The sequence below is a fragment of the Salmo salar genome, chromosome ssa25 (assembly GCF_905237065.1).
Source record: "Salmo salar chromosome ssa25, Ssal_v3.1, whole genome shotgun sequence".
Classification (NCBI taxonomy): Eukaryota; Metazoa; Chordata; class Actinopteri; order Salmoniformes; family Salmonidae; genus Salmo; species Salmo salar.
This window is the reverse complement of record NC_059466.1, coordinates 13431953-13504041: the sequence shown is the minus strand read 5'-3', so window position 1 is coordinate 13504041 and position 72089 is coordinate 13431953. Positions and strand designations below refer to the sequence as shown.

Sequence of the window (72089 nt, the reverse complement as noted above, 5' to 3'; positions counted from 1 at the left end):
TTACTCATCTCATATGTATATACAGTACTCTATACCATCTGCTGCATCTTGCCTATGCCGTTCGGCCATCGCTCATTCATATATTTTTATGTACATTTTCTTATTCATTCCTTTACACTTGTGTGTATAAGGTAGTTGTTGTGAAATTGTTAGGTTAGATTACTTGTTAGATATTACTGCATGGTCAAACTAGAAGCACAAGCATTTCGCTACACTCGCATTACCATCTGCTAACCATGTGTATGTGACAAATAAAATGTGTCTAGTCTAGGCTAGTTGAGAACAAGTTCTCATTTACAACTGCGACCTGGCCAAGATAAAGCAAAGCAGTGTGACTCAAACAACACAGAGTTACACATGGGATAAACAAACATACAGTCAATAACACAATAGAAAAATCTATGTACAGTGTGTGCAAATGTAGGGATTAGGGAGATTAGGGAGGCAAGGCAATGAATAGGCCATAGAGGCGAAATAATTACAATTTAGCATCAACAGTGGAGTGATAGATGTGCAGATGATGATGTGAACGTACTGGGGTGCAAAAGAGAATAAAAAATAGAATAACGATATGGGGATGAGGTAGTTGGGTGTGCTATTTACAGATGGGCTGTGGTCAGGTACAGTGATTGGTAAGCTGCTCTGACAGCTGATGCTTAAAGTTAGAGCAGGAGCTGTGTCCAGCTTCAGTGATTTTTGCAATTAGTTTCAGTCATTGGCAGCATAGAACTGGAAGGAAAGGTGGCCAAATGGATGGCACTATGATAGACTACATCCAATTTTCTGAGCAGAGTATTGGAGGCTATTTTGTAAATGACATCGCCGAAGTCAAGGATCGGTAGGATAGTCAGTTTTACGAGGGTATGTTTGGCAGTATGAGTGAAGGATGCTTTGTTGCGAAATAGGAAGCTGATTCTAGATTTAATTTTGGATTGGAGATGCTTAATGTGAGTCTGGAAGGAGACTTTACAGTCTAACCAGACACCTAGGTATTTGTAGTTGTCCACATATTCTAAGTCAGAACCGTCCAGAGTAGTGATGCTTGTCGGGCGGGTGCGGGCAGCAATTGGTTGAAGAGCATGCATTTAGTTTTACTAGTATTTAAAATCAGTTGGAGGCCACGGAAGGAGTGTTGTATGGCATTGAAGCTCGTTTGGAGGTTTGTTAACACAGTGTCCAAAGAAGGGCCAGATGTATACAGAATGGTGTCGTCTGTGTAGAGGTGGATAGAGGTGGAGGCTGCAAGAGCGACATCATTGATATATACAGAAGAGTCGGCCCGAGAATTGAACCCTGTGGCACCCCCATAGTGACTGCCAGAGGTCCGGACAACAGGCCCTTCGATTTGAAACACTGAACTCTTTCTGAGAAGTAGTTGGTGAACCAGGCGAGGCAGTCATTTGAGAATTTGTCGATAAGAATGTGGTGATTGACAGAGTCAAAAGCCTAGGCCAGGTTGATGAAGACGGCTGCACAGTACTGTATTTTATCGATGGCAGTTATGATATCGTTTAGGACCTTGAGCGTGGCTGAGGTGCACCCATGACCAGCTCAGAAACCAGATTGCATAGTGGAGAAGGTACGGTGCGATTCGAAATGGTCGGTGATCTGTTTGTTAACTTGGCTTTCGAGGATTTTAGAAAGGCAGGGCATGGATGGATATAGGTCTATAACAGTTTGGGTCTAGAGTGTCTCCCCCTTTGAAAAGAGGGATGACTGCGGCAGCTTTCCTATCTTTAGGGATCAAATACGATACGAAAGAGAGGTTGAACTGGCTAGTAATAGGGGTTGCAACAATTTCGGCAGATCATTTTAGAAAGAGAGGGTCTAGATTGTCTAGCCCAGCTGATTTGTAGGGATCCAGATTTTGCAGCTCTTTCAGAACATCAGCTGTCTGGATTTGGGTGAAGGAGAAACGGGGGACAATATTTCCTAGCCTCAGTGCAGTTGGCAGCTGGGAGGAGGTGCTCTTATTCTCCATGGACTTTACAGTGTCCCAAAACTTTTTGGAATAAGTGCTAAGGATGCAAATTTCTATTTGAAAAAGCTAGCCTTAGCTTTCCTAACTGACGGTGTATATTGGTTCCTAACTTCCCTGAAAAGTTGCATATCGCGGGGGCTATTCGATGCTAATGCAATACACCACAGGATGTTTTTTATTGTTCAAGGGCAGTCAAGTCTGGGGTGAACCAAGGGCTATATCTATTCTTAGTTCTACATTTTTGGAATGGTGCATGCTTATTTAAGATGGTGAGGAAAACACTTTTAAAGCGCAACCAGGCATCCTCTACTGACGGGATGAGGTCAATATCCTTCCAGGATACACGGGCCAGGTCGATTAGAAAGGCCTGCTTGCTGAAGTGTTTTAGGGAGCGTTTGACAGTGATGAGCAGTGGTCGTTTGTCCGCGGGCTCATTACGGATGAAGGCAATGAGGCAGTGATCGCTGAGATCCTGGTTGAAGACAGCAGAGGTGTATCGGGGTGGCAGGTATCCTAGTGGTTAGACACTGGGCCAGTAACCAAAAGATTGCTAGATCGAATCTCTGAGCTGACAAGGTAAACATCTGTTGTTCTGCCCCTGAACAAGGCAGTTAACCCACTGTTCTGTGGCTGTCATTGTAAATAAGAATTTGTTCTTAACTGACTTGCCTAGTTAAGTCATGGTTACAGATTTAGGGTTGTACCTGGTAGGTTCCTTGATAATTTGTGTGAGATTGATGGCATCTAGCTTAGATTGTAGGATGGCTGGGGTGTTAACTTCTATGGGCTAGCGTCCCACCATAGTCAACAGCCAGTGGAATTGCGTGGCGCGAAATACGAATACCTCAAAAATGCTATAACTTCAATTTCTCAAACATATGACTATTTTACACCATTTTAAAGACAAGACTCTCGTTAATCTAACCACATTGTCCAATTTCAAAAAGGCTTTACAGCAAAAGCAAAACATTAGATTATGTCAGGAGAGTACCCTGCCAAAAATAATCACACAGCCATTTTCAAAGCAAGCATATATGTCACAAAAACCAAAACCACAGCTAAATGCAGCACTAACCTTTGATGATCTTCATCAGATGACACTCCTAGGACATTATGTTATACAATACATGCATGTTTTGTTCAATCAAGTTCATATTTATATCAAAAAACAGCTTTTTACATTAGCATGTGATACCCACCGCAAACTTCCGGTGAATTTACTATCCGAATGGTGACGCGCGAGCGTGGAGGTAAACAGTGGAGGTAAACCTAGGCATTGAGTGACGATGAGAGCGGTTGTGTCTCTGGAGGCACCAGTTAAGCCAGGTGAGGTCTCCACATATGGGGGTGGGACAAAAGAGCTATCTAAGGCATGTTCAGCGGTGCTGGGGGCTCTATTGTGAAATAAAACAATAATAACTAACCAAAACAGCAGTAGACAAGACATATTGACAATTAGAGACAGGCATGTGTAGCCGAGTGATCATAGGGTCCAATGAGCAGCAATAGGTGAGTCAGGGAGCCGTTCGGTAGTCACTACTATGCTCGGTGAGCTGGAGACACGGTGATTCAGAAACCTAGCTGGCAGGGCCTAGCAGATAGAAAAGCCTGTTGAAACCACCTTGGACGATTACTTCGGCAGACCAGTCGTGATGGATCAGCGGGGCTCCGTGTCAGCAATAAAGGGTCCAGGCCAATTGGCGAAAGAGGTATGGTAGCCCAAGAATTAGGTGGTAGACATCTTCAGCTAGCCGGGAGATGGACCTAGCTCGAGGCTAGCTCAAGGCTAACTAGTGCTTGTGTAACCGATGTGAAATGGCTAGCTAGTTAGTGGTGGTGCTTGCTAATATTGTTTCAATCGGTGACGTCACTTGCTCTGATACCTTGAACGATGCTTCGAGGGTGGCTGTTGTCTATGTGTGCAGAGGGTCCCTGGTTCGAGCCCAGGTAGGGGTGAGGAGAGGGACAGAAGCAATACTGTTACATTAGTGCCGTGACCCGGATCACTGGTTGCTGCGGAAAAGGAGGAGGTCAAAAGGGCGGTGAGTGTAACCGATGTGAAATGGCTAGCTAGTTAGCGGTGGTGCGCACTAATAGCATTACAATCGGTGACGTCACTCGCTCTGAGACCTTGAACTAGTTGTCTCCCTTGCTCTGCAAGGGCCGCGGCTTTTGTGGCGCGATGGGTAACGATGCTTCGAGGGTGGCTGTTGTCTATGTGTGCAGAGGGTCCCTGGTTCTGGGCGAGGAGAGGGACGGAAAGCAATACTGTTACACTTGCTTCAGGACAGAGGCGTTAGCCAGCAGTAGTCACTCAGTTGCAGCTAGCTAGCTGCGATGTTCCGGTGTAATGGTCCAGAGCTTGCAGCAGGAATCCGGTGATGTGGAAGAGAAAAAGCAGACCGATATGCTCTGGGTTGATATCGCTCTGTGCAGACTGGCAGGTATTGACCGAGCTGAGGCTTGCTGGTGTCCGAGTTAATGGTGAAGACCTCTAGCAGTGGCTGACTGACTACTAGCTAGTAGCTAGTTAGCTGTCTAGCTTCTGATGGAGGTTCCGGTTTGAAAGTATAAAAATAGCAGATCCATACCACATTGTGTGAGGCGGGTTGCAGGAAAGTTTATTCAGTTCATAGATGGAAAGTGAGATTCAAATATATACAAAATATCTTCGAAAAAACAAGGAAATTTACACGGGGACAAGACGGGACAAGACAAACACACGTCCGACTGCCACGCCATCTTGGATACGATCAACTTGGATTAGCTAACACAATGTGCCATTGGAACACAGGAGTGATGGTTGCTGATAATGGGCCTCTGTACGCCTATGTAGATATTCCATTACAAAAAACCTGCCGTTTCCAGCTACAATAGTCATTTACAACAATAACAATGTCTGCACTTTATTTCTGATCAATTTGATGTTATGTTAATGGAAAAAAAATGTCCTTTACTTTCAAAAACAAGGACATTTCTAAGTGACCCTAAACTTTTGAACTGTAGTGTACGTGATCATCATGTATTGTCAATGATGTAACCATCTGACTTCACATCCCATCCCTCATTTCTAGCTGAGGAATGAGTTCTTCTTTAGCATCTATAGTGCTAAATACTTGGAATTCATTCATAGGAATAACACATTTCTGTTTCTGCTTTCTGAGACCAATATCTGTACTATTATGTAGAATTAATAGAATTCGTATTTCTTTCATTGAACATAATTGTGAGTAGTGTAATATCATTTTTCACTGTTTGCAAGTACAGTATGTTGGTCTTTATTTGTATTCATCAAGTAAATTAGTTTACCATACACAGTGGCTAAGCTGAAAGGCATTCATGTTGATTTGATTACTTAACAGACCTACAACTGGTTCAGTAATTCAAGTCAATGCCAACCAGCTTTGTCCATAAGAATGCTATGAATAAATTAACACGATCAATTCCTTGCATCCGGCAATTTCTCATATACATACAGTATTCCCATACCTGAATATATGAAGTTACTTTAATCATTTGAATGCAGGAGAAGTAGAAAAACCACATGGACTCATCATGGTGGGTTTCTTTCTATTATGGGCAGAGCACTTTAGTGTGATGGGCAAAGTGTTGCTCCATCACAATGGAGCTACTAAAGCTGATGAAAGGCCCAGACATTAATTGAATGACCTTGGCATCACGAGTTTTAATGAGGAGATCCACTTCAACGTAAAAGGCATACAGCGGGAGAAAATGGTATTTTAGTGGGCAGTTCAACATCTCTGTTTGACCATGTCTCTCTGAACACTGACCATTGTTGGCCTAAATAACATTAAACAGTTACCGTTGGTGAACTTCTTCACAGCCCTGCTCCTACGGAGTTTTAAATCAATTACGCCACACTTTGTAGGTCACAAGATATGTAAGTGATGTCCTTCCACTTTGGGAAAAACTTTAATTTTGTGAAACTCACAGACTATAGCGTGTCTGAAGACATGTCTTCATAATGTATTTCAAGATGTCATATGATGTCTTGAAAAGTCTGTTTCAAAGGGTCTCAACTCAAGATGTCTAAACTTGATGTCTCAATACGTTTTGTGACATCGAAGGTGAGGAAGGTGATGGCTGAGTATGTACAGAATATTGCTCAGATTTTGTTTGGTCTGCTGATAATGTACATGTAAGGTAAACAATTAAACATACACTATATATACAAAAGTATGTGGACACCCCATCAAATAAGTGGATTCGGCTATTTCAACCACTCCCGTTGCTGACATGTGTATAAAATCGAGTACACAGACATGCAATCTCCATAGACAAACATTTGCAGTAGAATGGCCTTACTGAAGAGCTCAGTGACTTTCAATGTGGCACTGTCATAGGATGCCACCTTTCCAACAAGTCAGTTTGTCAAAGTTATGTCCTGCTAGAGTTACCCTGCTTAACAGTAAGTGCTGTTATTGTGAAGTGGAAACGTCTAGGTGCAACAACTGCTCAGCCGCAAAATGGTAGGCCACACAAGCTCACATAACGGGACTGCCGAGTACTGAAGAGCGCAGCACGTAAAAATGCAACACTCACTACAGAGTTCCAAACTGCCTTTGGAAGCAACGTCAGCACACAAGCCTAAGGTCACCATGCACAAGAGTTGGCTGGAGTGGTATAAAGCTCGCAGCCATTGGATTCTGGAGCAATGGAAATGCCTTTTCTGGAGTGATGAATCCCGCTTCACTACCTGGCAGTCCGACTGACGAATCTGTGTTTGGCGGATGCCAGGAGAACGCTACCTGCCCCAATGCATAGTGCCAACTGTAATGTTTGGTGGAGGAGGAATAATGGTCTGCGGCTGTTTTTCATGGTTCGGGCTAGGCCCCTTAGTTCCAGTGAAGGGAAATCTTAACCCTACAGCATACAATGACATTTTAGAAGATTGTATGCTTACAACTTTCTGGCAACAGTTTGGGGAAGGCCCTTTCCTGTTTCAGCATGACAATATCTCCGTGAACAAAGCGAGGTCTGTACAGAAATGGTTTGTTAAGATCGGTGTGGAAGAACTTGACTGGTCTGCACAGAGCCCTGACCTCAACCCCATCGAACACCTTTGGGATCAATTGGAATGCCGACTTCGAGCCAGGCCTGATGTCACAGCAAAGATAAGAAAAGCTACATGTACAATTTCTCTGATCAAGGTGGAGGTCTATGGCTAACGTGGCATCCCTGTAAAGATAGACATTTAAAACATATTTTATTTAGTGTCCTACTCTACAGCTCGGAATAGCTTGTTTGTTTAATTATAATTTGTGTATTCCCTTTCCATTTTTTTCTCACTTTTGAAACATCTGACCAACAACGTAGCTTGGCACACCTGTATTTGGGGAGTTTCTCCCATTCTTCTCTGCAGATCCTCTCAAGCTCTGTCAGGTTGGATGAGAGCTTCACTGCTATTTCCAGGTCTCTCCAGAGATTTTTGATCGGGTCCAAGTCCGGGCTCTGGCTGGGCCACTCAAGGACATTCAGAGACTTGTCCCGAAGCCACTCCGGTGTTGTCTTGACTGTGTGCTTAGGGTCAGAGTCCTTTAGGTGCCTTTTGGCAAACTCCAAGCGGGCTGTCATGTGCTTTTTACTGAGGAGTGGCTTCTGTCTGGCCACTTTACCATAAAGGCCTGATTGGTGGAGTGCTGCAGAGATGGTTGTCTTTCTAGAAGGTCCTCCCATTTCCACAGAGTTAACTATGGAGCTCTGTCCGAGTGAGTATCGGCCCTTCTCTTTCCAAGGCCCTTCTCCCTCGATTGCTCAGGTTGGCCGGGTGGCCAGCTCTAGGAAAAGTCTTAGTAGTTCCAATCTTCTTCCATTTAAGAATGATGGAGGCCATTATGTTCTTGGGGACCTTCAATGCTGCAGAAATGTTTTGGTACCCTTCCCCAGATCTGTGCCTCGACACAATCGTGTCTCGGAGCTCTACAGACAATTCCTTCAACATCATGGCTTGGTTTTTGCTATGACATGCACTGTCAACTGTGGGACCATATATAGACAGGTGTGTGCCTTTCCAAATCATGTCCAATCAATTGAATTTACCATAGGTGGACTACACATCTCAAGGATTATCAACGGAAACAGGATAAACCTGAGCTCAATTTTGAGTCTCATAGCAAAGGGTCTGAATATAAAATGGAAATAAGGTGTTTCTGTTTTTGTTTTTTTAATACATTTTAAAAAATTCTAAAAACTTGTTTTCGTCATGGGGTATTGTGTGTAGATTGATGAAGGAAAACAAATATTTAATAAATTTTAGAATAAGGCTGTAACATAGCAAAATGCAGAAATAATTACGGGGTCTGAATACTTTCCGAATGCACTGTATGCAACAGTATCATTACTGTTTAACTCACAAGAGTGACTGTGTCAGTGCTAGGGTTGCACATTTTGAGGTGGAAACTTTCCGTGAGAATTAACGGGAATATATTGGAAATAACAGAAATATATGCAAATTAATATTAATACCAATTATTAATAGCATTTAACTTCTTCGGGATCGGTGTCCCGGATGGTTGAACTAATGTGATTAGCATGAGGTTATAAGCAACAAGAACATTTCCCAGGACATAGACATATCTGATATTAGCAGAAAGCTTAAATTCTTGTTCATCTAACCAATTTACAGTAACTATGACAGTGAAAGAATACCATGCAATTGTTTGAGGAGAGTGCACAATTTTGAACATGAAAATATATTAATAAACAAATTAGGCACATTTGGGCAGTCTTGATACAACATTTTGAACAGACATGCAATGGTTCATTGGATCAGTCTAAAACTTCGCTCATACTCTGCTGCCATCTAGTGGCCAAAATCTAAATTGCACCTGGGCTGGAATAATACAATATGACCTTTCGCTTGCATTTTAAAGACTAAAGAAATACAAAAGAACGGTTGTTTTTTTCTTTGTATTATCTGTTACCAAATCTATTGTGTTATATTCTCTTACATTCCTTTCACATTTCCACAAACTTTAAAGTGTTTCCTTTCAAGTGGTACCAATAATCTGTAAAATGATAGTCTAGAAACTAAAACTTAGGTTCTCTTCCTCTCAGGCTTCCATGTCTTCTCCCTGGACCTCCTCAATGTCCACCTCTTGAACATCAGACTCTAAGGCTTCATCTTCACTGTCACTTTCCAACCTTGTTGAGGATGGCTCGTTGTCAGGCTCAAAAAGCCTCAAATTTGCCCAGAAGGCCACCAATTTTTCAATCCTTGTATGGGTCAGCCTTTTGCGTGCTTTGGTGTGTGTGTCCCCAAACAAGGACCCTCTGAGGCGGCTGATGTTGGTGGGATTTGGAGGATGATGGAGGAAACAGGGGAAAGAGCCTCAGATCCACAAAGTCCCTTCCACCAGGTGGCTGATGAGATGTGTTGGCACGACTGCCATATTGCATCTCCATCCCAAAGCCCTTGCTTGGAAGTGTACTTCGCCAGACTGCCAAGAACCTTGCCCTCATCCAGGCCAAGGTGGCGAGACATGGTAGTGATGACACCATAGGCCTTGTTGATCTCTGCACCAGACAGGATGCTCTTGCCAGCATACTTGGGGTCCAACGTGTACGCTGCGGCGTGTATGGGCTTCAGGCAGAAGTCATCACGCTTTTTGATGTATTTCAGAACTGCAGTTTCCTCTACTTGGAGAAACAGTGAAGTGGGCAGGGCTGTACGGATTTCTTCTCTTACATCTGCAAGCAGAGTCCGAACATCAGACAGGATGGCATTGTCTCCCTCAATCCGTACAATGGCTACTGCTATAGGTTTCAGGAGTTTCATGCTGCTTACCACTCTCCCAAAATATATCATCCAGGAGGATCCTCTTGATGGGGCTGTCCATATTGGCAGCCTGTGATGTGGCCATTTCCTGGAGAGACTCATTCCCCTCCAGGAGACTGTCAAACATGATGACAACACCACCCCAACGGGTGTTGCTGGGCAGCTTCAATGTGGTGCTCGTATTCTTCTCACTTTGCTTGGTGAGGTAGACTGCTGCTACAACTTGATGACCCTTTACATGCCTAACCATTTCCTTGGAATCTCTTGTAGAGTGTATCCATTGTTTTCAGTGCCATGATGACCTTGAGGAGCAGATTGAATACATGAGCAGCACAGCCAATGGGTGTGATTTGAGGGTAGGACTCCTCCACTTTAGACCAAGCAGCCTTCATGTTCGCAGCATTGTCTGTCACCAATGCAAATACGTTCTGTGGTCCAAGGTCATTGATGACTGCCTTCAGCTCATCTGCAATGTAGAGACTGGTGTGTCTGTTGTTCCTTGTGTCTGTGCTCTTGTAGAATACTGGTTGAGGGGTGGAGATGATGTAGTTAATTATTCCTTGCCCACAAACTTTTGACCACCCATCAGAGATGATTGCAATACAGTCTGCTTTCTCTATGATTTGCTTGACCTTCACTTGAACTCTGAACTCTGCATCCAGCAAATGAGTAGATAACGCATGTCTGGTTGGAGGGGTGTATGCTGGGCGAAGAACATTCAGAAATCTCTTCCAAAAATGCATTGCCTGTGAGGTGAACCAGTTGCATACACAGCTCGAGCAAGACATTTATCAGCATTTCTCTGACTACGTTCCTCCATTGTGTAAAAAAAACTTCTGATTCCAGGAGGACCATGAGCTGTTGCTATCGATAAGGTGTCTGGCTCATCATTTTCACCTAGAATAGAACTAGGGACTTTTGTCAGAGGTTGCTTGTTGTGAGCGCTGAGGGAACTTTATGCACTTGGCCAGATGATTCTTCACATATGATTTGGCACAGTATTTGCAAATGTACACAGCTTTTCCTTCTACATTAGCTGCAGTGAAATGTCTCCACACATCAAACAGCTGAAAATATATTTCACAGCGGTTTAGATGATGCAATGCAATGATTCTCCACACTGTACTTGCTTGTTTTGTTTATTTGTTTGTCTAATCTGTAAAGATTAGAAAAAAATGAGTCAAAAAAACCCAAATACAATTCCATGTACAGATAAATAGTTAAGCAGTTAGATTTCCTTTGTAAGACAAATGTTTTAAAATGAAACATGTATGGAAACAGGGGAATTAACACTCCTCAGTTAGCAGGATCTAGCAAGCTAAAACCCACATGGTAGCAAAAACTATCTAGCAGAAATTGTTAACAAGTTGGAAATGATTTAAACACACTTTGCTGTAGGCTACTATTTACTAGTTAACAGAAAATAATTTATGTCATATAAAATATATTCACCCCATCCAGAATTGTAATCAAAACTTACCAGAAAGCATGTAGTAGTGTGAGCTCAATAGCATTAGTGTGCAATATCTTGAGAATCAACTGTACATGTGATGGAAGAGTGCACTGTGCATGCAGAGGGTTGCAATTCCATTGAATTGGGGATAGTTTAACCAAAACATGCCACAAGACCTAGAATTGCCTTATGTGTATCCCACAAAAAAGGTTAACTGCTATAAGCTAACTTTTTTGATGAATTTAAGCAAAATTCACAAAATTCCCGGGCTCAATAACTTCCCATGGAAAATGTCCGGAAAAACTCAGGAAATTTACCGGAAAGTTTCCAACCCTTTGCAATCCTTGTCAGTGCTCTCAAAATCAAACAGATGGAGCTAGTCTGGAACAGAAGGTATGTAAAAGCTTGGATCACTAGTTGGAATTGTCATTCAATTATTTTTCCAAGTGGCCATCTTTGAGTCTTCATAAGTGCTGTTTACTGTGTGTGTGTGTTCGCAACTTATAATGTTGAACCTGACACATACTACTGCTTGTGAAATTCACTTAGTGAATGAATGATTGGATATCTTTTGAGAAGATGGCCAGAATGCTCACTGATACTATTTGATACTATTTTTCAAATCCCAACTACTATCTGGATATTCACATATTTCAGTTTCAATAATACTTAGCCACAGCGGTGTTCATAGACACAGAAAAAAACAGACAACATAAAACTCAAACAATGACAAAGACCAAATAGTATCTAAATAGGCCTGATGATTTTGGCAAGTTATAAGCAATACAATCTGAAAAGTAAAACAGTATGAAAGATGGGAGATGTATGGGAGACGTACGGTTTGTTACAAATATATCATCTGAGAGCATTCTGCTACATCGTATGTTTAAAAATCTGTCAGAAGCTTTCGAGGCCCAGTTCAGTTTTACTCCTCAGAGCTTAGATATTTCATGGAGTCCATCCAACTGAAGTGCTATTGAATCTAGTGTAAACCATAGGGATTTTGTCCAGCCAAGTAATATTCCGCTCAACCTTGCCGCAGTTACCCTGTCAGTAGATCCATGATTACTGTACCCTGGAGTGGGCCGAAAAAAAGAGGAGTATTCTTGAGTTTTAACTTGTGGTATAGCCACAACTGCTATTCCATCTGCATTTCATACAGAAACATGCTGTTCTTTGCAGATCTCTGCAGTGCCTTTTAAACCGACCACCAATGTCAATAAGTGAATGCATTACCAGTACCATTGTATCATTCAGATTCATTATTAGTTGATCATTTGGATAAACACTACTTAGGTAACACATTAAAACAGTGATGTGGGAGAGGAGATTACCTGATTTTGTTCAAGTGTGCATTTGATTGAGGACCTGATGGCTGCATTGCAGTAGAGAGAGAGAGAGAGAGAGCATAGCTACTTGAATTTCAAGCACAAACAGTATAATCTCATCACAGTAAAACTCAGAATATCCCTACAACAAACTTCAGCTGTCATTTACACTAGATAGTTTTTTTTTTTTAGCAGAAGTTAATGTCGGCTTGTACTTATGCAGGTTTGAAACCTGAAAACAGGGGGTTTAGAGAGTGAGCGCTAGCCAACTACGACGGTAATTTCTAAAAATGTAAATTAAGAAGAACAAGTACAGTGATTTCAAGTAGTAAAATGAGTGGATTGTGGCATCCAGTGGAATAGTTTGCAGCAGCAAACAAAATGTGCTGTATTTAACATTGGCGCACAATGCTGAAAAGTGACAATTGCGTATCTCCATGGAGATCAATAATGGGTACAGGATCACTGTGTAAAGTGTCTGCCGGTTTAATGCAGATAGGATGTCATTATTATTTTCTTTCTCATAATGACGGTCATTATGCACGGACACTGATTGAATTCCATTTGTTACCTGCGTTTGAGCCTGGGTGGAATAATTACCATTTAAGTATCTCCATTAAAATTCATACATGAAATGTTCATGCCCAAACCTCCTGTTAAAAATAACTAAAATATTCTTTGCATGTGAAATGAATTCGATTATTACCCCAGGCCTGTTTTAAATACCTGATTAAAGAATAAAGTCTAACTGTATGAAATGTGTTTTCCATGTGTTGCTTTTTTTTGCTATCATTTCTCAGAAGATGCACAAAGAACAATAAGAAGAAATCACTGGTAGACGTCGGCATCTTTCTCAGCCTTCTCACTTAATTAAAATGGATCTTCTGGTAAATGTAATCAATATCTAGCACCCAGTCTAAATTGGACATAGCACTGTTGGATAAACCTAAAGCATATCCCATAAAGATCAGGTGTTCCAACAGTTCTGTGCACATACCATTGGACAATGCCATTTTGACAACGATTGCTATATAATTTGAGAATTGAATGTGGTTGTGTTCCATTTTGATAACAACTATAGCCATCTAATTATGCCATCCATTTTATGCTGGTGATACTGGACAAACGACCAATTCAACATTCCAATGCTGCACGGGGATGACAGGCGAAATAGTTATTTTAAACATCTTAGAGTCATTGGTCTATAAAAATGTGTTTGTTTATCCCTGGGCGCATGCATTCAGCACCAACAAGAACATGTCACTTCTCATTTCCTGTTTTATTGGCGTTCACCCTGCACATATTTACCCAAGTGGAATTAAGTGTGCTTGTGTAGCAGGTAAATAAGGCATGCACTTCCCTAATACAGCCATCCTGCTGTAGCATTCTGCTGTGGCTGAGCATTGAGGCTGCAGAGGAAAACACGGTGGGGATCTGGTGAGACCCAATCAATCACTGACAGATTACTGGTAAAGCCACTTCCAGACCCATTCAAGAGGGACAAATGTAGAATTGCAACTGAACAACTTCTAGTTTTAAGCCAACAGTGGGTCTTCCTGGTTGTTTATCAACGTCATTGCTGGTTAGCAGCACGGCTCGCTGTGCAACTGTAGTTCACAGCAGATAGAGTCGAGTGGCAGCACAGCTTTGAAAGGAGTGTTTATGCCCTTAGCTGTGGCACTGTCAGCCTTGTGGAATTTACTGTAAATCACATTGCTTTTATTGCAAGATTTAGTAGCTTATCCTCTGTGGGCTCCATTCACTTCAAGCTTGTCCCCATTAGGATTTTAGCCCCAGTCCATAAAGGGACTTGGCTACACATCATGAAATAATGTGAGAAAGCAAACCTTTCATTTTTCATTTTTCTGTTATTTTCTACCTGGACTCTTCAGTAGCCATTGAGTTTTATTGTGGAGGTTGCTATAGACTTTTATTCTTTATCAAACCACTTCCTCCTCCCAAACTCTCTTATCAACCCCCCAGAGGGCCACACAATCACTGTTACTTTTATTTCTATTCATGGACCTTGGTGATTTGCACTAGCTTTATTTGTTAAGATGCACCTGAGGTCCGCATGTTGAAATGACATAGCGCAGTGCTTACTTTATGTATAAGAGGTACACGGCGGCAGTCAATTAGAGTAATATTAACAACATTTACCTCCCCCTCACTCCCCCCTCAAAAAGCTCAAAGGCAGCTAAATACTTCGTTTAAGGCAGAATGTTTTGTCTACAGTCTTAGACTTTAAAGTGAAAACTAGTCCATCTGTGTTTCGCTAGATACATGAGATAAGATGTTCTCATCTCTATTAATAGATTGGCGTTAAGTTATAGATATCACGCATGTCAAAATGAAAGACTACAGTCTAAATACAATGAACATAGAACAAGACAATTATCGGATTTCACAAAGCAGGGATCTAGACTAAAACATTTCCTATTTGTTTAAAACATCTCGAATGGCACAATCTCCTTCTTTGAGAGCAGCCGTTGTTTGGTTTTCTCCAAAGCTAGTGTTTCATGGCAGAAATAATAAACCAAGAGCAGCCACTTTGAAGTGATCAGAGGTGACATAAGAGGCTGTAGGCAGAAGGTTAAAAAACAGCCAGTCACATGCCTCTGCAAACCCCTAACCTTGTTCCTGAGGAGATGAACAATTTTACTGTGTGAGACATATCTTGAGCAAACATTCTAGCCACACTGCATTCTCATTGCGTCAAAGAGCTACTTCTTGTTACAGGTGTAGTGGGCCCAGATCGTAACCTCAGATTGATCTAAAATGTACTCTGATTATCATAATGTAGTGGTGTAGTTAAATATAAAGTGCATAATATTGTTGAATTCTGTATTATGCAACCTGGTGTCTATATTATGTATGAACTATTTCATACTTAATATGAACTATTTCAGTACATACTTCATATCTTGTATGAACTATTTCCGTACATACTTCATATCTTGTATGAACTATTTCGATATGAATCATGTTGCAATTAACATTTTAGCTGATCATGTCACAGTGGTTCATTAATGCAATGCGTTTTAGATTAACATACAATTGTATCTGCATTGTAACAGCGTTATTCCTCACCCAATGTGTTGAAAACGCTGTGTAATACCACATTTACTGGGTTTCGTGTATCGTATTTTGTGAGAATGATGCATTTCCTTTCCATTAATTAATTATCTCTGAGGGTAATGAATGTTAATTTGGTCAATCCTAATGAATGATTAACAGTAACAGTCATGCACATGAACAAAGGTGAAACCAGGGAGAAGAAAGAAAAAAAACAATAATTCCTGATCAATGTTCCTTTAAGTCTTCTAACTTGATCACCCACCGTAGGAGGTTTCAGATAGACATGAGCTGCATCCCTGATATGTGGGGGAGTCTAGATGATGTGTGTATCTACGTGCCGTAGCAAGAGTTCAGGGAGGCAGCTGAGCAAAATAATTTAGAATGTCCTACCTGCTGACACAAGGACAAAAGGCGCAGACAGAACATTCTCATATGAGGGAGGAGACAATGGACGTGGCTACACCTGGAAATGCACTGCGGTTGTTTTATCCCTGACCTCTAGAGCACACCGAGGCTGTGTCCCAAATGGCACCCTCGTTCCTATATCGTGCACTACTTTTGACCAGAGCCCTATAGCCCGATGGGCCCGGTCAAAAAACGGGCACAATATAGCCTAGTGATAGGGTGCCGTTGCGGACGCAGCCTGAGATTGTCAGAGGCTGTTCTTAGGGGCAGACAGAGTCGGGTAGCTATAGCTTTAACTGGGCATTGTAACTCTCAGGTAGCGCAATCCCAGCACTGATGAGCAGCAGCGTGTTCTCACTTAATTCCAGGGCTGGAAACATCTCAAGCAGGAGATTAGTACCTGATCTGATTACAACTACTGTTCTGTCTGTACTCGCTCTCCTCCTTTGTGTTCACCTTGTATGATCTAAATAGCTTGAAGCAATGAACGTGAACAGAGACTAATGTTTGTAGTCTCCTTTCTAGAGACTTGTCTTTATCAGTAAACTATCTATTTATCTTGCTCATCCTTTTCTTTCAAATGAACAATGCTACATTACCTTGCAAAAACCTTAAGAGATGGAATAAGGAGGGAATGAAAATTGAAAAGCAACACAGAACAATCAAGGGAGGATATTCTTTCCCACAGGCTGCAAGCTATAGGTATTAGCTTTGCACCGCTGAATCAGTGCAGTTATTACCTTGCATTGTGTGAGCTGGAGCTGTCATTGGTCAGAGCGGCACAGCAGCTGAGGCTGGGCTGCCTATGTGTACGAATTCTCTAAAGAACTCAGGATCTGCTGGAAGTGGCATGGGGAGGTCTGTGGGGAGTGCTCAAGGCTAAATCAATGCATCACTCCAAGGCCCTTGCACATGAATTTGATAGGGCATTGTGGGACTAAGGGTGCCAGGTTCCAGATCGTGTGTCTAACTGGGGCTACTCCGAGCCTGCCATCCCAATGGGCTAGAGAGATAACCTCCTCTCTTCAAGGAGCTGTGGAATGATACAAGAGAGATGGAATTGGGGATCTAATGATCAATGTCATGTAATGTAACTAACATCATACTGAAATAAGTATTTAGCCAATACATTTCTGAAGCAAGACAGGCAGGGAATATCAAGCATCTATTTTCCCCAAAGACACATTTGACGATTTTGACAATGCATTACTGTATCCTATGTGTTGTTGTCCACCAATAAACATTGTACACAGAGACTTTAATTATAATGAAATATGTGTAGTAATTATATAATTACCCTAACAGATCAGTTTCAGATACTGGAATGCTATATTTTGATCACCAGTGCATTACCTATTTATAGCCTAATCATTATAGCCTTGGTTTTATAGCAATTTCTAATCATACAGCTATACATTTCATGTGAAATGTATTGTTCATATTGAAAAGCAAATCAATTATCCAATGTAAACGCAGCCTACCAATACATACTGTCACGTCAATGTTTTTGGAAGCGCTTTGAATTTGCCACCTCTGCTAGAATACATGCGCAGTGCGCCGCGTTATGCCTTCTGTAGAGCAGCTGTCCAGTGTTTGGAATTCCAACATGGCAGAGGCTGTGGTCAGTCTTCATTTGACTTGGAATGGTTTCAAATCGCAAGCAGCCGAGCTTAACCTGAACACCCATTCATCAAGCAAATCCAGTGGATCGATGTTACTCTAATCTTTGAAGCTGCACTGTCACATATACAGGTAAGAGTTAACGTGTCTCTATTTTAGATATGAACAATTAAAAAGAAGCGAAGCTGCACTACGTAAGAGCAAGCGCTTTACGGTATGCCTCTGGAAGCGTTCTCACGCGTCATGCAGAATTGCAGGTTTAGAATCTCTGTGGTAGTCACACATACAGTTATAATGTATTTGAAACATTTTAGATGGGCATTTTCAAATACAGAAGTACTGCGAGGATGTGAAGTTTATGCCACCGCTGAGAATCACTCAGGCGCTTGAGCAATTAATGATTTCAGAATCCATCATTGTGATGAGGGCGATACAAATTGTTTCAAAGTAATTTCCAAGTGAATGCATGTATGATAATCTGAAGATAACAAACTTGCCGCGACAGCTGCTTGTACGAGGTTAATAAATACGTACGTTGACATTGCGCTCTTCGTGGTGACAATTGACTGTATGTAATCTATTATTTAAAGTAAAGGGACAGCATGATGCTTTAATCGCTTCCTCTAATGGGGTTGCACAAAATATAGATATATTTTTATGTCATCATACGAAGCCTCAACAAGGAACAAGGAGAACTGACATAGGCTTTACATTCGTGGTCATGTGCCATCCAAGAGATTTTGCCATCCAAGAGATTTTGTAGTTTTTTTCTTCTTTTCTTTTTAATTATATGCATGTAGGTTAAAATGAATACCTGACGAAAGGGCCCACGTTTCAGGCAGTGATATTCGATAGCTGAGAGGAAAAGTGAGAAGCAACCTTTGGAATTCCTCCTCGTGAAAATTCCGATTCTGCTGTTTTCCTTTTCCCTTGTTTTTAGGCTTGAAGACATGATCACTAGCACCGGTATTTATGGTATGTTGGACTATTTCACTTATTGATTACATGATAACTGGGAGACATGTTCCGGTGCGTTTATGGTGTAATGCATGGCTCGTTTTAATGTAGAAAAGTTAAACACTGGATGAGGTTGCAATTTCAGAAATAGTTTTGTTCTAGAAATATCATGTTTATCATGTGGCTGCACTTGATCATATTTGGGATTTGCTATAATGTTATTTTAGTGTATGTGTTCAAAATGAAATGTTAACTAACCTACACTAGTATGCTACTACTAATAATGATAATAATAACAATAGTATAGGAATCGCATAATACTGGAGCTTGACTGATAATAATGACATTGGGCTATTATCAGTTTGACATTGTGTAAATTAGAAGTTTGTGCGTAATTGATCTGTCCTTTTGCATTCAAAATGTCTGGTTTTTGCATACTGTTCCATCTTATCTATTTTTGGCATGTGTCCTAAAATGTATGTTCCGATGTATTGTCCTATTTAATTCACCATTTATCTTTACATGATGTAAAATGCTTCCCCTATCCGCATAAACAAAATGATAGGGAGGGTTTCAGATGAACATCATTTAAAAGTAGTATTTGGGAGTGGGAGACCAGCTCTTATGTCATAGGCAAAGTGATTGCCGGATGAGGGATTTCTTCCACGTATGTTACAAGATCTAATGTATTTTCTCTACTGTTTTGCCTGTCTCTGATTGAATTAAACCAACACATTAGGCCACTGGCATTAGCTCCAAATTGAATGGTCATGCAACCAGCATAGTCCAGGGGCTCTTTCCTCATTTAAGACATTCATGCTTATGAAAGTGTTTGGGTTATTAACTCTGTTTTTGTGGTGAAATGAATGGGTAAGTGGCCCATCAAATCTTTACATTTTTACATTTGAGCAGACACTCTCATCCAGAGCACTTCACAGAAGCAATTAGGGTTAAGTGCCTTGCTCGACAGATGTTTCACCTAGTCAGCTCAGGGATTTGAACCAGCGACCTTTCGTTCACAGACCCATCACTCTTACCAGCTAGGCTACCTGCTATGTCAACAGTCAACCTATGTACGTGTTATTAATCAGATGTTACTTTGTATATGCCATTTCTGATATGGAGAGTTGATAAATGCTAGTCATTTAATACCAATAAATAACATGCTAGCCTACTTTCATGGCTACGGTCTGCCTCGCAGACAGCAAAAGGTTAGAATTAGAGGAAACGTTTGTGTGTGAACGTTCAGTGCAGGCGTGTATTGTGAAGTAGGCCAACGTGTGAGTTAATCAATAAGGACAATGATCAGCAGCACAACTCCCACATTCTAAAGTGCTGTTTAAGGACCCCTCAAATTAGTCTTGTGTCATGCTGTCTTTTTCACTTTTTAACATTGTGGGAAACTTTGCTCATTCTTTATTTTAATATCATAACATTCACATTCAGCATGTACACATTATTTGTCTTCACCCGAATTGGTGAACCTATTTTTATAGTCTACAGGGGCACATATTATGATCCACTGCAATCCACAGCACACGCCACACGTTTTAGCAGTTGTTTGGGGGATTAAATACATTTACTACAGATTCATACTTCACATTATAATATTGACACATGAGGATACATTCTGTTTCAGAACTTCTTGGTTTAGCTGTATGAAGTTTTGATCCTCAAATTGAACACTTGTTTTCTCAATACAGTAATCCAAAATAGTTTTGTTCACACATCTCATTTGCATTTATATGAGAGGGAATTAAATCATCAACAGAGAGCTGAAGTGTGTTTTCATTCCTCTTCAGGAAAATGTACACCACAACCACTTCCATTATGCTGGAGTGTTTTGCTGTAATGTGTTTTCATAAAAGTGGACATGACCATACAGTACATGTGTTTTTTTTGTTGTATTTGTCACTGCTTTTTCACATGCCTGATGGTTTTAGGCGAAACTAACTATTTGCATTCAGCACCCGCTCTCAAGATGTAGCTGTGTGGTTTAAAAACGGTGAATTAAGCGTTTCTGCTTTTTTTCAACGCATGAACATCTTAGATTTTACATGTCAGTTATGAGTACAGTATTCTTTCATTTGGCTATTAGTAGCTGAGGATAGAAAAGATAAGAATAGATTACTAGGACCTAGCACCGGCGCCATAGGCTGCTGATAGGAGATTTTCTTTAGTCCTGATTGAACCTGTTGGCTTCTCCAGTGTGTGTGGCGAATGCCCTGACAACTCTGTTTATTTCTCATTTGGTTGCACTTCTGATGGTGGTTGACGTGGATCCTCTAGTTGAGTTTTGCGCTGCGCTTGATGACAGATGCTGACCCCTCCCCTTTTCACCACTCTCTTCGCCTTATGCCTGGCATGTTGACGTGTTAGCAGAGTACTTGTGAGCAAACACTGTAGCATGGTAGATCATAGCTTTTGATAGCGCGACTACGCTCTACTACAGACTTATTGTTTTTCATTGCATCCACATTTCTTGCGACACCCTTCATAATTTGGGGTTTTATTATTTAAAGATACAGTATGGAATTGTTTCAATTAGGCAAATTACATTTGCAGTGTATAATTGTGTTAACCTATAGTTAATAACTTTATCATAAATATAGCAAATGTACATGCACACACTCCTGAATAGTTTAAATACATGTATTGCCATCAGTTTTCTGTGTTGCTTAAACAAATGTATGTCATTTTAAGAATTTTCGTTGTTTCTTGTTTTTAACTTTTCTCTACATTTACAACCCTATCGATTTTGGACAGCATGTATACAAATCATATACCTACAGTTAAGCATGCTGCTGATGAAAGAGGAGTGAAACTAGATAACGTCCTTGAAGTCCTAAAAAAGGCTTAAAGCAGATAAAGCTGTAAGTCTACACCAGCTGTATTTGGCACAACATTGATTTGATTTGATAGTACATGCATTTGATCTGAATGGTGCTGAACCAGTGGAATTATATTTTTCATTGTCCATGAAAAGGTATTCTTGACCATTTAGAGTACTGTACAATTGAAATTGTATTCTTCAGCAACCCTTGAGTGAAGAACATAGGATATATATTCTGGATCAACAAGATTGGGATACTATTCAATATGGTGATTGGTAGCTCAGTTGGTAGAGCATGGTGCTTGTAACACCGGGATAGTGGGTTCAAATCCCAGATCCACCCATGCGTGAAATGTACGCACGTGGGGCTGTATTTCGGTTTGGGTAATCATATACCTAGAGTTAAGCATGCCGCTGCTGAAAGAGATGTGAAACTAGATAATACTTTGGATAAAAGCAACTGCTAAATGGCATACAGTGCCTTCAGAAAGTATTCACACCCCTAGACTTTCTCTACATTTTGTTGGGTTACAGCCTGAATTTAAAAATTGATTACATTTAGATTTTTTTTGGTCACTGGCCTAAACAGAATACCGCATAATGTCAAAGTGGAATTATGTTTTTAGATTTTTTTTTATCATTTCATTAATAATGAAGAGCTGAAATGTCTTGAGTCAATAAGCATTCATCCCCTGTGTTATGGTAAGCCTAAATAGGTTCAGGAGTAAAAATATGTTTAATAAGTCACATATTGCAGAGCGAAAAGAAGGAAGCCTGTACAGAATAAAATATTCCAAAACATGCACACAGTTTGCAACAAGGCACTAAAGTAATACTCCAAAATAATTTAGCAAAGCAATTCACTTATTGTCCTGAATACAAAGTGGTATGTTTGGGACAAACACATTACTGAGTACCATTCTCCATATTTTCGAGTAGAGGGGTGGCTGCATCATGTTATGGGTATACTTGAAATTGTTAAGGACTGGGGAGTATGTTAGGATAAAAAATTATCAGAATGGGGCTAAGCACAGGTAAAATCCTAGAGGAAACCCTGCGTCAAGTCTGCTTTCCACCAGACACTGGGAGATGAATTCACCATTCGGCAGTACAATGACCTAAAACAAACCCATAATCTACACTGGAGTTGCTAACCAAGAAGACAGTGAATGTTCCTGAGTGGCCGAGTTACAGTTTTGACTTAAATCTGCTTGAAAATCTATGGCAAGACTTGAAAACAGTTGTCTATCAATGATCAACAACCGTTTGAAAATAAAAATGGGGAAATATTGTTCCATCCAGGTGTGCAAAGCTCTTAGAGACTTACCCACAAAGGTGATTCTAACATGTATTGACTCAGGGATGTGAATACTTATGTAAATGAGATATTTCTGTATTTCATTATCAATAAATTAGCATAACTGTCTAAAAACATGTTTTCACTTTGTCATTATGGGGTATTGTGTGTAGATGGGTGAGAGAAAAAAAATCTATGGAATCAATTTGGAGTTCTGGCTGTAACACAACAAAAATGTTGAATAAGTCAAGGCGTATGAAAACTCTCTGAAGGAACTTTATATTATTATTATATATGATACCACCACATTCTCTTCTTATTGGAGCAACAAGTCCTCACAAAACATAGAAGGCACAGAGCCTTACGATACTGACATTTCGGTCCCCTCTCATTATGATATAAACCTCAAAATTGTCAGACATGTTTGTTTTTTTAGCCAATATTTTAGATACTTTTCACTCTAGCATTTTCATAACCAACACCATGCATGATGATATATCATACATATACTGTATGTATACACTTTTATAAGTTAATGCAGTTGAATTGTAGAATATAGCTGTTTTGAACACATTCATTCCACCTTGTCAGATGCTTGGGAACCCTATCCTACAGTAAATAGCAGAGAGCAACCCCTGAAGCAGAGTCTAGAGCCATAACATACGCACAAGCGTCTCTGCTCCAAGTATGGAGATCGTAGACTACAGACAGTCTGGTAGAACCATAATGAAGCAGTGGGATTTCACCGTTGTCTGTAGATAGCGTACCTTCCTCCCTCAGAGAGCTACAGTATAGGGTGCATTATGATAAGTGAGGCCTCGAATTGGCTTCAGTGGAAGATGTGAACAGAGCCATTTCCTGTGACATGGTGTGTGTATGAATAAGGCTGACAGTTTTTATTGTCCTTTAATAGTGACAATTAAAGTGAGCTTGTGACTAACTTAAGTAACTTCTGTGTAAACACCCCCTGGGAGGGCTGTGGGGCTGTTGTAAAATTGATAACACGCTCATCTGTACTGACGGATACATTTGTCAGCAACTGTAACAAATCCCATTTAGTCTCTCCCGTCTCAATTCTAGACAAAGCCTTGTGCAAATGAAACCAGTACAAGGTTGTCGTCTTTAAGCAAATATGTTAAGTGTTGTCTTTCGTGCTTTTCGTCTGGAAAGCGAGGGAGAGCCCAAGGGAGTGAGACTCATACAAATAGAACAAATCCCATCTCTTCTCAGAGCAGCATCCCCCCTCTCTCTCTCTCTCTCTCTCTCTCTCTCTCTCTCTCTCTCTGTCTCTCTGTCTCTTTTGTCTCCCTCATGGCAGCTTGCTATGTTATCTTTGTGTGTGTCTCGGTGCGCTGACAATTTCTCCAGTGATCTAAGTTGGGGTGCATTAGAAAGTGGAAACAGCTGTCTGTCGCTATACTGAGAGACGTGTGTGCTCTACTGCAAAGACGAAGGATCATGAATCCTTGACATCCTCCCCTCCCACCCCTTCTACCATCTCATTTAGACACAGGGACGTCTGCTCACTGTGTTTTTTTTTTTGTTGGTTCTGACTGACAGCACAGCATTGACATTTTCTAAAATGCATGTGTGTCCATTATCAGTTGCTTGTGCTTCCACTTCATATCTCCTTCCTTCTGCCCTGTTCTCTTATTTATGCACACTTTCTGGATCTAAAGACATACGTTTCTATTGAGATCCTTAATAAGGGTAATACACTCACACAGGGATAACACTGGACATCAACTGCCTCCGTTATCGTACACTCGGCTTCATATCCAATACATGTGGGTTAGTTTAGGCTACTTCTTATTGGCTATTGTGTTACTTCCATAAACTCATAGTGGTATTAGTTTGGTCTTAAAAGCCACTAGGTCCATTCCTTTTGAAGCCCTTGTCTTTAAGGGGTTTAACCCCAACTCAGATATATGCTTGACATTTACTGTACATGTTGTGGAAAGAGCAGCGTTTTTCCAAACGGTTGCTTTATTCAACCTTTTCTGAAGATTAGTAGTTGACTGTTGTGTTTAGTGTATTTAGAGCCAGATTACCTCTAACCTTGCCCTCACCTTAACCCTAGCCATCACACTTAAAACCATAACCAGTGGCTATAGAAAATAGCAAAACGAGGAACATTTGCACATGGAATTGTATTATGCGTACATCCTTCAAGAGAATAGTACGAATGATATCTTTTTAGGCATGATACCAGGTAGCAGTCAGTCAATAACACATAAATTGTTTGACTGACCAACATGTTAGTCTGCATAACCTCCTCCGTCCTGATCTTTTATATAGATCTTACTATTAAACAGTATATTGAGCGTATTACTTAGTGACCGGTAATAACTTCAAATGATTTCAAAATTCCTGCAGCAAAATTCCTCACTCAGGCCATGTATGTCATACGGGTCATTTACATCATTTAAATGTATCATAACATCAAAGCCCTTTTCTTGCCATTTGAAACAATGAAATGTAGGTTTTGTTTCATCTCCTTCACGTAAGCCTGTCTCTGTCTCTCTGCACTCATAAAGAGTGGAGGCAGCACAGAGCCTATTGGGGATTGGTTAGAATAGACAATCCCCAGGTGTACAAAACTAGGTTTAGCGACAATGCTTTTCATCTGGACTTGTAGGAGATTCATGTGCATTCATAGATTTGCCACAGTAATGATCATACCTCCAGTGGCAGTGAGAGAGACATTTGCCTAAATCACTGAGGTCCTCATTATACTGTTTACATTTTAATTAGACATGCTAAACTTTTGATTTCTAATGGCCATAATGATTGGAGATTTTCTCCTCTTTAGTTCAAGGGAGGCAGAGGCTCCATGCAGAGCATACAGTTATACTGTGATGTCAGGAGGAGCATTTTCTCTGGTGACAGCTCACCGTGCTTGGAAATAGTTCATTTTTTTTAAAGGCCCAGTGCAGTCAACCAACATTTAATTTTTGTATCATATTGTACAACATCTGATGAGACTAACAACATAAAAGTCAGATTGTTTTAATCAGTTTCATTTCCTGATAGTTGCTGGTTGAAATTACAATCTACACAGGACCTAATCAGCAGGTTTGCATGCTCTCTTAAACATGTTTGGGCTAGGGAAATTATTGTCAAATTGTTATCATATCAAGAAATACTCAAATAAGTTTGATATTTTTCAAATTACAGTAAATTCTTATGTATTAAACGTTTTGCTCTTGCAAGGACTTGTATAGATGACTGGATGTGGCTCCTTAAAGCAGATCTTGCCATGTGAGGTAGCCTATGGGATGGCAGGAAATGTCAGACACTCAAGGATTCTATTCAACAAATTCTACAATTTCATGATTTTCAAAATTAGGGACATTTAATATTTTTTTTTAGAGTTTATCATTCTGTTCTTGAGTATGTAGCTTAACATTGAACAACCTTGGGGGAAAAAAAGTGAAGCGCTTTTTCCTGCTTCAAGGTGTTTCCTTGCGTAATGCTTTTAGGGTTTTCTATAGCATCTGAAGTACCTCACAAGAGGATAAGAGAATATGTTACTATATTGAAATTCCACTTGTCTTCTCACAAAACACATGCCTAATCCTTTGAGCGAGGCCACCATCCTTGGTAGCCTCCAAGCCCATGTATTCAACAAGTGTGGAACAGAACACCTACTCTACTCAAGATTCAGGTCAAAGCTTCCAATTAACATTTTGTCTCTTTTCAGAGCTAGGGTAAATCTAAGATCACGCAATAGTTAACATTCTTTTATTTACTATAATATCCTCCTTGAGTGTTTGAAATTCATTGTATTATTCCAAGTTCATATTATTTTCTAGTCTCTTCATCTTGGTAAACTTTGTGTTGAATTGCAATTGAGAACATGGAAGGAGTCTGTATGTGCTGTAATTCAGCCTCCATAATCATAATTTGTAAAATGCCAGGTTGATTTCTTTTAATTAGAGATTATGCCACAAAAGACATTAGTAGCTGTGACTATACCAGAATAGATTCACATAATGACACAGTAATTGTGTAATTACTGTATTGAAATTAATGTCTCAATAAAGTTATACATTAATATTCAAGAGACTAGGCATGCGTTTCCGTGAATCTGAAAGTCAATGTTTTAGCTGCTTTTCTGTCTTGGAAATTCCTTCTGGAATGATGAATAGAGTCATCACTTTGACTGGTTAATTGTCTCAAATTGATATTTTGATGTTTCACTAAAGAACACATAAAAGAAGTCAAATCTTAATTAGGAAGATGATCATAGGGAGACGCGCTATCGGTGGTGCTCGCTAACTTCACAGTGATTCATTCATCCTCGGCGGAATTGTGTGGCTGACAGGTTGGCTGGGTGCCATGGACTGGCAGAGAGAACCTTGAGTGCCCGGGAGAGGATGGGTCTGAGGCCTGTCTGCAGGAGAGGAGAGCGGGTGAGGAGAGAGGAGAGGAGAAGAGAGGGGCTAGTACACTGCCATGGAGGTTTAAGGCGTCAGGCTGCGGCGGGCAGGCAGGCGGGCAGGCTGAGTGTGTCTGCGGTGTCAGTGACGTGATGATATCAACCAGTGCAGGGGTGAGTGAGTGCTACTGGCCGTGGCTGGGGAGGGGGAGGGGGGGGCTACACTACGTAGTGTGATTATCTCATCCTGCCTTCTGCACTGGAGCGCGCCGCCAGATGGCCAAGAGACAAACTGCAGACAACCCTGGCTCATCCTAGTCTTTTTCAAGGCAAATGTCCTACTTCCTGGTTTTCTATTCGAGTTTAGACCAGGCTGCCTAGTTAAATAAAGTACACAATGAAACAAATGCTTGTGTCTAAAGTTAGTGTTCTGAAACGGAAAATATTAGCACCGAGAACAAAGTGGTGCATTTCATGAAAGCAGAAACGTTTCGCATGAGCAGATGAAAAGCAGCCTATTTGTTGCCTGTTGATTGATATTGCTTATTTGGTAGACCAGCAGCAGCAATATATTACTGAACAGTATAATGATCATCCTCAAAAGACTGGAGATGTATTTTATTGGTTAGGATGTTGCAAACATCATCCCTCTTACTAACCACCTTCTTCACCCCAAGAAAATAGTTTAAGATGACCCTATTTCTAGCCACAAAGGTACAATATGTTTGGTTTCAAATGAGCTTAAAATGAGTTTCCATAAAGTTCATTTCAGCTCCTGCACAATACAAACACTCACTGTTGCACAAGGATGTTTGTTTTTATACAACGGGTGGGTCTAATCCTGAATGCTGATTGGTTAACACGGTTTGTAAATACTGTACATATAGAATGAATAATTCCCCACTGTGAAACCTTTGACCCTATCAATGTCCTGTGCTCAAATTGTGTGGACTAGGTGTGGAGAGACGCAACGCCAATATATGTGATCAGATATCTAAAGTTACATGGAATACCATGAGTCCTTTGTCTCTCTCAGCCACAAGCAGACCATCCCATTGGAAATGGATAGCCATGGAAAGGCTTGTTTTGCGTGTGGCCTATTTGACGTTCCCTCTTAGTGTCCACATGGAATTAGATTAATTTAAACCAGGGAAAAAAAGAGTCCTCATAAAGAGTTCAGCATCATCCTGGAGCTTTATGAGGGCTGACACCTCTTTTGTGTTCATTATCGGGAAATCACCTCAGGGAGTAGTGTTGACTTTGCATGGTCTAAAATAGCTGTTACAGAGCACTGTTCCATGCTCTCTGGTTCACTTAGATTCCTGGGCTCGGGGGAGGGAGGTGGAAATACCCAATCAAGGTTTTGCTGAGAAACCTTAAACATTGTATTAATTCTGTCTGTTTCGAAAAGGGAATCAAGTCAGCTAAAGCCTATATTGGCGGTCTATCCCTCTCTAGTATGTTCTGACCTTTATTCTAGTTAAGCTGGTGCCTGGAGGAAAGTATGGACTCTGAGGAGACTTCGGTACAAACGAATGCCCCCTTCCGGAGAGTGGTTACCCATATTATATTGATCTCATGTTCTCTGATATTGTTCATATTTTGAGGAAGGAGGAACATGATATTGAGTCTGGTTAGTTGACTAACCATCGAATTACTGGCACCCCAAAGTCAGCAGTACATACTGTATCGCTAAATCAAAATGTTCCCTTCCACTCCCGGCCCTCGAGTGTCCTTCCTCTTTAGGCAAGGTACTTACCATTATTCAAGTACTTAGCATTCACTTAACTTCACTACCGTTTCCAAGACTAAGTATGACCTAGGTTTCTTTGTTTTGAAATGTGATATTTAAATGTAACGAAGGGAAAAAGTGTTAATTATTTTGGAATAAAACAGGAATTAGTCACCAAAGCGGGTTCTTACTCAATAACTATTTCTAGCCAAAATATGATCATATTATATTTATGTAACATTTATTAGATTTTTATCACAACACATGGCCCATGTAGATTTAGCTCTATGCCAAACCCTGACTGAATCTGCACCCCCACATATTTAACCGTATCCCCAGAGCCCTCAGCCACCCCTGTTGTTTCCATTATTCACTCCAAAAGTTTCATGTAGTATGGGAGGCTAGGGGGGGGGGTGATTTTCTTTGGTCTGACTAAATGGATCTAGAGCAAAGTCACTGATTTATGCAAAATTTGCTCTGCCTTGGGAGGCAGCGGTTGCATGTAGGAGGAGTGAGTGATTGGACAGGGGATGAGGCATGTATGGTGGCAGGCTGTGTGTGCCTGTCAATCTGTCACCCAGGCCTAATATTCATCCCTAGAGATACCTGGGGGAGACCCCACCAGCACCCAGTCTGCCTCAGCTGCCGGCCACGCGGTGACAACAGCTTCCCACAGAGAGGGGAAGTGTCATTGTATATATGTAAACTAGTGACAGATGACCGGAGACATGCGGTCCGTAGACACTAGGGCTGAAAGTAAACTAGACTGCTTGTTTGCCTCTCTCTCCCCTTATCCCTCTCCGTCCTGGACTAAAGAGACAAAACATCAAGCTCCACAACCATGGTGGAATACATTGACAACAAAGTCAAAGATATGAATAAAAAGGATGCAAATCATTTGGCATGAAAGTGGCATACTACACGTGGGGGCTTGTGTTTCTTTTTGAAAGGCCTTTGCTAATAATTGCAAAGGAGTGAAGGTTTTGTGTGTAGGCCTTCAGGCAGCTTTTCTAGGTCACTGAGGTTATGAAGGTCAGTGTTACACTCCCAGCAGCCTTACTTCAACCCTCACTCTGGAAATAGAACATGCAACGTCACATCGAGCCAGAAAGGATGTGGATTCCAGGCCTCAGTGGCCAGAGGCTGCACATGTGGAATCTGCTCGGGTATTTGACCTGAGTGTTTGAAACTTGGAATGCTCCCTGTGGGTTGTTGTTATTTCATGCATACCCAAATGAACAGCTCGGTGATAGCCTTCTGCAGAGCGTTCGCGTATTGTAGAGACTTACTGTTGACTATTCATCAAGGGGACTCGTAAGGCTACCAGCCAAAAGCAGATTTGCTAAACATTATGCACACTAGCTGCAAGAGAGCCAAAATGGAATGAATAAATCAGAAACGTGTTATGAGGGAAATATTATCTGTAAAACATTGCCCTTTTGTAGGCTAGTCATCAGGATACAACAGACTATTCTCACCATAACAAGTTTTCAGTCTGAACAACAGAAGATGGGCTTTTAAGACTGTTTATAGCCCAGTGAGTGCTGGGTCAGGGATGATGGTAAATACGGAATGGGGTAGTGGACATAAATCTTCTTGATAAAGCAATAAGGCCCGAGAGGCCATGGTATCTCATGAAAATGGGTATTGCTACGGGGCGTTGTTAGACACTGAGTAACATTAACAATATACTGTATCATGGCCCCCAGTGCATTATCGCTTTATTAAAACACGTCCACCCACATTTCCATGAAAGAAAGGTGATCAAATGTTTCATGAAGATCCTGCCGCAAATCACTGTTCAGTTACTAAGCAACAGTACTAACAATACACCACCGTAGGACGGTAATATGTAGGAGCACAGAGTTTAAACAATGGCTCATGAAACCCCATAATTTCCCCATGAATACAACCTCATTGCCCACTACCATTCTCACAAAAATCATTGTAGAAAGAGTAACTAGCAAGCTTCAATTTTGCTATCACAATTTGTATTTGTGGCAAAATCAAATCAAACAGCAGTGAACTGTTCCAATATTGTCAAAACTCTCTCAAATAACTTATTTACAATAAGGTAAACTTCTAGTGCTGTTTTACTGGTCAGCTTAATATTATGGTTTGGAATTAATCACCATTAATTAATGAGGAGACATCTGTTGCAACCAACATAAATGGACCTGCACAGCATTGTCTTTTGCATGAACTTTTTCTGCCTTTGATCATTCTTAAAATATGATTGCACCACATGATGGCTTAGGCTCACTTAGACTTGGAGCCATGTGTCTTTACTGTATGAGCGAAGCATCTGATGTTACTGTCTGTGTCTGCCGGTGGAAAAAATCCATCAGCTCTGATGAGATCCTGCACCTTAGAGCATACCCATGCCAACCTATTTATTTTAAGCCCAAAGACTGATATTGTGCTATTTTTAGTTCCACACAATGCAAAGAGACAATTCACATTTGAGCAATGGGTGGGTGACCTTAGGTTGTGTATATTGATTGGGATTTGTTTCTTAATAGAATTGTGTCTAATTAATTCGATTTTAATTGGGAGAAAGCAGAACATGCAAATGCAGCACATTCTGATTCAATCGTTATTTAAACTGCGTAAAAAATTGTACATCAGCGTCTACTTAATGGAATATCGTTGTTCTTTGTTGCGCTTTGTATTGCGCTTTAAGTAGTAATCAGAACAGGTCATTCTGGTGTGGTGGAACAATATATATCTAATGGGTTAAGGATAAATTAGACATTAGAAAGACATCTGTTTTAGAACTGCTTTGTCTTTTAATTATCATCGATGACCATCATTCCCTTTACCGTATCTGTTTTAAGACCAAATGCAGGGACGTCAGAAATGAACTTTCACCTCAGTCATTTCACAATTTGTAAAGGAATGTTTTGTAATAATTCATTCTACTGGGCTTCTTGGCTCATTTCCTCAAAATCACTGTCCTCTTAGCGGGCCGCCCCCTCCCTGTCATCAGCACCGCCCACACTGGTTTGCACTGGACCTCACTAGACACCATGTCAATGCTCCAGCCACCATCAGCCATCAGCCACCACCAGCAACCCAATCAGCAGTTTACTGCCAATGGCCTCCATTTCTGCCCATTAGGCTGACCAATGACCAATGTTAACCAGTGAAGCTTATTGTAAATGTGTACTACGCTAGTGTGCTGATGCCCCTCTGGTTCCTGTTACAGTAACTCACCCACTGGGCAAAAACAGGTTGAATCAACGTTGTTTCCACGTCATTTCGACCCAGAAATCAATGTGATAACGTTGAATTAACGTGGGAAACTGATTGGATTTGCAAAAAAACATCAACTTAAAGGGCATTTCGTCTTTTTTTCAATCAACTTTTAACCTATATGCAATGATATGGTGATTTCTTTGTTGTTGATTCCACGTTGAATTCACGTTGGTTGACAACTTACCCAAATGTAAATCAAAACTTGACGTTGAAAAAACATCTGTGCCCAGTGGGCAGAGATCCCAGTTCCATGGTTTAAATTATCCCAGATTCTTTCCTGAGATAAAACTATAAATTCTACAATATTCTGGATTCTCTTGAGATTTTGCAGAAAGCTTTTGGCAAAAAACACCCCAATTTGTATTGATTGGCCACTTGATTAATGTAGCGTTCTAGTGATTGAGAAGTCATGGAAGATGAACAGCCCTGAAGTGCATCATTCATTTTTGGCCCGACGTTTAGTTCGAGGGAGGCACACAGTGTGCCCGTTAAAGTCAAATGTGTTTATACTGCTTATCACCGCATGTTTGTTAGTTTGCAAGCTGCTTGTTGTCTCCCCTTTGCTCAACTCAGCTTTTGTCTTCTCAATTGCATTAGTTTAGAGATGTATTTTGTCTCGGTTGCCAATCAATACTGAGATGACAACTGAATCCAGGCAGTGAGAACTCATACACAGATAAATAGATCTGTCTGAATCAGGGGGTCCTAAGGACCATCCAGCACAATGGGACTGCCAAGATTTACTGAGGCTATGATGTTTTCTCCATCAAACTTCTGACTAGCTTTGTTAGAAACTTTATTTGTCTCTCCACTGAATAGCCGTGATATATTTTCTCGGCTGTAGGACTTTAACTATATCCACAACAAAACAACAGAGCAGATTGAAAATTACGTAAATGATAGGAGGTAAAAAAAATAAAAAAAAGTGAACTGAGTGATACATAGTACACGTAGTAATCAGATTCTATGGAAGTGTAACTGTACTGCCCTCGCCACAGAGCACTTACTGGGCAGTGTGTGCCGGTGGGCGATCCAATCTCCCAGACAGCTCTCTCCTTGTAAAAGTTCCCCTTTATAGTTTCCCTACTTCACTTCAGTAACTTTATTACAGTATAGCTGAGAGATTTCTATTTCATATTGACCTAAGATTGCTTCAGTTGTCTCATTTCACCTTTTGTCTGGCTTGTGTTGGAGAAATGACCTTCCTCCACATCGGCAGTCGATAGTGACCATGCAGTAGAATGCTTCAGGGAAAGTTAGTTACGGTGACAGACAAAGTTCCTTTCTTGGTTCGTTTAATCAAATAGTTTCAATTAGTCTTCTATTGAAAACTGTAATTGTTCTATAGATAGGAGGTAATTGAATAAAACAATAGCCTTGTCTTCTTTTGTGTAAAAGACAACCATTTTATTGTTACTTTTATTGCTGGCCCGTCTCTATCAATGTCTGTTCAAAGGCCTCTTGATAGATGTACTTTCTGTCATTTCTGCATGAGTTTGATAGAAGTAATTCCCCCTTACAAGTGAACTGTGGATCTATTCCAGCGTTATTAAACTACGTGGATGCCTTTTCCTTACGGAAGAGCTGAGTTCACTGCAAGAAAACAGAAAAGGTATTCCCCTAGTAGAGGAAAGGTGAGTTACACACAGTGTGGATGGAGTTGTGCAGCGGAGAGAAAGGGAGATGCTGACCAGGGGTTGTTACTTTAGTCTTTAAAGTGTGTTTGTGTTTGCAGAGCACCTAGCAGAGAAAGAGCACACCCCAGACTGGCCCTAGAGTGAGGAGACGTCCTGAAATTTAGACATCCACTGCTGAAATGTCTGTCACCATAGCCTTCAGAAAGTATTCACACCCTTTGACTTTTTCTACATTTTGTTGTGTTACAGTCTGAATTTAAAATGGATACAATTTGGATTTCTTGTCACTGGCCGACACCCAATACCCCAAAATGTCAAAGTGCAATCATGTTTTTCGAATTTCTTACAAATTCATTAAGAATGAAAAGCTGAAATGTCTTGAGTCAATAAGTATTCAACCCATTTGTTATGGCAAGCCTAAATAAGTTCAGGAGTCAAATCTGCTTAACAAGTCACATAATAAGTTCCATCGACTCACTCTGTGTGCAATACTAATGTTTAAGATGATTTCTGAATGACTACCTCCTCTCTCTACCCCACAGTCGAGCAGTGAATTACAAACACAGATTCAACCACATAGGCCAGGGAGGTTTTCCAAGGCCTCTCAAAGAAGGGCACCTATTGGTAGATGGGTAAAAAAAAGCAGACATTGAATATCCCTTTGAGCATGGTGAAGTTATTAATTACACTTTGGATGCAAGTGTCCTTCCTAACTCAGTTGCCGGAAAGGAATGAAACAGCTCAGGGATTTCACCATGAGGCCAATGGTGACTTTAAAATAGTTACAGAGTTTAATGGATGTGATAGGAGAAAAATGAGGATGGATCAACGACATTGAAGTTACTCCACAATACTAACCTAAATGACAGAATAAATAGAAGGAAGCCTGTACAGAATTAAGATATTCAAAACATGCATCCTGTTTGCAACAATGCACTAAAGTAATACTGTAAAAAAGCAATTCACTTTTTGTCCTGAATACAAAGTGTTATGTTTGGGGCAAATCCAATCCAATACATTATTGAGTACCATTCTCCATATTTTCAAGCATAGTGGTGGCTGTATCATGTTATGGGTATGCTTGAAATCGTTAAGGACTGGGGAGTTTTTCGGGATAAAAAATAAATGGAATAGAGCTAAGCACAGGCAAAATATTAGAGGAAAACCTGATTCAGTCTACTTTCCACCAGACACTGGGAGATGAATTCACCTTTCAGCAGAACAATAACCTAAAACTCAAGGCCTAATCTACACTGGAGTTGCTTACCAAGAAGACAGTGAATGTTCTTGAGTGGCCGAGTTACAGTTTTGACTTAAATCTGCTTGAAAATCTATGGCAAGACATGAAAATGGTTGTCTAGCAATGATCAACAACCAATTTGACAGAGCTTGATGAATTTTGAAAAGAATAATGGTCAAATGTTGCACAGTCCAGGTGTAGAAAGCTCTTAGAGACTTACCCAGAAAGACTCTAACATGTTGCACAGGGGGCTGAATACCTATCTAATCAAGATATATTAGTGTTTTATATTTCATAAATGTTTTACGCGTTACAATTGTTCTTCCACTTTGACATTACAGAGTATTTTGTGTAGATAGCTGCATTATTATTTTTTTTTAAAGTTGACTGTTTGAATAGCACAAGTAGATTAGAAATGTGTTAGTCTGCCAAGACCGTATGCTGCTACCATTCTGGCCCATTTCCATTACCTGTCTTCCTAGGCTTACTGTAGAGTTAGTCAGGAGCCTTGAAACAGAGCAGTGCGATGCCTGTGGATGGTGGTGGTCAAACCTATCATTGTGGACCCAGCGCCTTGTAAACAAAAATCCATACCCTCTTTCCTGCAGATTGGTGTTTTACATCAACATTGCGCTGGCAGGAATCAGATTATTAACAGTTTTAGTCCGTTGTAAAGTCTAGTGGGTGGAAGTGTGAAGTAATCACAGTAGTGAATCGGACCAGTGAACAAGGAAATCTGTTCATTTCCAATGGGGCCGGCCTATTGGTTTGTGAATCAACTGACTGGCTCCTCGTGTCATTAAACCGCTGAGATGCAGTAAAAAATCTGATAAGTGATAAATGTGTTAAACACCCAGAATACTTTCTTCCTCCTCGTTTTTTTCTCTTTATTGAAGACATCCTTATGGGGATAGGACTTTTGGGAATGGGAATGGGGACGTCGGGGAAGAGTGTGGATTTTGGTCAATGAGCCTTAGTGTAGCAAGGTCGCCGTCCTCAGCTCCTCTCCTTTGAAGTGTGTAAGAGATCCCTTGGGAGGGATGGAGTACCCATCCTTGAACAGAGTTTGCGGAGACTTGCAAAACCCCTGCTTACATTTTTTTAATGTTCTCTACGGTTAAGCAGAGCACATTTGAAACAATAACTAGTATTCTATAATTCTTCAGCTTCGCCATTTGAATTGTGTCATACTGTAAGCCTAATTGTATTATTTTCCATACAAGAACATTGGATTGTTCTCAGTTTCTGTGTTGAGGGCTGTTGATTTGCATGTCTGAGGATTTAACTGTACTTAAGACTTGTAATCGAATAGGTTGCCTTGCGTGTCTCTCGGCCTCAATAGTCATGGTTTAATGAGCGTCGCTTGGACAGAACAATGACGGCTCAGAAACACTCTCAACCCCATGATTTTGTATTACGGTTAATCAGAAAATGGCAAATACAAGACACTTGTTTCTTTCAAAAGCCTATAAAATGAAACTAATCGTCATTGCATAATTCAAAGTAGAAGTGCTGTTCACATTTGGCACATTGAACCATCCTCTGCTCACATACATTGGAACAACCCATTTGATGCCTCTAAGCTCCGGTGAGTTTGTTTACAAATGACAGATCAATATGTTATTATTATACTCTCTGTAGTTCAGATGTCAGCCAAGATAAGTTTCTCCTGAGAATCCCCAATAGTATCCAAGGATAGAGAGTTGCTCAAGTTGTTTTCTTATTCAGTCAGGGACACAAATATATCAATGGCTCAGTATAAATGTAAACTGAACATGTTATATAACGATAGAACTGCGGTATATGTGAAGAAAGTATTCTTATCTTGGGAATGAGGAGTAAACCTTTTTTGACAATATGAAAATGTGTTGATATGGGTGTTTATTAAACGTATCGACTGGATCTGTGAGTTTGAGAGTCCACGCTAGTTTCATAGTTCAGTCATGACGCGACAACAAGCGTATGGTTGGGTTCTGCCCTGCAATGTTCAGAGGAGATTGCTTGATGTTCTAGTTTTGATGTGTTAAAACTTTCAGTAAAATCTAAGACATGCTTTTTACTTGTTCATTTAAATGGCTTTACAATATTGTCTAATTTAATGGCATACTCTGTTGCCATTGTGGAGAGAATCATATGGACCCCTGTGCAAGTTTCCCTCAAATGAATTATTATAACAATCTACACAGGCGGATAAAACAGGACAAGAGGTATTATGTGTAGGGATTTGCATAATGATGATGATTCATTGCTGTGCTTCAGCATTTCTGTATAGCGTTTGATGTTGAGGTCGAAATGTGTGCAGTACTTTATGGACATACATATAAAGTGTAGAAATAAGAAGCTTTGTGCAAATAAAAATAAATAAAAAAGAAGACAATCATCGGCCAATGAGAATGCAACGGTAGAAGAGTTGAATAGAGATGGAGATTGGCGCAATACACGCATGTGTTTCCTTGTTTTGTCCGAGAGAGAGAGAGAGAGGGAGAGGGAGAGAGAGAGAGAGAGGGAGAGGGAGAGAGGGAGAGGGAGAGAGAGAGTGATGGAGGGAGGGAGGGAGCGCTCCCAGACATCTAGTAGTGTCTGTTGTCTCTACCCACAGGATTAGGCTGCTTTGTGCTCATGATACTTTTAAGAACCGCCCCAAGTCAGGCTGCAGAAAATGGAACATTTTGACATGAAGCCGTTTCAATTATTATGATGTGGCTATAGTTTTCAGTCAAGCCAAAAGGACTGTGTACGTGTGCATGTGTGTGTGTGCGTGCACGCGCCCGCGTGGTTTTCCGTTAGATCTTAAAACTGCCCTTTGTTGGTTGGGAGTCTCAGTTTGCTGGTTTTCATTGATCTGCATTGATCGGGTTTTATTTTATTTCTATTTTCAATAAGTGATCGTGTCAGTTGAATTTACATGTACAGTATGTCTTTCATGTTCCACATTTGCTGTGAAAAATGACTCACTTTGGGACTTAAAATCTGGTAAAGACCTTTAGATAGTAATTATGGAGCCTCTTTGTCCCAAGCCTCTACTAGACCAACCTTGAAATAAGTCACTTGAAAATGATTATTGCAACCATTATAAGATAATGGATAGTCATTACACTCCTACTGTCATGTGATCTTGAAACATGATGCATCCATTGTACTTACCGGCCTCTTAATATCAGAACATACGGTTTGTAATGATTTATAGTTACTACAATTTAATATGCATTGTGTCTTGGTTGTTGGCTAAATAATTAGCACATTTTATCTGATAAATGACCAAGCAGGAGGTGAAAGGCTTTTTCTTCCTCTATTAATGTCAGTGGAAAAAAACTGACTGGATCTGTTGTTTTGAAGAGAGATTCAAGCCTAGACATTTCTATTTCTCACGTGCCGTGTCTGAGTTTATGACTTCATTCTCCCGTCTCCACCTGATATAAAAGGTATACAATTCATTGTTGGCTATATCAACTCTCTTAAATAACCAAGGTGCTATTATTGTTTGTAACCCATTTCAATTAAACCACAGACAATGACAATTTGTTTAGTAGAACTGATGTAATATCACATGTAGAATAGATGTTTTCTTATCCTGAAGCATTGTAAACAAGTCCCTATGTCGTCCATCTAACGCAATCCGCTGGAATTATGCACCTGTACCTGATGGCGGCCCGGGTATAAATAAAAGCAGTTGGATACAAGTTGGATACAACTGAAGTATATTTGGAGACTTGGAAACCTGTTTGTATTTACTGTAAAGTGTAGCAGGCCCACGTGCGCTGGGTAAATGCCACAGTGAGACATTCGCCTCTATTCCCTCAGGGATATATTGTCGGAGGTAAGAGTGCTTTCGCTTCCAGGGAAAGGGAACAGGCACATTGTATCACTGAAGGAGCAGACTGCTTTGAAAGGAATAATCTGTGTTTACTAGATTGAAATGATTACAGCTCTGTGACAGCGGGCTGCCTCTGTGTCTCTGAGAATAGCATCATGAATATTACTGTGATTACAAAGAGTGGCCTTGTCACAGGAAATTGACTGTTTGATTGACAGGCCAACTACATTAATGTAATAATGATAAGTGCACTGTAGATTTACACTCATATCCTGATTGCCTTGGAATCGTCTGGAATCTGTTAACTAGCTTCCGTTCTCTTAATCGGTGTGAAAGTAACCACAATTAACCACAACACCATTATGATGTTGACTGCTGTCTCTGACCATATTCAAAGGTAATTACTTGATTAATTGTGGTTTGAACATTTAATTAGATCACCATACCCTGGAGGTAAGGTGACAAAGTCAGTTTGTTGCACTTTTGAATCCTGAAAGGTTTATTAGTTGTTATGAGTGTATGGTTCATTTGAATCATCAGATAGCAGAAAATGCTCCGCACCAGCAACGGACAGAGCACATTGCAAACTCTCCTCTGTCAAATTCATTGACAGTGCAGTCTGGCTGAGAAATGGATGGGTTGAACCAGTGAATAAGACAGTGACTGAGGAAGGCATATCTTTACTAAATGAGGGGTTAAATGGTGCCCTGTGGTCTAAAGATTCGTCGGAATTACTGCCACATGGATCACTAAATTGAGTTTAGATGTTCTTAACTTTATATGTGAGATGAATGGGCTTCAGTTGCCAATACCGATCACTGCTACACATTGCATTAGAATTCTCTCTCCCTCGAAATAGCTCGAGTGAATTTGAATATGAATGAGCTTGTTTTTATTTATACATGTAATTAATGTCTGTCGACAGTATTTGCACGCTTGTCATATCGAGTGGTCTGTGTTTGCAATATAAAAGCAAAAGCTCTCGTAATTATGTTTACATCCACAGATGAAAATCCCAGGGCTGTAATGATCAGTAATTATAAAATATTTTTTTTCCAGCGTGTCTACTGCCTCAGCTGTGACTATAGATTGTGTGCTGTGGAGTGCAGAGTTTGTGCAGCTTAATTATGACATTGTACACGACTAAATGTACCAGTCTGCTTCAGCCCTGCAAAACACTTCCAGTGCATAATCACGCTCAAGTCTGACTTTAAAGAGCTCATTACAGTTCGTTTTCTAAAGAGCGGCTTATTAAACGCAGTTACCTAATAAGCATCTTTGGTGGTGCAAATTGCTGGAAATGTTAATGAGTCTGATTAGGCCACGTTTCAATTACGACAGCTAGCTGTTACCTCAACCCTCCCCCACCCCAAAAGAGCTAGGGAGAGGAGTCCAGCTCTTTATGCTTGGGAACCTCCTAGAAGGCATTGCCCTCTCTCTCTCATTCTCCTATCTCCCTTTCTCTCTCTCTCTCTCTCACTCACACACACACACACACACACACACACACACACACACACACACACACACACACACACACACACACGTGCACGCACACACCTACGCATATACACACACAACTCGCACACAAAAAAGGAACATAAAAAACGCTCTGCCACCTCTGTGCTTCCTTTCAGCAGCCCAGTAATGAATAGAGAATTGTGCAAGCGGCAGTCCAATTTGCGCACTGGGAAATTGGATGGACAAAGCGGAGATCCAGTCCTGTTTGCTTAAAAAATGGCCAAGGCTACCAAGATTAATAGTTCTCAAAAAGGTCAGTGTCTCTGTTTCATCGGAGATGATCACAGTAGCAAAAATTAAACATCATGCAATATCAATGCTTTGTCCTTCGTGATGTCTTTTATTAACATTACGAGTGTCAGATTCAACACAAAAATCGTCATATGTAACTGTCATTAGGGACAAAGAGATTTGGAGGGTGCCATTTTGAAATTTGACCAACAGAGGAGACTGCTAAATTAAACAAAGAGTTTTGTGAGTTGCTAATCAGTGGAATTTGAGCTTAACGTTAAGCCCTCAGGCTGTCTGAAAACATTCCACTAACGGAACAGTCAATAATTATACCAATTGCAAGACAGAGAAAGGAAGCGGTGGAGGTTGTTGTATTTGTATTTCTATAAAGAAGGGATAATGGATGGTGTTCTAACGTAATGTGGACGTAGAAACTCATTATGCAAATCTAAATTATACTGTATGTCTATGGGCTAAAACAACATCAGGCATGAACCTGGTTTGTGTGGCATGTGTGTGAATGTTAATTTACTGACCCCCTGAATGTCTTACCCTTCCTTAGGAGTTAGTGTTACGAGCAGTTTGTGACGTACTGTATGGATACGCTCAGGGGCGGCAGGTAGCCTGGTGGTTAGAGGGTTGGGCCAGTAACCGAAAGGTTGCTGGATCGAATCCCCGAGCTGACAATGTAAAAATCTGTCGTTATGCCCCTGAACAAGGCAGTTAACCCACTCTTCCCTGGTTGGCTGTCATTGTAAATAAGAATTTGTTCTTAACTGACTTGCCTAGTTAAATAAAGGTTAGAAAAACACAGTTGTCCATGCTAATGTCTACCATGATGTGTGTAATCACATTTCATGTGGTTATTGGTTCAGATTGATGTTTTTCCTCATATTCCCTGACTGAAGTGTCCTCATATTCCCTGACTGAATGTCATTGCTAGGCAATGATACAGTTTTCTAACCGAACCAAGTTTGTTTATAGTTTGTCACACACGTTTCAAAGTGAAGTGTTCTGTCCCTTTCTACAGAGAGAGGGATGGCTCTCTGCCCTCATCCACAGTTCAGTAAATGTTCACTTACTCGCTGTATTTAAATCATTTGGCTTTTTTGCTGGCTTTCCATTTCATTAAGCAACTGATGATAAGGGATCTGATCTGAAAACTTTGCAAGAGGATTTAAAGGAAAAATATATTTCTGCACTATGTACAGTTATTTGTACTATGGTGATATTGACAATGATACAGTGGTGGAAAAAGTACCCAATTAGGTACTTGCGTCCCACCTAGTCAACAGCCAGTGGAATCGCGTGGCGTGAAATACAAATACCTCAAAAATGCTATAACTTCAATTTCTCAAACATATGACTATTTTACACCATTTTAAAGACAAGACTCTCGTTAATCTAACCACATTGTCCAATTTCAAAAAGGCTTTACAGCGAAAGCAAAACATTAGATTATGTCAGGAGAGTACCCTGCCAAAAATAATCACACAGCCATTTTCAAAGCAAGCATATATGTCACAAAAACCAAAACCACAGCTAAATGCAGCACTAACCTTTGATGATCTTCATCAGATGACACTCCTAGGACATTATGTTATACAATACATGCATGTTTTGTTCAATCAAGTTCATATTTATATCAGAAAACAGCTTTTTACATTAGCATGTGATGTTCAGAACTAGCATACCCACCGCAAACTTCCGGTGAATTTACGTTCACAAAATACATAACAATTATTTTAAGAATTATAGATACAGAACTCCTTTATGCAATCGCGGTGACAGATCTTAAAATAGCTTTTCGGCGAAAGCACATTTTGCAATATTCTGAGTAGATAGCCCGGCCATCACGGCTAGCTAATTTGACACCCACCAAGTTTGGCCCTCACCAAACTCAGATTTACTATAAGAAAAATTGGATTACCTTTGCTGTTCTTCGTCAGAATGCACTCCCAGGACTTCTACATCAACAACAAATGTTGTTTTGGTTCCAAATAATCCATACTTATATTCAAATACCTCCGTTTTGTTCGTGCGTTCAGGACACTATCCGAAGGGTGACGCGCGAGCGCATTTCTTGACAAAAAATGTCAAAATATTCCATTACCGTACTTCGAAGCATGTCAAACGCTGTTTAAAATCAAATTTTATGCTATTTTTCTCGTAAAATAGCGATAATATTCCAAGCGGGCGACGTTGTATTCATTCAAAGGCTGAAAGAAAAAAATTGAGAATTCTCATAAACGCGCTTCTCAGTCTCACTGTTCCCAGGCTGACCACTCACAAACAGAGCTGCTGTACTTCGCCCAGAGACTGCAGACACCCCATTCCACTTTCTGGTGCCTTCTGAGAGCCAATGTAAGCCTTAGAAAATGTCACATTACAGCAGAGATGCTGTATTTTCGATAGAGATGCAACTGAAGGACAACAAATTGTCAGACAGGGCACTTCCTGTATGGAATCTTCTCAGGTTTTGGCCTGCTATATGAGTTCTGTTATACTCACAGACACCATTCAAACAGTTTTAGAAACTTTAGAGTGTTTTCTATCCAAATCTACTAATTATATGCATATTCTCGTTTCTGGGCAAGAGTAGTAACCAGTTTAAATCGGGTACGTTTTTAATCCGGCCGTGCAAATACTGCCCTCTAGCCCCAACAGGTTTTAAGTATCAAAAGTAAAAGTACAAGTATGAATAATTTCAAGTTCCTTATATTAAGCAAACCAGACTTCATTATTGTCTTGTTTTTGGGGGTTTACAGATAGCCAGGGGCACACGAACACCTAGACATCATTTACAAACGGAGCATGTGTTTAGTGAATTCGTCAGATCAGAGGTAGTAGGGATGACCAGGGATGTTCTCTTGATAAGTCTGGGAATTAGAACATTTTCCTGTTCTGCTAAGAATTCAAAATGTAAGTAGTTTTGGGTGTCAGGGACAATGTATGGAATAAAAATTCCATAATTCTCTTTAGGAATGTAGTGAAGTACAAGTAGAAGTTTGAAAAAAATATAAATTGTAAAGTAAAGTACAGATACCCCAAAAAACGACTTACAGTTGAAGTCGGAAGTTTACATACACCTTAGCCAAGTACATTTAAACTCAGTTTTTCACAATTCCGGACATTTAATCCAAATAATAATTCCCTGTCTTAGGTCAGTTAAGATCACCACTTTGTTTTAAGAATGTGAAATGTCAGAATAATAGTGGGGAGAATTATTTATTTCAGCTTGTATTTATTTCATCACGTTCCCAGTTAGTCAGAAGTTTACATACACTCAATTAGTATTGGGTAGCATTGCCTTTAAATTGTTTAACTTGGGTCAAACGTTTTGGGTAGCCTTCCACAAGCTTCCCACAATAAGTTGGGTGAATTCTGGCCCATTCCTCCTGACAGAGCTGGTGTAACTGAGTCAGGTTTGTAGGCCTCCTTGCTCGTGCACACTTTTTCAGTTCTGCCCACAAATGTTCTATAGGATTGAGGTCATGGCTTTGTGATGGCCACTCCAATACCTTGACTTTGTTGTCCTTAAGCCATTTTGCCACAACTTTGGAAGCATGCTTGGGGTCATTGTCCATTTGGAAGACCCATTTGCGACCAAGCTTTATCTTCCTGACTGATGTCTTGAGATGTTGCTTCAATATATCCACATAATTTTCCTTCCTCATCATGCCATCTGTTTTGTGAAGTGCACCAGTCCCTCCTGCAGCAAAGCACCCCCACAACATGATGCTGCCACCCCCATGTTTCACGGTCGGGATGGTGTTCTCCGGCTTGCAAGCCTCCCCCATTTTCCTCCAAAGATAATGATGGTGATTATGGCCAAACAGTTCTATTTTTGTTTCATCAGACCAGAGGACATTTTTCCAAAAAGTATGATCTTTGTGCCCATGTGTAGTTGCAAACCATAGTCTGGCTTTTTTATGGCGGTTTTGGAGCAGTGGCTTCTTCCTTGCTGAGCGGCCTTTCAGGTTATGTCGATATAGAACTCGTTTTACTGTGGATATAGATACTTTTGTACCCGTTTCCTCCAGCATCTTCACAAGGTCCTTTGCTGTTGTTCTGGGATTGATTTGCACTTTTCGCACCAAAGTACATTCATCTCTTGGAGACAGAACATGTCTCCTTCCTGAGCGGTATGACGGCTGTGTGGTCCCATGGTGTTTATACTTGCGTACTATTGTTTGTATAGATGAACGTGATACCTTCAGGCGTTTGGATATTGCTCCCAAGGATGAACCAGACTTGTGGAGGTCTACAACATTTTTTCTGAGATCTTGGCTGATTTCTTTGGATTTTCCCATGATGTCAAGCAAAGAGGCACCGAGTTTGAAGGTAGGCCTTGAGATACATCCACAGATACACCTCCAATTGACTCAAATGATGTCAATTAGCCTATCAGAAGCTTCCAAAGCCATGACATCATTTTCTGTAATTTTCCAAGCTGTTTAAAGGCACAGTCAACTTAGTGTATTTAAACTTCCGACCCACTGGAATTGTGATACAGTGAATTATAAGTGAAATAATCTGTCTGTAAACAATTGTTGGAAAAATTACTTGTGTCATGCACACAGTAGATGTCCTAACTGACTTGCCAAAACTATAGTTTGTTAACAAGAAATTTGTGGAGTGGTTGAAAAACGAGTTTTAATGACTCCAACCTAAGGGTATGTAAACTTCCGACTTCAACTGTAAGTAGTACTTTCAAGTATTTTTACTTAAGTATCTTTCACCACTGCAATGATGTATGTTAAATGTGATAGACAACAATTGTTGAAGACTGTCTCTGGTGCCCAAATATGTATTTTATCCAATGTATTTGCTTATGCAAAACCGTAACTTTATACTGTAAGTGTACTGATAATGTAATAAAAGCCGTTAATATCAGAGCTGGAATATTGTTTGAGGCCCTTATACACTCGAATGTGTTGTTGCAAAAAGAATGTACCACTTGAAATATCTTACTTTTTTGCATTGCTACCTCACCACCCACATGCGTCAAGAGGACTTTACTAAGAGGACTAATAACCTAGAACATAAAGGATGAGTAATCCTAGAGATATCAAAAGGTCTAAAGGTACTGACATCAGTGAAAGTAACTTTTTGAGTTCGCAAGACAGCTACAGTACAAACTGTCCCCTGGAACACCAACAGCAGTGAATGAACAAAATATTAGGAACACCTTCCTAATATTGAGTTGCACCCCCTTTTGCCATCAGAACAGCCTCAATGTATTGGGGCATGGACTCTACAAGGTGTCGAAAGCATTCCACTCCAATCTTTCCGAAAGTTGTGTCATCGGCTGGATGTCCTTTGGGTTGCGGACCATTCTTGATACACACAGGAAACTGTTGAGCGTGAAAAACCCAGCAGCGTTGCAGTTGTATGGTAATAAGTTCTAGCCTGGCACCTACTACCAGACCTCGTTCAAAGGCACTTAAATATTTTGTCTTGCCCGTTCACCCTTTCAATGGCACACATGGACTACCCATTTCTCAATTGTCTCAAGTGACATCAATAAGGGATCATAGGTTTCACCTGGATTCCCCTGGTCAGTCTATGTCATGGAAAGAGCAAATGTTCATAAGTCGTTTTTTGGAGTATCTGTAGTTTACTTTACAATTTATATTTTGGGCAACTTTTACTTTTACTTCACTACATTCCTTTACAAAATATTGTACTTTTTACTCCCTACATTTTCCATGACACCCAGAAGTACTTGTTACATTTTGAATGCTTAACAGGACAGAAAAAGTGTCCAATACACGCACTTATCAAGAGAACATCCCTGTTCATCCCTACTGCCTCTGATCTGATGGACTTACTTTTACTTTTGATACATATTTAGAACCAAATACTTTTAGACTTTTACTCAAGTAGTATTTTACTGGGTGACTTCCACTTTTACTTGAGTAACTTTCTATTGAGGTATCTATACTTTTACTCAAGTATGACAATTGGGTACTTTTTCCACCACTGGATTTGCCCCAAAAATAGCATTTTGTATTCAGAACAAAAAGTGAATTGCTTTGACACATTTTCTGCAGTGTTACTTGAGTGCCTTGTTGCAAACAGGATGCATGTTTTGGAATATTTTATTCTGTACAGGCTTCCTTTTTTCTCTCTGTCAATTAGGTTAGTATTGTTGAGTAGCTACAATGTTGATCCATCCTCAGTTTTCTCCTATAACAGCCATTGAACTCTAACTGTTTTAAAGTCACCATTGGCCTCATTGTGAAATCCCTGAGCGGTTTCCTTCCTCTCCGGCAACTGAGTTAGGAAATACACATGTATCTTTGTAGTGACTGGGTGTATTGATACACCATTCCGAAGTGTAATTAATAACTTCACTATGCTCAAAGGGATATTCAATGTCTGCTTTTTATTTTTGACCCATAGGTGCCCTTCTTTGCGAGTCATTGGAAAACCTCCCTTGTCTTTGTGGTTGAATCCGTGTTTGAAATTCACTGCTCGACTGAAAGACCTTACACATAATTGTATGTGTGGGGTACAGAGATGAAGTCATTCAAAAATCATGTTAAACACTATTATTCCACACAGAGTGAGTCCATGCAACTTACCATAACAAAAGGGTTGAATACTTACTGACTTAAGACATTTCAGCTTTACATTTTGTATTAATTTGTAAACATTTTGAAAAACAGAATTTCAATTGACACAATGGGGTATTGTGTGTAGGCTAGTGACCAAACATCTCAATTTAATCCATTTTAAATTCAGGCTGTAACACAACAAAATGTGAAAAAAGTCAAGGGGTGTGAATACTTTCTGAAGGCACTATGTATTCTTCTCTGTTTCAAATGGTACTGACTTGTTATGTCTCTCAGATCAGTGTCTTGTTTTATAGATTGTATTGCCTGTGAATAGAGTTTCAGCTAGTCTGACAGGGCTTTTTGCCTTGTGCTTTTCTTAATCATTAGCTTGGATGGCTGACAGCCATGTGAGCCATAGCATGGATCTCTTTGACTAAAACCTTGTAAATTAACACAATTAGCGCTGCATCATCCTGCTAATTAGCTCCTGGTGTCTGGTGTGGCGGCTGGGCATGCGGCTGGGAGGGAGTCATGGGGGAATCCACGTTCTCGTCTGTTACTAGACAAACACTGCGCTGTAATCCGCCGCTGGATGCTCTTTGTTGGTTTCCTAAAGCCTTGGATAGGGATAGCTACTGGGCAATTTCATATGATGCTGCTGCACGTGTGGCTGGCTAAGTGGTGGATCAATGCAGCAGGAATGGATGGTTTTGCAATGTGATTCTGTGTTTACTAATAGAGTTTCAAGTCGGATTCGCTTTGATAAGCAATGTGTGTGTGTGTGTGCGTGTGTGTGTGTATGTATGTGTGTGTGTGGCTGTGTATCTGCGTTTCTTTTAATACTGTAAACACAATGATCTGTTTCTTTCTTGGGTATATCTTTCTTTGATAATCCCATGCTGAGTCTAAAATGACAGCATATGTAACAACTTGTGTTTGCAAATTGAGTTTAGGACTAAACTCGATGGTGCCTTTTGAGCCCTGGAGGCAATGAAAAAGATAGTCTGGGAAGCGAGAAAGACAAGTACAGCATGTTTTTTCTCTCTCACCATGTAGACTGGGAAGCAGTAGGCAGACACAAGGCCGTTGTAATTCATGCCGGGCAGTGGGGTTTGTGTGATGAAAGCAACAGAGCGCTGCCTGGGAGATTGCTTTGCTGCACTCCTCGAAGCAGATTTGAAACTGTCTCGGAATGCCTTAGATGAGAGTTGGATTATAGACTGACCTGCAATGTCTATGTCATTCTGTTCTGTGCAGGGTGCATTATACTGTGCTAACCAGGTGTTGGGTCCCAAATCCACACACTGCCCATGATGTAATTGCTCAGCAGTGCCTATTTTACAGTAGAGGAAGTTAGTTGTGTAATGGTATTGGGATTTGGGATATATTTGTCAGTTCATTCATTGCTACAAAGGCAACTTTTCCACCATGTTAAATGTACCAACTTCTAGACACAACATACTGACAACGCAAGAAAACTGACAATAAATAGCAACAACTATCTGATGGTATTTTTGACCCGTCTCTCTTTTTGTCTGGTGTTTAGGCCTAAAGATGCAGTGGACCCCAGAGCATGCACAGTGGGCTGAGCAGCACTTTGATATCTCCTCCACCACACGCTCTCCTGCACACAAAGTGGAGGCCTACCGGGGGCACCTGCAGCGCACCTATCAGTACGCCTGGGCCAACGACGACATCTCTGCACTCACCGCCTCCAACCTGCTGAAGAAATACGCAGAGAAGTACTCTGGGATTTTAGAGGGTCCGAGTGAGCGAGCGCTGCTCTGCTCCTATTCCGATGGCACTCCTGGACTCCTTAATGGACGTAAGTCAGAGAGTGAGTCCTGGCAGGAGGGGATTTACCCAATGAACTGCGCTCCAGATGTTATATCTGTGAGCAAATCTGGAATGACAGCTGCCCTTCCCCCAACAGACGTGTCGGCCAGCATAGGTAGCACCCCAAGGGGGGCCAGCAGCCTGACCGAGCCCAGCTATTCCAGCAGTAACTGTGGGAGTCACACAGCCACCAGTCTACACTCTGGTCTGTCCTCTCAGGAATACGCTACGGGCTACAATGGCTCCTACCTGCACTCTAGTTACAGCGGGCAGACCGCCTCAGGCCTCCCCTCTCCATTGCACAATGCTGGTCTCCTACAACCCCCGCCCCCACCCCCACCACCTCCCCCTACTCTAGTGCCCAGCTACAACGCGGGGTCTCCCAACCTCTCCAACTACAATTATCCTCCGACAGGGTATCCCCCACAGACAGCTGTTGCCCCTAGCTATAGCCCTGGGGGAGCCCCACCTCCCTCTGCCTATCTCCCATCAGGGATCGCAGCTCCCACCCCCCTACCTCCCTCTACACTCCCTGGCTATACCTACCAGTCCCATAACCATGCACCAATTGCACCAACACCTTTGAATGGCAGCTCAGCCAACTCATTGAAAAGAAAAGCTTTCTACATGACGGGGCATGGAGATATGGACTCCAGCTATAGTAATTTCAACTACAACCAACAGCGCTCCTCACAAAGCCCTATGTACAGAATACCAGACAACAGCATCTCAGACTCAAGCAGAGGGAATGGATTTGACAGGAATGCTGATCCGTCATCTTTAGCATTTAAGCACACGAAGCAGCCAATATCCTCAGATCAGCAAAGAAAATGTTGCAGTCAGTCTGGCAGAGCATTAACCCCTCCCTCCTATGGATCAACCAAAAGCTCTGTGGGAGGCCTGAGATCGGGCGAGTCCTTTGGAAAGTTTGGAACCCCCATAATGAGTGAGCACAGTGAAGAGCACAGACAGCACCTCTCCCATTCCATAGCAGGGTCGGACATTGGCAGCGCTACCTCATCCAGCCACGCTGCAGAGGAGCAGCTGAAGAACAGTGATGCCAATCTCGTGGAGTTGGTCACCACAGAGATCCTTCAGCCCGGTCCCCCAGTAGACTGGAATGACATTGCAGGTCTGGAGCTGGCCAAAGCAGCCATCAAAGAAGAGATTCTGTGGCCCATTTTGAGGCCAGACATGTTCAGTGGACTTGCCACATTACCTCGGAGCCTCCTTCTCTTCGGACCTCAGGGAACAGGCAGAACACTGCTGGGCCGCTGCATGGCCAGCCAGCTGGGGGCTGCCTTCCTGCGGCTCAGTGGCTCAGCCCTGGTGACCAAGTGGCTGGGTGAGGGAGAGAAGATTGTCCAGGCCTCCTTCCTGGTAGCCAGGTGTCGCCAGCCCTCAGTGGTGTTCATCAGTGAGGTGGACATGCTGCTGTCGGCCCAGCTCAGCGAGGAGAGCCCAGTGAATAGGATCAAGAGCGAGCTCCTCATGCAGCTGGACAGTGTGCTGACCTCAGCCGAGGACCACGTCCTGGTGGTGTGCTCCTCCAGTAAGCCTGAAGAGATCCAAGAGTCCCTGAGGAGGTACTTCACCAAACGGCTTCTCATCCCCCTACCCGACAGCACAGCACGACACCAGATAATCAGCCAACTGCTCTCACAGCACAACTATTGCCTCAGTGACAAAGAGTTGTCACTGCTAGTCCAGAGGACGGAGGGCTTTTCGGGACTGGACGTGGCACGGCTGTGCCAGGAGGCAGTAGTAGGACCGCTACATGGCATCCCAGCTTCTGACCTCTCAGCCATCCATCCCAGCCAGATGAGACCAGTCTCTTACCAAGACTTTGACAATGTATTTAGCAAATTCCAGTCCAACATATCACAAAAAGAACTGGACACATACACCGAATGGAATAAAATGTTTGGTTGCAGTCAATGAAGCTGAAGCATTAGAACATGTGGGAAGGAAACCCCTTTCAGAGGGATACCATTTAGAATTCTCAGTAAACAGGAAGTGGACAAGAGAATAATACAGGTAGTGGTGACTTTAACACCTGCAGTACAGTAAAGGCATAAAGGCAGGCCTTAGAGAAGCAGAGGCATGCTTTACACAACGGCTGGCAATCTGCACACAACACATAGAGAAATATTATTTTGATGCTTGAAACTGATGAGGCCAAGCATCGCCTACCAAGGTGCAAGTGGGTAGACTTTAACAGGATGGAACCCCTGTGTGTATATATCATTCTGCTGTTCTGGAGATTTAGTTGCTATCAAGTGCCTGAAGTGGTGCTCTTTTATTTTATAATATTATCTCTTCGCCTCACAATCTACATTGATGGCATGTGCTAATATAAAAAGCTTTAATATGAGACAAAAACTACAAAATTGCTTTTTTTCCATTGAAACAGTATTCCTCAACTGTGTCTGTTTTGTGCTCTCTGTGGACAGTAGAAAGTACATGTGTTACTGGTAATCTGAACCCTAATTTATAGACATCATTTATTTTGATGTTCTCTCTTTATGAAAACTCAGGAAAGTGATATGTACAGTACCTCAAAGATTGTCTCAAAAGCACTAAACATTTGGCTTGGGTTTGAATTTGCATTATCAAAAATGGAGGGTTACGGTACCTCGAAAGGCTAAAAATGAGTATGACATTGAATGTACCAGAGTAATTCTGGAGTATTTGGAAGACAAAAGGAGAAGTGTCGTGTTTTTCTTTGCAATTTCCCAAGTGAAGAATCCTATTGTGAATATAGTTTTATTTGATATGTGACAAAGATGAAGAAATGACGTTTCTTTTATCAACTGCAACACATTCGACCGGCCTTCATCGACCGGCCACAGTACATTAAGAGAACACATTTTTAGGATGTCTTTTTTTTGTTAAACCTCATCTGTAGGAGAAAGCATAACATATGTATTTGTCGAATATTATCAGCAGCTTAAATTTGTTTCTCATCTGCAGATAAAACTGTCAGGCCACTTGCGGAGAAATGTGTAAGGCTGAAAACGAGCCTCACGAGGTTGAAACAGACCATTTCCCCCAAGGTATTTCATTCCATCCCGCTGCTGTTTTATCATTAATGAAAACGAAGGATTATGTATGCCCTAAGTTTTCTACCTCAGTTTATTCATTTTCTCTGAAAGCAAAATCTAAGTGTAGGGCAAGATGACAGAGCCTATTTCGCTTATTAAACTATGAAGCCTTTTGAGGGAACAAAAAAAAGCTGCCTTGCTGACAACAAAATCAGCTTAAGTTAGTGTTACACCGGTGTAGTCCCCATTTCATAGACACCTATGTACATGGAGTATTCATTTCTCAGAACATGAGCAGGTTGGTCTTGAAAAGGGGTCTGGAGACGTTAGCCCTATCTTTAAGCCCTTGTTCTAGGGTCATTTCTTACAGCAAAGCTATGTTATCGCTAACTATCAGTGTTTAGTAATATGCCAGAAAAGGGGCAATGGAGACACAAGGCCTGATGAATGCATGAAAAAGCCTTGCATTTATTTATTTATTTTTTCTTCCTTTTTTTTCTTCCTATAGCAGTATGAAAACTGTTAGAAAGCACTAGTGCATTGAAAGGGATGCCCTACAGTACCACTGAAAACTATTATCAGTACAGTGCAAATGCACTGAGGGATCTTGCGTTTTTTTTTGTTCACCTGCATATCAAAGTGATATTTTCCCAATTTGTGTTTCATATATCTTATATTTACATATATCTTAAATTGTTTTTGCTCTCACTCAGCTTATCGTGTTCACAATTACAAAATATATTTGTTTACCTCCAATGACGGCATTTACTGAGCAACAGGAGGCTGTAGAATCACTGACTGTCTATGACTTTCATGTTCTAGTGTAGTCTTATGACAAACATTAACCTGGCAACAACTGCTTTTTCAGTTACACTATTATAAAGAATAACAGCCGCACAAGAAACAACACTTCAACAAAGCACCTACATTGATGAATGGCCCCAAAATGTATTTAATTTTATCTTTGTATCCTATTTTGCTATATGGCTTTTATTGCCATAGATAGATAGGATAAAAGTCCCCTGAAGTTAAGTGTATTTAACCAAATGCATTTTTGAAGCTTTGTTTTGTCATGCAATAATTTGTTTTCAAGTGTCGCTTGAAGCCAAAGTGAAATCAACAGTTTTATTTTGACATAAGATATTTAAACTGAAACTGTCAATTACTTACTTTAATAGCGAGTTAAGCAATTTTGCTTATGCCAATAGGGCATGTTTATTCATGAATTTAAGGCAAAGCAATTAAGCTGTTCAACAAGTTATTTATACATTACAATACACTACATTACACTAATTATAAGCGCAGTAGAACAGGAAAAACTAAGGGATGAGAAAAAAACTTCACTAACACATCCAAACAAATACAGTTTCTCGAAGTAATTTAGTTTGGAGGACAACAATGTAAAGGATAGGCCTTTAAGTACAACGAACTGGCTACAGAAAGGTTGATAAGCACATCTCTTCTCCTTCATTTCTGACAATGTTAATCACTTGAATGTTGCTTTCCAGCCTGTATCACTGTCCCTCTGGGTGGGTTTTGTACAGCGCTGCTTTAGATGTCGGCTTCATCTTTATGTAGTCTTATCTGTTTTCTATTTAAACGTTGTTCTTTATAACCATTTCTACCTCATTGCTACATATTGTACATGTAGTACTTACGTTCTGTCTTTTTGAATGTCATGCATTTGTACAAAAATAAATAAACAAAACAACAACAACAAACGCTAAAAAAGAAATGGACAAAAAATGAACAGCTTACCTCTGAAAGACGGTCCTTACACTGAACAGTATTAGCAGCAGAACTGAGAAAACACATTAGTGAGTGTGAAGTTGACGATAATGCACACATACTTGAGATACTGACTTCTATGGGACATATAGGTACTCATAATGCCACATTTCTGCAAGTATATTGTGGGTTGTATAGGTCTTTCTCTAGGGTCTCCAATGCAAATTCCGTTTTTAAACTAGAATGACTTGCTTTAATATTTTGTGAATTGTTGTAGTGCGCATGTTAATGTGTCTTTGTGTGCACTTACAATTCAATGTGTAAGTGTGTTGGGTTAACATATTTAGATATGTGAAATTACAAATTTATACATTTCATACATATGTACAGGAAATAAACTTGCACATGTGTACTCAATGTACATTTGCTATTGATATATACATATTAAAATGCACCACATACAGTACAGTACATGTTTATATGTGTGTATGTATTGCCATACCTACAGTAAACGTCAATGTATTTTCATCTATTCCAAGGTACAGTACAACAAAAAAAAAACATAAAATATTGAATAAAGATGTTTTTTTCTGGAAACCAAATGTGTTTTCTTATGTCTCCACTCTCTCATTGGTTAGACTCGATTTGATTAGATGTGTGGACATGTCCATGTTCGCAATGTGTGTTAACAATTTCAGTTCTGACATTGATAATGTTAGTCAAGAGACATGACACTTGGAAACGTCAGTTATTTATTGTATAATACCTATACAATGCACGACACATGATGCTCTCTGAGACAATTCGTTTCGATTTATTTTCAAGGTTTTGTGTTTCTTAATAGAAAATTGCCTAGACTGTGTAATTGTAATCCTTCCATTAACCAAATGTGTTGTTTTTCAGCCATTAAAATGTTATGATCACAGGAAAGGAGAAGGATTATACAATCACACCCCTCAGTTCATAGCTCCACACTGCCACTGATTCTCTTTATGTAAATTGCACATTTATGCGTCGATTTTCAATTTTTTTTTGATGGTATCATTATATAGTTGATGGTATGTGCGTAGGAAGCTGCTGTACAATTAACATTAAGGAAAAAAGTCACAGTGCATTTTTGTGCCCAGTTCTGTTTCATTTGTAATGCTGTGTCTCTTTTTCTGCAGTGGGCACATGAAAACAAGTCGGGCTAATGGATGCATTTCAACCGGATTTTCCTCCATTATACAGGAAACAAACCTGGGCCTAATCAGAACAATGACGGTTATCAAAAGCAGAAAAAAAGTGAAATATTTGTATTAGCTGTTTCTGTGTGTTGACATTTGTAATTGATGTCTTTAGTACTAATTATGGACAGAGAGAACACGCATACTTCAAATAAAAGTCTGAATTTCAATTTTTACCTACAGTTTTATGGTCTATTGTGGTAGTAAACATGTGTGAAGTGTTACTGAATAACCTAGATCAGGGAAGGGTAACTGGCAGCCCGCGGATACTTTTCTTCCTTCATTTTTTGGGGTTTACTCGTCGGGGTCTCAACTTAACTCTTGAGAGTTAGAATAGTGCCCTTTCAAAATGTGGTTGCGTTTCAGCAGTTTTTCTCTTGTTATGTCAGTCAATGAGTGTCACTCCATTAGCCCATGTCAGCTAAAACATTTTTTATATGCAAGTTAGTCTAGCCACCTATCGGGGAATCTCCCCATTGATTTTGTTAATCACTCTCACTCAAATATCATATTAAAAACGTCAAACATTTCTCTCCACCCTTCAGCAAAATGTGTGGAATTGCAGGAAATTAGCTGTAAAACTGCTCATTTTTCTTTCCCGCCCCATTGCAAAATTAGTGCGTTTGTAAAAAATGTGTTAGAATATTACAAAATCTTTTCTCCACCCCATTGCAAAATGTGTAGAATTTGGGGGGACAAAAAGGCTGGGGCCAGCTCTGATTGCATATGTGGGTATGGATGTGGGTACTGCGGCCCCACCCCCATCAAAGTTGATCATCCCTAACCTAGATGATGTGGGAAATTATTGCGACCTACCTGTTCTGTTGACCACCATGATTGTCTTTTGTGTTCAAGAAAGTCTTGAAGATAAGCTTCCAATTTTACAACGTAGAACCCTATGCTTCTGTGCTCAAAGTGCTACTGCAGATCTTTATTGGAGTGAAAACAATCATCCCTTTTATAATGCATCATTCTCTATGTTAAGTCACAACCTATTGGCTACACATTTTCCTTGGGCAACTGTGCTAAACTAAGTCAATGTGGAATCTCCCACTTTGCCTATCTTGAAATGGGTAAGTGTCAATATTGCTACAATAAACATTTAGTATCAGACCAATGTCCTCCATATTGTAGCTAGGCAATTGCTTGTTAATTCTTCTGTACGAATAGTAATTATAGTAGTAATAATTTAGTATTTAAAAAATGTCAATATTATTTTCCACCACAATTTTTTCACAACTTAATCTAAATAATGGTCAGTTTCTTTCTCCTGTTTGTCACCCACTGTGCTTCTCTAGCCATTCCCTGTCTGATGCAATACTAGGACCTGGTTAGCAAATATTGTTTCCTGATTCATCTGCTGCTGTACCTCCCGTGTTGCCATTCATCAGAAGAATGGTTTCTTTCAATCATTATTGATCCGTTTACACATTCACATATTGGTAGACACTCTTTTTTTTTTAATTAACCTTTGTTTTCATTTTTGACATATACTGTACAGTATATCTCACCTACCTCCTTTATCAGACATTTGAACAGACATTTTGCCTTCTGCTCTTTTGTTTTCCCCCCTATAACATTTTTTAACCAGAGCATTTGATGAGGAAAGAAACTCAATGCTGATAAGAGGGAAATAAAGTTGTGTCAAACAAATTACACTCAAGTTATTAGTGGCTATTTTGTAAATATCAAAGATCCACTTGTCCCAGTGTTCAGTGGTTCATTTGCATTCTGATGAAACTGAAGTGGATGTGTGTGAACTCCGGGGTTATCTTCGGTGCTGCAGTGCTGAGCAGCCGAATCAGACAGCCCAGCAACCACATGGCTCGAGAGGATGAGCCACGGACCTCTCTCAAATCACTTCCTTCATAACAATTAAAATATGCAAAGTGATAATTTTCCTTAAGTAGCCTTAAATGTGCAATCTATTTAAATGTGAGGGAAATTGCCTAAAGCTTTTGGTGTGTGTGTGGGGGGATGAATAAATTATGCAAATAACATAAAGGACTCTTGAAAGCCTAATTTTTCTGTAATAAGCATACTGTTTCATTTAATATTCTGCCTCTTATTAAAAATGACAGTTCTTTCGCACTGTCTGATGGCTATATCTGACACAAGCCCATGGAAATGACTGCTAGACTATAAATGCAAAATCATTTTGGTAGCTTTTACATGATGGTTACATTCACAAAGTAATTATGCGCTGGAGAGTCCAGAAATAAGGTTTAATTACACAGTAATCGTCTCTGATGGACACTGGAAAGTGTGAGCACTGCCAGACTGCAATCCATCAATGCCAAACCCCTGGCCACTTTTAATTCCTCCTCATTTGCATCATAACCTCCGCACCAAGTTGCACAAATGCTGTTAAATGTTAATAGGACCTGTCTTTCTACTCAAAATGAATGCTTAAACCATTTCATCTCTCCCCCCTCGCTCTATTTCTCTCCACCCTCCCTCTCCAACATCCACAGTCCGTATCTCCTCTCTCTCTCTCTCTCCATTCTCACGAGCCCCCCCCCCTGCCCCCCCACATAACTAGCTCCTCTTCAGGAGGAGCGTTCAGCAGATGAGACAGTGCATGGTCACTGCTGTGCTAATTGGGAGCAGCATGTAAAGTTTTATCTCTCAAGTGCTAACAAACCGTACAGACGGTTCCAATGATGGGTCTGCGTTTTGTGTGTGTTTGTGTGTGCGTGTGTAGTCAGTGTTGTCCACAATGTGGTGTCGTGTGTGAGTTGGTCCTGAAGTCGTATTTAATCCCTATCCTAAGGGACCAGGCAAAATTACATTTGTATTAATTGAATATTGTAGGTGGTGTTGTGTGTGCAGCAGACAGATTACCGTTCCTCTTTAGAGCTCTGTGTGGTTGATTAGAACTAGACTGTCTCATTATCTGTCTCAACCGTGCATTAAAACAACACCCTTTGTTTTACTAGGGATTACCTAGTGTGTGTACTCTATACAGCTTTGCTTTCGTTGAGGTGGTATTAAACACAGTAGTCTACTGTACCACGACAAACACAGACTATACGTTTTGTCATAGTCTGTATACACTGAGTGTGCAAAACGTTAGGAACACCTTCCCTAATATTGAGTTGCACCCCCTTTCTCCTTCAGAACAGCCTCAATTTGTCTGAGCACGGACCACAAGGTGTCGAAAGTGTTCCACAGGGATGCTGGCCCATGTTGACTACAATGCTTCCCACAGTTGTGTCAAGTTGACTCGATGTCCTTTGGGTGGTGGACCATTCTTGATACACACAGGAAACTGTTGAGCATGAAAAACCCAGCAGCGTTGCAGATTTTGACTCAAACCGGTGCGCCTGGCACCTACTACCATACCCTGTTCAAAGGCACTTCAATCTTTGACTTGCACATTCACCCTCTGAATGGCACAAATACACAATCCATGTCTCAATTGTATCAAGTCTTAAAAATCCTTCTTTGACCTGTCACCTCCCCTTCATCTACACTGATTGAAGTGGATTTGACAGGTGACATCAACAAGGGATCACAGCTTTCACCTGGTCAGTCAATGTCATGGAAAGAGCAGATGATCCTAATGTTTTGTACTCTCAGTGTACATTAATATTATTGGCTAATAATATCTGACACACACTATATATATATATATATATATATATATATATATATATACACATGTCCTAAAGATAATAAATGTATTTCCTCAGATTTTACAACCAGAATGAGATTAAGCTTGTTTTGCCCATACAAGTAGAGCAAATCTTGATTTGAAAAAGTAATCAGATGAGAAGAAACAAAACGCATCAGTTATCAGAAATACCGAGGTCATTTATGGAGACAGCAGGAACTGAGGAAGATCACTTTGTAAAATAATATGAATAATTCAATAATAATGGTATCAGTAAACATGCCTTTTGCAATGCATTAAATTATATTTGAAACAAAAACTTTTGAAAGGGCCACATGTTCACTGTTTCTCAACTCCACCAAAGGAAAATAATGTATTTACACATTTTCAATTCAACCCAGCATTTATATGTATTCAAACAATTCCCAAACCAATCGATACAGCCCAGCTGCTTCAACCCCATACTGTATGATCTGTGAGCTGAGCTGAGCTCTTGGAGCTATAGAACTCTATAGCCTGGTTCTCTTCTGACTCCAGGCTAGATGGAGAGAGAATCACAGAGTCTTGATGACTCTGAGACTTTGATAGCCTCCAGCTTGCCTGCCACTGCCCACCTCCAATTAACAGTCAGCTGAGCCGCAACCAGTTAAGGATCCACGACTTTTCCCTCTCCATCTGCCCATCACCAAGGAGGATAACGGTCTGACTAGGGGTCCAGGGGTCAGCAAAGCCAGGTTTAGCAGCCCGAGATAGGGGAAAGTGAGGGGAATCTCAACGTATCACCTGTAGTTTGTCTAAGCTACAGGTGACACTCGGGCCGCCCCCAGGTGGTGAAGATAGGAAACAACATCTCCACTTCACTGATCCTCAACACTGGGGCTCCACAAGGGTCCGTGCTCAGCCCCCTCCTGTACTCGCTGTTCACCCATGACTGCGTGGCCATGCACACCTCCAACTCAATCATCAAGTTTGCAGACAACACAACAGTAGTGGGCTTGATTACCAACAACGACGAGACAGCCTACAGGGAGAAGGTGAGGGCACTCAGAGTGTGGTGTCAGGAAAACAACCTGTCACTCAACGTCAACAAAACAAAGGAGATGATCGTGGACTTCAGGAAACAGCAGAGGGAGCACCCCCCTAACCACATCGACGGGACAGCAGTGGAGAAGGCATAATGTTTTAAGTTCCTTGGCATACCGTCGGCGTACACATCACGGACAAACTGAAATGGTCCACCCACACAGACAGTGTGGTGAAGAAGGCGCAACAGCGCCTCTTCAACCTCAGGAGACTGAAGAAATTTGTCTTGTCACCTAAAACCCTCACAAACTTTTACAGATGCACAATCGAGAGCATGCTGTCGGGCTGTATCACAGCCTGGTACGGCAACTGCACCGCCCACAACCGCAAGGCTCTCCAGAGGATGGTGCGGACTGCACAACGCATCACCGGGGGCAAACTACCTGCCCCCCAGGACACCTACAGCACCTGATGTCACAGGAAGGCCAAAAAGATTATCAAGGGCAACAACCACCCGAGCCACTGCCTGTTCACCCCGCTACCATCCAGAAAGTGAGGTCAGTACAGGTGCATCAAAGCTAGGACCGAGAGACTGAAAAACAGCTTCTATCTCAAGGCCATCAGACTGTTAAACAGCCATCACTAGCACAGAGAGGCTACTGCCTATATACGGACTTGAAATCATTGGCCACTTTAATAAATGGAACACTAACTTTAATAATGCCACTTTAATAATGTTTACATATCTTGCATTACTCATCTCATATGTATATATTGTATTTTATACCATCTATTGCATCTTGCATCTTGCAACATATACATATTCTTATTCCATCCCTTTACTTAGATTTGTGTGTATTAAGTAGTTGTTGTGGAATTGTTCGATTGCATGTTAGATGTTACTGCACTGTCGGAACTAGAAGCACAAGAATTTTGCTACACTCGCAATAACATCTGCTAAGTGACCAATACAATTTGATTTGATTTGATTTAAGCTCTGCTGAGGGTCAGTGTTTTTTCTCTGGCTGCAGGAATGCGAATGTCCCTGTTCCTCTGGTTCGATAACAAGCAGGTGATCATACCCATCCAAACGCAAATGTCTAGAGGTAAGCTCCCACCACTTGCCATTTCCTATATATTTCCTATACTTATAGGAGATTCTGGGTTTGGACACCATGATATAGCCTAAATGTATACCTATATACAGCTATATAATACTCCAGATCATCATCCTTCACTGGCTCCACATTTCCACAAAGTGCCTAAAGTGTCATGTAGTTACCCTTTACTGTGGTGAAATGTGGCTCTGAAGAGAGATTTAATGACGTGGTGATCAAAGAGGATACCTGCACTGCTGCTCCTATGCAATAAATAGCCTCATTAATGTCAGCAAGAATAAGCCATTCTTTAAAAGCAATGTTTTAATCATTAATTTTGGGCTATCAGAGTAATAACATCATATTCATGTTCTAATTTGGTGGCAATTACCTTTTTTTGGGGGGGGGGTGTTGAATATCCAAGTAACATTTTAATTAACAACAATAAATTAAGATGTTAAACCAGAGTGGCACGAAATTCTGACTGTTTGATTTCTCATTAATATCTTAATTACTATTTGGAAATCCCTAATTGACTTATTCTCAGAGCTGTTATTTACTGTAGGTCATCTCAAATATAGTTTTACACAAAAGAGAATATTTTCCTTCCAGCTGAAATACCATGGGCTGAGGCTGACATGGCCAGCTCTTGGCTCTAGGACCCAGGCTTCTCTTTAGTCTGTCTTAACCCTTGACTGAGAACAAGTGGTGCTAATGGGGAGCAAAGACAGAGGAGAACATGTCCAATAACCACACATCCTGTATCCAAGGCGATCATTGGAAACACAGAGCGTCACTCTTTCAATTTCGTCCTTTTTCCACCGGCAAGCCTCCCCTCTCTAACGTCATTATCTGCACCAGATCTGCTGGCTCTTTTGACAGGGGCTATGTTATCCAGGCACTAGGGAAATGCAAATTGATTTCATATCTGCAATGGCATTTTTAAGGCTTCTAATGTTACACGTACTGTCAATTCAGGACCTGGATATGAAAATCATAGGGAAATGTCAGAGCATGGGAGGACTCTATGTCCTGGGGTTTGTGTTTAACTGTGATCATCAGCTAGTGAAACAATACACTTTGTGATGTTTCATGGCACAGTCTCCCCGATTCCTTTAATCTCACTAAGAGTGGGTTTCTCACATGCACCATAGCTGACTAGAGTGCCTGCCGACAGACATCCAGACTTATGGAAAATAAGATAGTACATTTGTTGTTGTGGTTCATCCAATTAAGTTGCTATGAAAATACTTTTTGTCAAAGGATATTACACTAAGCGACATACATCGGGGGGGTATTCATTGAGAGCTGTTCGATTAAAACTGGTTTTCAGGTTGGTTCAACTACATAATAATTTGCAAATGCTCTGTCAAGGCGTCTATATGTTATGGTATACAGAACTGCACTCATTTTAATTCCGAACTGGCAAGTACGATGTGTATGTTTTATAAAAGGAGGCAGTGACTTTTTTAAAGGTGCCGACCATCCTTGCAAGCACTTTGAGTTAAGGGATACTGCAGCGTTCGTCTCAAAGGATCTGATAGCAGTGGAAGGAAAAGAGAGGGAAACGAAATAGTGGAAAGCAGATGGCTAACGATGAAGGTCAAATCCGATTGAGAAGTTTGTCAAAATGTGATGACATAAGCAATCTGTAAACTGTTATTGCGCCATGCTTGAGGTGCAGAGAAACATATTGAAATTACAAAAAAACACTGCAGCTGCCATCATACTGCCAGGAATGATTGCCCCGAGTGTTTTTTCTTTGTTGCCTCTCTCTCTCACTCCCCTCTACTCCCTCCCTCGCTCTCTTGCACACGCATGGCTGCCTGCCAGATGTGAAGAGAAGCATATCTGGATTTAATGATATTACAAACGGCTTTCTTTATGCTCAATAATAACTCAATTATGATTGATACAAAACTGTCAACGTTTTATCTGATTCAAATGGACTTGTCTGTCATCCTGTATTGAGTCATCAACTTCCATTGGTTATGAGGCTCGTTTGCATTATCTAATCATCTGTCTCGATGGGATGTCTCGGAGGCTGATCAGATAGCACTTTTGAATAGTGGTGCAACAACCGTGACAACAGAATCATTCTGTGGAGATTGAGAGGGTCCCATTATGACTCCTACTTATGGCGATGTCTGAGCTTTTTTTGTACGTAAAGCCTTGACTCTACTAAATCCCCCAGCACAGCCACATTTTTTGTTGTTGATTAAAGCCACTTCCACATCTCTGTCTGGTGTGTTTTCCACAGAATAAAGAGACGCTTTATATTCTCTCCTGTCCAAATTTTAGGGCTCTCTATCAAGGCCAGTCTGGGCCACACAAGTCCTACAGTATGTGAAAAAAGAATCAAGCGCCAGATCACTAGAATACATTGCTCTGTTTTCAAAAGCTGTATTGGGATCCTGTCAGTGAATTGATTTACTGTAATTGTTGAAATCAGTCTCAATAATCTGCATTTGCAGAAACAAATCATATTTTTTTAAATGCAGAACCCTCAGGGAATCGAACAACATAGCTACCCTGTTGACTTAGCTATCATTATGTTTGTGCGTCAAAGTATTATATCATTTTTTATTCATAGAGCTTCACGTTGTCACTTAAAAAATATTTATTTGTGATATTGTAAGCATGGTTGAGCTTCAGTAATTTTTTCAAAGACAGTCAAATGAGGGGCCGGTGGAGACTAGTTTACGTTATGGTATGGCCCCCTGCGGTAGTGCATTGACCAATTTCTTATACAATCACTGTGATGAAAACTTAAAAGAGATGCCAGTTGAGGAGTGTTAAGCAGGCATAGAGCTTTTGAACCCTGGTTTTATTCATCTGCCTGACATCAGGGAGTCTAGGTTTGGTGTGACTGGAAAAAGTTTTTCTTTTTTAAATTCTCCAGGCAGAACCGCAAATTAAGCTCACTTCTATTTGACTGAAGATGAGACCAGCCCAGAAGTGAGAAGCTCTAGTCCTCCCAGCTCAATTTCAGTGTACAGTACAGGAGTGAAAAGGTGACAGGGAGAAAAGGTACTTTACTGTATTTACGTGTTTATCTTACGATTTTTATTGACAAGAGCCATGAAGGATTAGAAAAAGAGTGTTCAACCCCAGCTGTAGGACAGAGACATTAATGTATCGCCAAAACAGAGGTCTTTTAATTTCAGATTTTGGTGTCCCTGTCTTGGATGTTGCTGTTAGATAGACACGCAACACTGCAAGTCCACATAACAAATGCTTTTTCAAATTAATACTGGCGTTCACTCAAATCTTACTCGCAACTCAACTGTGAAAAACGTGTCCAAACTGGAATATATATTTCCATACTACTCAGGTGTTTATTGATCAGTAAACTGGACGTTTTACTCAGGTTTTGCTGCATTCTCACACTTAAACTGAGAGGAGTGAAGAGGAGGGTGGATATGTTCTTGCTTGAGTAAGGGTACGAGAAATGTGGCATTTCAATCTATAAATGCAAATACCTCTTCCCCTCATTTGTGATGATAATGTTTGGATGTAGGTTGATTTTGAAGGAGAATAAGAAAATACTTTTTTTAAGCTGGTGGGAAGAATATATTGATTGAGGATTCTTGGAGCTTGCAAGTAATAAATATTCATCATGGAAGATGATTTTGAAATCGAAGTGGGGATGGATCTGTTTCCTGGCACTTATATTGAAACTTTATTTTCTGTTTCAATAAGACCAGATAGTTTGTCCAATGCATTTCTTCTGATGACAAACGATGTGTATTAAGAAGTTACATCTGGAGAACGTAGTGGACGTCTCTCTCGTGACAAGCAATCACCCCTAGTAAGACACTTGTCATGCTGACAGATTCTCAGGGAAAGATTATCTGAGGCTATTCTGAGCACATTCAAAGGCAAGGGACCATGCACTCCCCTTGCGAGTTCATTATCATTCTCAGGTTATCCCAGGCCCAGCGAATCTGGAACGCAGATGAATTAGTGAGAATTTAAAAGTCTCTGTGGTCTGAACCCTCTCCAAATCTCCTCCAAGATGAAAGCTACATAGCCATGGCTCGTGCACCGTCGCTCTCCTCGCCTGAGCCCCCGTGGAAGTCCTCTGTCTACAGACCTAACCCTAACCCTCCTCTCCCCCACCCTCCTGAAACGACACAGGCAGTTAATGTTGCCTAACATCTCCTGACCGCGGGGTCTGTCGTGAAGGAGAAGTTGTGCAAGGCTGCAGGACTGAGTGTGGACTGAGCCTGCGATCACTAGTGCTTAATTACAGTGCTAGCTGTGGTGCCGGCATCAAGGATCTCTCTGCAGGCAGGCCTAGCTGCCTCTCATCTCAGCCTCTCTGCAGCTATCAAGGATCTCTGTATTGCCTGGCTGCCGGTGACTGTGTCAACCTGTGCCGGGCATAGCTGTGTTATTTCGCTCTAGTATTTGAACAGGGATTTATCAGTTACATGATTTTATACTTCATACTCCTAAATAAGACAGTGTGTTTTCACAGTTAGACATCCCTAATACATGCAATAGGTCACTTAATGGTTTCCTTCAACTAGTCGTGGCATACCACTAGGTTTTTGGTTTGTGCTCCAGAGATGATACAATATTACAAAAAAAATTGTAACTTTTAAAATGACATATTTCAAATTGCCATGGAAGTGAAATAGAGCTTACGGATTGACATTGATATCCACAGGTTTCAAAACACGGACATGGCTACAGTACATATATACCGTACAGTACAATTTCCTACTTTGTTGTGCTCACATGTAGCTGGTTATCAAACCCTTATTTTTCTCTCACAAAATCTCCGAAATACAGTAATGGTCTGTCTTTGCGGAGTATTTATACTCTTCCCTGCCTGCCTGCCAGGACTTTGTAACAGACTGCAGAGAGAGGCTGCCTCTCTCCATAAGCTCATTCAGCATCACACCCTGCCCTTGTGCTGGACATCAAATGACCAGCCGACCCCCTGAGGAGCTCTCAAGTTTCTTCATTTCGGCAGCCGCTCTGCTCTCCCCCTGGTCCCTCCCCTGGTCAGCAGCCCCTCGGCTCGGGGACAGAGAGAGGACATCTGCTTGTCAGAGGATAAGGGACAGACTGGCCCACTGTCCGTCTGTCACAGGATCAGATTGGGCAGGTCATCTCTCCGACTCCTTATTATTCACATGAAAATGTATCTGATATGGGCTTTTGTTTGTGCCTTGTGCCAGACTGTCCAGAGAAAAAAAAGACAGAGGGTAGCTAGCTACAACCTTGCCAGATTGACCTGGTAGACATGGTTGAGATATGGTTCAGGAGGTCATGACTGCTCTCAAATAATATTGCCTTACAATATTACGTGTATTTCAAACATGTATCATTTCTATTTCAAAATGTGTTTTAGTGTCAGCTACGGGCTTGGATATCCCTTGTCAAATATAAAAACAGAAACTCCATAAATCAAAGCCATATACAGTACTTCACACTGGAAACAGGTGGTATCTCTCTCTCGCTCTCTCTTTCTCCATGTCTATTCTGTAATGATTATCTCTATCCAATTACATGGAGATTTTGACATCCCATTCTGTCGACGAAAGACGCTACGATCGATAGAAACATAGCTGCATAAAAATCTATTTCACCGCAAACAGCAGGAGGGAAATTGAGCCTCCTGGATCAGGATGCCTTTGGCCTCGTCTCCTGTCTCACCTGCTCAGTCGTTTGTTTGATTCCTAAACTTAATATTGGTGTTCTTTCTCCTGAGATTTTCACATCCCCTTTAAAGTGCAAGCAAATGTGGCTGAGGGGGAGGGGCATCTTACAAGAATGACATACAAACGCTAATGAACGACCAAACCCGTCGCTCATTTTTTCTTTTTCTTCCTTTAATTACATTTGCAGGGTCCTAAATGGTCCCAACACATCCAACACGTTGGTATGTAACTGTGATAAACGGCGAATCACTGCTTTTACGTTCTATAGATTACGCAATTAAATGTGATTATGGCTCGTTACATGTCGGGCTGTGGCCGTGGCATAATGATACGTGTTGTGTCTGACACAAGTACAGAGGGAGACACCAGGGAGGACTGTAAAGTGATCCTGCAGGAGTGAGTGCTGGCCAGGAGCCATGACCATGTGAGGAGCAGAGAAAGAAGGACCAGTATGAAGAGGCTTGCTGCCTGGCCGTGCTAACTGTGCCTCCTGGCCTGAGCTGGAGGTGAAAGAGAAAGTATCACACTCTCCTTGTCAGCTGCAAGGGTAATTACTGCTGGCTGAAATTACTCAACATTTGTTTATTAGCTCCCCAGAGCACACTGTAAATAGATGGTCTGTTAGAGTCCGATCGCATTAAAACCCTGCTACCTCCTCGCAGCCAGGCACCACAGCAAATCCCCGGGCTCCTGTTTGCTGTAAGCTAGCCTGCTGCTCACTTATTGAACAGCTAGAACCAAGCAGCCATGTTAAATGTGATTGTTTTCCATTAGCTACATCCTGTCTAATACCTCATTGTGCGTGGCAATTACTGAATTCTGCCATGCAACATCAGATTCATTAGCACACTGTATACTCCTACAACACTAGCAGCCTGCTACTCAAACCTTTCTTTTTCTTTTTTTTTCCCTTTCAGTTTGTTATTCATGAGCTTCGGGTGTTTTAATTCAATATTGATTTCCACCTACACTTGTGCGTGTGTGTGTGTGTGTGTTTGTGTTTGTGTGTCCCTCCACGGTTGCTATGCATTTGTGTATGTACGCAGTGATTGAAAAACTTGGGAAGGCCAGATCCATCCCTGTATTCATTGTGTTGGATGGTTCCTGTCAAAGATGACATTCTAAAACACTTGACCCACAAAAATGAATTCTTGGCCGGGACCCAGTGACAGTGGAGAGCAATTCATTCTCCTAAAATGTGAGGACATAAAAAGCAGGGGCGTCCAATAGTCCTGTCAAAGGAAGCGCGAGGAGGGTATAAAAAAATAGAAAGGGAGTATGTTAATGTGGAACAAATGTGAATGAAATGTATAAGCAGCTGTAGAGAGACATTCTATGATTATTCGAGAAGAATTCCAAAGAACGCGTCAACAAACATCCCAGACCGATACCATTATAATCGAGATATTTTGCTTTAAGATGCACTAAACAGCCATCCTTTGTACGCCTGTGACAGGTAGCTAGCTCGTGGCTACCTAGAAACCAGAGTATTAAAAATCCCCTCTTTGTGTGGCATCCTCCCTTCCTCTGTCTCTAATGTCCTCCTAATAAAAGCCACCGCTGAGGTGACTGTGCGCAAATAAGATCCGGGAGCTGCTGGACATCTATCATATCTCTCCGGAGCAACATTACACACACCTAACTGCCACTCTTCGCTTCATTATGAGATTAACTCTCCGCATTTCTGAAGTGATTTCATCTGTAATGTGACAGAGTCTGGCTGCTTGGCCAGACAACTTGTACGCATGCCGTCCTCCTCCCTCTTTCTCCTCCCTCCCTCTTTCCTCCCTCCCTGGCTTTGCCGTATTGTTATTCTTTCGGTGCCTCTGTCTCAGGACCTTCCAGGGAGAAGAAATCTGATAATAGTGGATCTCCTTTGAGACACTGCCAACAACGTACATTTGACCGGCGGACCAGATGGCCGTTTACACCCGGGGTCTGTGAGACAAGCAGCAACGCAAACATTAGATGTCATTTTGCATTTTTAAATACACATCACATCCTCCCACCTGCAGAATGTCAAAAGCACATACTCTGATGCCAACGGTCATGGAAAGTGCACGCCTCAATAATGGATTTATTTCTAAATGACATTTGAAAAAGAGCATGTAAATTCCAAAGTTAAATGAGGACAAATAAGTCAAGTTGCCTTTGTAGACTTAATGAACACAGTTGGTTGTTATGTTATTTGGGTTAACTCATTTGGCGTAATGAACAATCTGAGATACTCAAGGTCTACTGAAATTCTGTCAAATCCAAATATTTATCGGCGTTAATTGTTCCCCATGACAAACTCATTTATATCTTTGGAGGTTGTACATCTTCCATTTGATTTGTGGGTAGGGGAATGTCACTGATAGGGCGTTGGGCCACCACAAGCCGCCAGAACAACTTCAATCCGCCTTGGCATAGATTCTACAAGTGTGTGGAACTCTATTGCAGGGATGCGACACCATTCTTCCACAATATTTTGTTGATGGTGCTGGAAAACACTCAGGTGTCTCAGGCGCCACTTCAGAATCTCCCATAAATGTTCAATTGGACTGAGATCTGGTGACTCAGACACACACACACACACACACACACACACACACACACACACACACACACACACACACACACACACACACACACACACACACACACACACACACACACACCCTTTAATAAGAGAGGTCCTTTGAGACCTCTCAAAGTCACTGAGATCTCTTCTTCCAGTCATGGTCAAAACAAAATAATGTGCAACTAGACATTTTTATACATGACCCTAAGCATGATGGGATGTTAATTGCTTAATTAAATCAAGAACCTTTCAATATACTTTTTATCCCTCATTTACACAAGTGTTCCTTTATTTTTGCAGTTGCCTACAGCATATCTCCTAGCTATATTTCTATATGTGTTATTAACTAGGGCTATAGGTTTATCCTGACCATGTGACCTGACTAGAAACACCCCAAATGCCCCTCGTTATAGCTTATAACTAGGGGCCAGAATTCTTCCTGACCAGGTCACGTGGTCAGGGAAAACTCAAGGTCCTAATCATAACCCTCTTATGTACAGCTAAAAAATGCCAAAGTGAGGACAATACACGTTCCATGGCCAGCACTGCCACCACGTTAACACAGAACCTCTGAAATCAAATTCAAGGCAGAAATCTAAAACGTCTCCATCAGCATCTTACATATGGATTAAAAAAAAGGCTCTTGGAGAGAATCAAAGCAGAAGGAAATGAATGGGGAGTATTTAAAATGCAAAAACTCCTCTCCTTTTTCAAAGGCCAATATCAGAGAGGTGGGGGTGGGGGTTAGTCATCATTGCCGGTGAAGAATTTCATTCATCCCAACAAGGACCCGGAAAATACAACTGAAGTGCAAGATTCTGACATCTCTAAAGTGAAATGATAATTGCCTTTAAAGACCAAGGAGGAAAGAGAGAGGAGATGAAAGATAAAGAGTGCGTACTAAAGAGAACATTGGGATGTAGAGAGAGATGTTCAAGCCATAGAGACAAGCCACATAAATAGTCATGAAATGAGAACTTTCTGCCTTGTATTGAAGTTGAGAAATACTCTCGGAGAGGCCAGCAGGCCAGTCTAAATAATCCTAGACTTAGCGTCCCATTCTGAATCCCATATTAGCTGCCGAGATTTTAATGTAAATATGCCATTACGCCGTTATTATAGTGATCAGACTGCGTGGCTTACAGGTCAGCCCAGCCACTGTTAATTTTGCAGGCAAAAGCTTTTTTTTCTCTCTCTTGAAATGTTAATAACTTTCTATTAGTTAATGTAGCGTGACTAAAATTCAAATTAGACATAATTTATTTTAATATCTGTGACTAGCTTGCCTGACAATTTAGCAATGGTCTCCTGCTGAATACAAGATTCTAAATTGGGGTAATTTGCATTGGATGGTTGAGGCACGCCTTGTCTCACAGTTGTGTCATTGTGAAGTCAAGGATGGTTCATTTTGCTCCTTGAGGTACAAGTATTCAGAATTGAATAATGCGATCCGTCACATTAAATGCATGTAGCAACATTTGTGGGACAGTGCTTCTTGCTATGGTGTTAAACAAGCGAGTGAGCATTAGTCCAGTTTGAACCAATACAATTTCACATTGTGGTATATTTTTCAAAAATAAATGTTGGTATATTTATAAACTGCTGGTTGGTGTTGTGACCTCATAAATGAACTCAACTTGCTTTCCAAACATGCCATGCCCTCTCTGATGTCATAGAATCTATGGTCAACATAAAATGACAACTAAGAACACAATTTATATAATTGGCGACGTGCATTAGAGGAGCGTTACATGTTACACATTTATGACGAGTACCTCTTTGACTTGTTTTTGCAAAGTTGTTGAAACCATGTCGGTGGCACTTTAAATGCAGGCTGTGCTGACAGTGGGTGAGCAGGATAGGAGAAGCCCAGCAGATTGGAAACATCTGGGCGATTGTAGGGAGCACTCCCACATCACACAGAGCTCACTGAGATTTGACAGTGCCCTCTGAAGTGACAGCTCTGACCTCGGCTAGTGTGCATGCGTGCAGCTGCCAGAGACAGGACTGCGTGGCTAAAACACAGTGGCTGGAGCCAGCCGCTCAAGGCACTGATTGGTACTACAGCCAGCCACGGGCTTGATAGGAACGTAGTCGACATGCATCATTTCAACAACAGTAAAATACAAACTCTTGTTGAAATATACTTATTATGAACGTAATAAAAGGAAAACTACTCCTTCAAAAAAATATTTACGGGGTACATTTAAGATGAATGAACCATAAGAATGTAGTGTGTATGTATGTGGTTGTGTGTATGTCCCTAATTCCGTTGCTTTTAAACTGAATGCAACAGTTGTCACATTAAGCTGCGGTATTGCTCTATTGGCCAATACACAAGCCACAGTACATACACAATCTGTAATGGCCAATTTTAACATAAAATATGATTGGCGGCTACAGACGTCATGAGTCCTTAGTTACTTCATACATTATCATGATGCATTACTTATGTTGTCCTCCACAACTACCTCCTTCCTAACATACAGCTGTATCAAATCCAAAGACGAGGGAGCAGCTGCACACGTCGATGTAGAGCAGATGTTCTGTGAGAAACCTTAACTAAATAATGGGAACCAAACCGTGCCTTTTAAATTCTACCTGACAACAACTCCTCTGCAAGCTTAACCAGACCCAGGACACATTGACACATCCTCTGTAACATAACAAGCACACATACCAGTGTTTTTTTTTTTAGAAGCACTCTTCTTGACCTAAGAGACAAAATGTTGCTCTTTAAAAGCTAATGTCCTGGAACTCTACACATTTTGCCATGGAGCGGAGAGAAAATGTTGACACTTTTAAAGTACATTTCCTGCAATTCTATACGTTTTGCCATGGCTTATGCCGTGTTCTTATGCCATCTGGGTTAAAAATTCGTACAAAATCAAATGGGGACCCCATGCTATGACTTAGGATTCCCTGACTATCTAGTTTTATTTTGGTGGTTGTTAGTTCTCAAAGATCATCTTATTAAAAAGATATAACTTCATATCTGGTTTTAGTCGTTTAGTCGTTTAAACACTGAAAACGTTTTAAATGTTGAATGTTGAACGTAATTGAATGTTGGCATTTAGCCGAAACATAACAACAACACTGTTTTGTTTGGAGTGTTGGCATAGTTTCTAAATGTCTAAATGTGTTAGGTATTTAG

General features: G+C 40.9%; 1 protein-coding gene across 2 annotated transcripts; it reads left to right on the top strand.

Annotated features, from left to right (window-relative positions):
• Window positions 1-17636: 17636 nt before the first annotated feature.
• Window positions 17637-54332, top strand: LOC106586191 (fidgetin-like). 2 transcript variants are annotated; one of them, XM_014173167.2, is made up of 3 exons: window positions 17637-17795; window positions 18604-18638; window positions 48674-54332. In XM_014173167.2, exons 2-3 carry the CDS (start codon window positions 18614-18616, stop codon window positions 50902-50904), a joined length of 2256 nt encoding a protein of 751 aa, XP_014028642.1. In that variant the 5' UTR covers window positions 17637-17795; window positions 18604-18613; the 3' UTR covers window positions 50905-54332. The 2 variants fall into 2 exon arrangements, with proteins under 2 accessions (XP_014028642.1, XP_014028643.1); XM_014173168.2 differs by lacking the exon at window positions 18604-18638.
• Window positions 54333-72089: the final 17757 nt, after the last annotated feature.

Bases quoted from the DNA above. Each gene is read 5' to 3' on its own strand.
- LOC106586191 (XM_014173167.2), top strand. From the start codon at position 18,614: ATGATCACTAGCACCGGTATTTATG. The intron at 18,639-48,673 runs GTATGTTGGACT...TCTGGTGTTTAG, and splicing joins CACTAGCACCGGTATTTATG to GCCTAAAGATGCAGTGGACC.